General features: G+C 48.1%; 2 protein-coding genes across 2 annotated transcripts in view; both read right to left on the bottom strand.

The window, feature by feature from the left end:
• Positions 1 to 16260: 16260 nt before the first annotated feature.
• On the bottom strand, positions 16261 to 58986 carry FGF18 (fibroblast growth factor 18). The gene is made up of 5 exons (XM_049858900.1): positions 58877 to 58986; positions 58671 to 58707; positions 35750 to 35930; positions 23159 to 23265; positions 16261 to 17314 (listed from the first exon to the last, which is right to left on the bottom strand). The coding sequence occupies exons 1-5, from the start codon at positions 58906 to 58908 to the stop codon at positions 17048 to 17050; spliced, it is 624 nt and encodes a 207-aa protein (XP_049714857.1). The 5' UTR covers positions 58909 to 58986; the 3' UTR covers positions 16261 to 17047.
• Positions 58987 to 68657: 9671 nt separating this feature from the next.
• Positions 68658 to 72089, bottom strand: part of NPM1 (nucleophosmin 1) — a 17348-nt gene continuing 13916 nt past the window's right edge. The window contains 2 exon segments of the mRNA XM_049874309.1: positions 68658 to 70671; positions 70674 to 70686. Of these exon segments, the coding sequence (XP_049730266.1) occupies positions 70634 to 70671; positions 70674 to 70686 (51 nt within the window). The 3' untranslated portion in view covers positions 68658 to 70633.

Genomic DNA, 72089 nt, shown 5'->3' with positions numbered 1-72089 from the left:
TAAATGGAGAGAGTACGAAAGCATTCCCCTTGAGAGCCAGAACCAGGGAAGGATGCCCTTTATCACCACTCTTATTCAACATCATGCTAGCCAGAGGCATAAGGCAAGAAAAAGAAATACAGGGCATCCAAATTGGTAAGGAAAAAGTAAGTATCCCTATTTGCAGATATACACAGAAAACCCTAAGGAATCCTCAAGAAAACTACTGAAACTAGTAGTAGAGTTCAGAGAGTATCAGGATACAAGATAAACATACAAAAATCAGTTGGATTCCTCTACACCAACAAAGAGAACTTCAAAAAGGAAATCACCAAATCAATACCATTTAAAATACCTCCAAGAATATAAGATAAAATACTTGGGAGTAAACCTAACCAGAGACATAAAAGACCTATGCAAAGAAAACTACAAGACACTACTCCAAGAAACCAAAAGAGACCTACATAAGTGGAAAAACATGCCTTGCTCACAGATAGGAAGACTCAACATTGTGAAAATGTCAATTCTACCCAAACCAATCTACAGATACAATGCAATCCTGATCCAAATTTCAAATGACATTTTTTAATGAGATGGAGAAACAAATCACCAACTTCATATAGAAAAGGAAGAGCCCCCAGATAAGTAAAGCATTACTGAAGAAGAAGAACCAAGTTGAAGGCCTCACACTACCTGATTTTAGAACCTATTATACCACCATGGTAGGCAAAGCAGCCTGGTACTGGTACAACAACAGGTACATAGACCAGTGGAACAGAATTGAGAATCCAGATATAAATTCATCCACCTATGAGCAGCTGATATCTGACAAAGGCCCAACGTCCGTTAAAAGGGGAAAAGATAGTCTGTTTAACAACTGGTGCTGGCATAACTGGATATCCATATCTCACATCATGTGCAAAAACTACCTCAAAGTGGATTAAAGACCTAAATATAAAATCTAAAACAATAAAGATCATGGAAGAAAAAACAGGGACCTCTACGAGTCCTAATATATGGCACAAACAGAAGACAAAACATTACCAACAATGCACAAACACCAGAAGAGAAACTAGAAAACTGGGAGCTCCTAAAAATCAAACACTTATGCTCATCAAGAGACTTCATCAAAAGAGTAAAAAAGACAACCTACAGAATGGTAAAAAAAAAAATTTTGGCTATGATGTATCTGATCAGGGTCTAATCTGTAAAATCTACAAGATACTGCAAACCTGAACAACAAAAGGACAAATAACTCAATTAAAAATTGGGCAAAGGATATGAACAGGCACTTCACCAAAGAACACATTCAGGCGGCTAATGGATACATGTGGAAATGCTCATGATCATTAGCCATCAGAGAAAAATGCAAACCAAAACCACAATGAGATGCCATCTCACCCCAACAAGGTTGGCACTAATCCAAAAAACACAAAATAATAAATGTTGGAGAGGTCATGGAGAGGCTGCAACACTTACACACTGCTGGTGGGAATGTAAAATGGTACAACCACTTTGGAAATCGATTTGGCACTTCCTTAAAAAGCTAGAAATAGAAGTACCCTGTGATCCAGCAATCCCACTCCTTGGAATATATCCTAGAGAAATAAGAGCCTTTACACGAACAGATACATGCACACCCATGTTTATCGCAGCACTGTTTACAATAGCAAAAAGATGGAAACAACCTAGGTGCCCATCAACAGATGAATAGATAAACAAATTATGGTACATAGACACAACGGAATACTACCCTTTGCCACTGAATTGATTCAGACTCATAGCGACCCAATAGGACAGAGCAGAACTGCCCCACACAGTTTCCAAGGAGCGCCTGGTGGATTTGAACAGCTGACCTTTTGGTTCACAGCTGTAGTTCTTAACCACTATGCCACCGGGGTTTCCACATTGGGATACTATGAAACAACAAAGAAGAACAATGAAGAATCTGTGAAACATCTCACGACATGGACGAATCTGGAAGGCATTATGCTGAGTGAAATTAGTTGCAAAAGGACAAATACTGTATGAGACCACTATTATAAGAACTCAAGAAAAGGTTTAAACACAGAAGAAAACATTCCTTGATTGTTATGAGGGTGGGGGGGAGGGAGATGGGAATTCACTAACTGATGAGAATTATCTTGGGTGAAGGGAAGGACAGCACACAATACAGGGGAAGTCAGCACAACTGAACTAAACCAAAAGCTAAGAAGTTTCCTGAACACAACCAAACACTTCGAGGAACAGAGTAACTGGGGCTGGAATCTGGGACCATGGTTTCTGGCGACAGCTAGGTCAATTGGCACAACAAAGTGTATTAAGAAAATGTTCTGCATCCCACTTTGGTGGGTGGCGCCTGGGGTCTTAAAAACTTTCAAGTGGCCATCTAAGATACATCAATTTGTCCCAACCCACTTGGAGCAAAGGAGAATGAAGAACACCAAAGACACAAAGAAAATATTAGCCCAAGTGATAAAAGGGCCACAAAAATCAGAGATGCCATGAACTTGAGACCAGAAGAACTAGATGGTGCCTGGCTACCACCAATGACCTTCCTGACAGGGAACACAATAGAGAGTCACTGATGGAGCGGGAGAGAAGTGTAGAACAAAACTCAAATTCACGTAAAAGACCAGACTTACCAGTCTGACTGAGACTGGAGGAACCCCGGAAGCCATGGTCCCCGGACGCTATGTTAACCCAGATCTAAAACCATTCCCGAAAACTACTCTTCGGACAAAGTTTAGACTGGGCTATAAAACATAAAATAATAACTCGTAAACAGTGCCCCTCTTAGTTCAAGCAGATACAAGAGTCCTAATATCCAGAGGCAGAATGAGAAGGCAGGAAGGGACAGGAGCTGGTTGGATGGACATGGGAAATAAACGGGGAGTGTGCTGTCACATTGTAGGGATTGCAACTAGTGTCACATGAAAATATGTATACAATAATTTTGTACCAGAGATTAACTTGAGCTGTAAGCTTTCACCTAAAGTACGATAAAATAAAATAAAATAAAATAAATGCATTGATCATTTAACGCAACAAGCACAGACTAACTCATTGTCCTGAAAACTGGTAAATACAAAGAATCAGGCACTGTCTTTCCTGTATAAATCATGTCTTGAGGTAACTGAATAGTTGATGGAGGAAAGTTCTTATTTGTAGAATTCTAGCTAATAAATGCAGAAGCAGTGATAGAACTAGAAAGTCACCGTTTTGCCACCTTCCTGAAATAATGGATCTAGGCCAGGGTTCCAAAGTTTGGCACAATTGACATTTGGGAATTGATAATTCCTTGTTGTGGAGCTTATTCTGTGCATTGTAGGATGGTTGGCAACATCCCTGGCCTCTACCCACAAGATACCAGTAGCATCACCATCGCCCCACCACCTCCAGTTGTGACACCAAAAAGTATCTCATACACTCACTACCAAATGTCCCTGGCAGACGAAATCGCTCCCAGTTGAAAACCACTGATCTAGGCTGTGATCCTCACTGGCTGCTAAAACCATTAGGTGAAAGCTGATGAGGAAGTGAACCACACTTGACTCAAGCAGCCCCAAGGGTGCTAGAGGAAGGTTTAGTGCCCACCACCATCATCAATCTCCATCAGCCCTGCCCCCAAGCCTCCCCAGAAACCTAAGGAGTCCCTTAATAACACCTCCTTCCCCCATGTTTTCTAACCAAGTTGCTGCCTTTATATTGAAATCATAAATCCTCCCCCAGCCCGTTTTCTGTTGTTTTTTTTTTCTGCAGGCTAGGTTTTCTCTTAGCCAAGTCTTTGTCCATGCTGCTGCTTCTACCTGGAATGCTTCATCCTTCCACCCCTTTTTATTCTTACTGATGCTTCCTTATTCTTTAAGTCTCAGCTGCAATGTCTTTTCCTTCAGGGAGCCTTCCCTGACCCTGCCTTTGTACCATCCTTACCCATTATGGCACTTACCATAGTGTATGATTGTTGATTGTCTGTCTCCTCAACAAAACTAGAGGCAGAGACTGTTCCAGATTCATTTCTTTGTTTCCAAGGAGCCTGGTATAGAGTAGACACTCAAAAATGCTGACAGCAGGAAGGAAGGAAGAAGAGGGGAAGAAGGCAGGCATGACTGATCATCACCATGTTGGTGTATGCATTCGGGTGAGCTCAGAGTGCCACTGTCCCTGCGTGTGCCGTGCAGGGGGTGTCTGAATATGGGTGTATGTGCATGGTGTAGGGGTGCCTGCAAAGATGGGGGTCTAGCAAAGTAGCAGGGCAGATTCAGTGGTAGAATCCTCACCTGCCATGTAGGATACTTGGGTTTGATTCCTGACCAACGTTCCTCCTGTGTAGCCAGTACCCTTCTCTTAGTGGAGGTTTGTGTGTTGTGATGCTGAACAGGTTTCAGCGGTTCTTCCAGACTCAGAAGACTAGGAAGAAAGGTCTGGTGATCTAAAATCAGCCAGTGAAAACCCTATAAATCACAAAGGTTCAATCTGCAAACGATCATGAGGATGGTGCAGGACAAGGCAACATTTCTCTCCATTGTTCATGGGGTTGCCATGAGTCAGGAGACACCTCAATGCCATCTAACAACCAAAGTGACAGCCTTGACCATCTGACCTCCCTCCCCTCCAGTTTCATCTCCCGTCACTGCACCCCGTGCCTCCCAGCCCCTGCCAGACTATATTTCTTTAAAGCTTTCTGTTCTTTCTGCCTCGGCTGCTCTTCTCCCCTTTTCTTTGCAGAGTTAAACTTCGTTCAGCCTTCCAGATATGCCTACTTACCTCCTTCCTTGACTCCTGGCCCTCACCCCTTTCCCAGGCATTCACCTCATCCTCTGTGGACCTGAACCTTTTGGATCTCCATCTACATGCTCTCCTCTCACTGCCTTGCAGCCCAGGTGTCCACAAGTCTGTCTCCAGCATTCAACCAGGAGCTCCCAAGGGCTACAGCGACCAGTGGAGGCCCCTCTGTGCCCCCAGCTATGGGAGGCACCTAAGTGGCCAGTGCCTGGGAGAATGCTTTTGAGATTGAGATTGTATGTGTAGGGGTATAGGGTGTAGGATGTACAAATGCATGGATTAGACTAAAACGGGGTCTTCACATTTTTTGCCCATGAATTCGCAAAAAAAAAAATTGAAAATTGTCTTTCCAATAGTCTAAATTATATGAAATTAAGCTTATCTAAATCTAGTAAGTACACAGTGAGAATGCATAAATTAATAGTGACAGCAAATAAGAGATTTGCACCCAAGTAAAAACTGAATGTGAATTTATAGTAGTAGCCAATAATCTTCCTGCAAAGGTTAAAAGAAAATATTTTCCCAGCAAGTCTAAATAAAAAAATATAACACATCAACGATGATCTGTAGGAAGTGTGGAAGATTTCACCTCCTTTCCCTTGTAATCAAGCAAAATACTCCCTGGAGACACAGACCAATGAGATGAGAAAACATGTTAGGCACTTTCTCAAGACTGAGAATGGTGGAAACACAGTTAGATGCACTTTACCTAGACTGGTGTTCCCCAGCATGCTTTTCCAAATCTTGAATATTGTAATTCTAAGAGGAGTTGGTTGGTGGAGTCCTGGAGGTGCAGTGGTTAAGAGCTTGGCTGCTAACCAAAAGGTCAGCAGTTCAAATCCAGCAACTGCTCCTTGTAAACCCTGTGGAGCAGTTCTACTCTGTCCTATGGGGTCGCTATGAGTTGGAATCCATTTGAGGGCAATGGGTCTGTTTCTCTGGTTTTTTTTTTTTTTTTTAAGATGAGTTGGTAGGTAGGTAGGTGGATGGATGGATGGACGGACAGACGGACGGAGGGATGGATGGATGGATGGACAGATAGATAAGGCATAAAACATTGTCATGAGTTTGTGTCCCCTGAATAAAATAAGTTACTCCCATCAAAATTTCTCTTGCTTTCACAACACCCTCTCAGGAGTGAAATTCCAGGACAAGAGTTGGGGAATAAAAGAGACAAGATAAACAAGTTGTCAGCACTCCCATCACCACTTCAATATACCTGAATTCAGAACAACCTAACATGGACCTAAACAGGAGCCCTATTTTTCCCTTATAGAATAGATCGACACATAAGACAGGGAAAAACATGAGGCCTTAACTCAAGTTCACAGCTCCATGATTAAAGGGAGTGTCCCCACACTAAAACGGTCCCTTCATCCATGATCTGACCTCTCCTACACCCCAGCGCAATGCAGGTGGTGAGATGCTGGGTGGGTGAGAGGTGGACTTTTCTGCTGTAAAGTGGAGGAGGGGCATTGTGAAAAGGGCAGTGTGAAAGGGAACCAGTTGGCCACAGAGGCATTCGCTGGTGGATCAGAGCACTTAGGAACATTGAGGATCCATAATCAATTCTCGTAAGATTATTGCACCCAAGCGCCTCCTGGAAGTCATGGATACACACAATACATGTCCCAAGTCTGAAGGCCCTGGATTGAAACACATCCTCTTATGGCAAAAGTATACAATGAGGGTTAGAAGGAGAATGAGGATGAGAGAAAGGTACAGATCTGTGGTTCTCAAAGTGCCCTTTCCTCCAACCCCCAGCAGCAACAGCAGCAGCAGCAGCATCTCCTTGGAGCTTGTTAAATGCAAATTCCCTTGTCCCACTCTGACTTACTGAAGCCAACCTCTGGGGGTGAGGTCCAGCAATCTGTGTCTGACAAGCATTCCAGGGCACTCTGATGCACTCAGGTGTGAGGACCACTGGAATAGATTTTCTTGCTTGTGGCCCTTTCTTGTGGTTATGTTGTTGTTGTATGTTAGCTGCTGTCAAGTTGGCCAGACTCATGGGAAACCCACGTACAAGATTGGACTCTTGTGATCCATAGGGTTTTTTTTTTTTTTAATTTTTATTGTGCTTTACGTGAAAGTTTACAAACCAAGTCAGTTCTCTCATCTCATAAAAAACTTATATACACCTTTTTTTTTTATGTACTCCTAGTTGCTCTCCCTTTAATGAGACACCACACTCCTTCCCTCCATTGTCTATTTTCATATCCATCTCCTTCCCTCCATTGTCTATTTTCGTATCCCTTTGGCCAGCTGCTGACCCCCTCTGCCCTCTCACCTCTTCTCCAGATGGGAGCTGCCCACATAGTCTCATGTGTCTACTTGATCCAGAAGCTTGCTCTTCACCAGTATCATTTTCTATCCCATAGTCCAGTCCAATCCCTGTCTGAGGAGTTGGCTTTGGGAATGGTTCCTGTCATGGGCTAACAGAAGGTCTGGGGATCATGACCTCTGGGGTTCTTCTACTCTCAGTCAGACCATTAAGTCTGGTCTTTTTACCAGAATTTGGGGTCTGCATCCCACTGCTCTCCTGCTCCCTCAGGGGTTCTCTGTTGTGTTCCCTGTCAGGGCAGTCATCAGTTGTAGCCGGGCACCAACTAGTTTTCCTGGTCTCAGGCTGATGTAGTCTCTGGTTTATGTGGTCCATTCTGTCTCTTGGGCTCATAATTACCTTGTGTCTTTGGTGTTCTTCATTTTCCTTTGCTCCAGGTGGGTTGAGACCAATTGATGCATCTTAGATGGCCACTTGCTAGCATTTAAGACCCTAGACACCACTCTCCAAAGTGGAATGCAAAATGTTTTCTTAATAGATTTCATTAAACCAATTGACTTAGATGTCCCCTGAAACCATGGTCTCCAAAGTCCTGGCCCTGCTACAAAGCATTCAGTTTATTCAGGAAACTGCTTTTGGTTTAGTCCAGTTGTGCTGACCTCTCCTGTATCGTGTGTTGTCTTTCCCTTCACCTAAAATAGTTCTTATCTACTATATAATTAGTGAAAACCCTTCTTCCTCCCTCCCTCCCCCTTCTCGTAACCATCAAAGAATGTTTCCTTCTCTGTTTAAACTATTTTTCAAGTTCTTATAATAGTGGTCTCATACTATATTTGTCCTCTTGCAACTGACTAATTTCACTCAGCATAATGTCTTCCAGATTCCTCAATGTTATACAATGTTTCACAGATTCATCATTGTTCTTTATCGATGTGTAGTATTCCATTATGTGAATATACCATAATTTATTTATCCACTCATCCATCGAAGGGCACCTTGGTTGCTTCCATCTTTTTGCTATTGTAAACAATGCTGCAATGAACATGGGTGTGCATATATCTGTTCGTGTAAAGGCTCTTATTTCTCTAGGATATATTCCAAGGAGTGGGATTCCTGGATCACGGGGTACTTCTATTTCTAGCTTTTTAAGGAAGTGCCAAATCAATTTCCAAAGTGGTTGTACCATTGTACATTCCCACCTGCAGTGTATAAGTGTTCCAGTCTCTCCACAACCTCTCCAATATTTATTATTCTGTGTTTTTTGGATTAATACCAGCCTTGTTGGAGTAAGATGGAATCTCTTTGTAGTTTTGCTTTGCATTTCTCTAACAGCTAATGATCATGAGCATTTCCTCATGTATCTGTTAGCTACCTGAATGTCTTCTTTAGTGAAGTGCCTGTTCATATCTTTTGCCCATTTTTTAATTGGGTTATTTGTCTTTTTGTAGTTGAGTTTTTGCAGTGTCATGTAGATTTCAGAGATCAGACACTAATCAGAAATGTCATAGCTACAAACTGTTTCCCAGTCTGTAGGTAATTTTTACTCTTTTGGTGAAGTCTTTGGATGAGCATAGGTGTTTGATTTTTAGGAGCTCCCACTTACCTAGTTCCTTTTCTGGTGTTTGTGCATTGTTAGTGATGTTTTATATACTGTTTATGCCATGTATTAGGGCTCCTAGTGTTGTCTCTATTTTTTCTTCCATGATCTTTATTGTTTTAGATTTTATATTTAGGTCTTTGATTGATTTTGAGTTAGTCGTTGTGCATGGTGTGAGGTATGGGTCTTGTTTCATTTTTTTGCACATGGATATCCAGTTATGCCAGCACCATTTGTTAAAGAAACTGTCTTTTCCCCATTTAACTGACTTTGGTCCTTTGTCAGGTATCAGCTGCTCGTATGCGGATGGATTTATGTCTGGATTTTCAATTCTGTTCCTTTGGACTATGTATCTGTTGTTGTATCAGTACCAGTCTGTTTTGACTACTGTGGTGGTACGATAGGTTAAAAATTAGGTAGAGTGAGGCCTCCCACTTTGTTCTTTTTCAGTAATGCTTTACTTATCCGGGGCCTCTTTCCCTTCCATGTGAAGTTGGTGATTTGTTTCTCCATTTCATTAAAAATGTCATTGGAATTTGGATCGGAATTGCATTGTATATATAGATGGCTTTTGGTAGAACAGACATTTTTACAATGTTAAGTCTTCCAATCCATGAGCAAGGTATGTTTTTCCACTTACGCAGGTCTCTTTTGGTTTCTTGCAGTAGTGTCTTGTAATTTTTTTTGTACAGGTCTTTTACATCTCTGGTAAGATTTATTCCTAAGTATTTTCTCTTCTTGGGGGCTACCGTAAATGGTATTGATTTGGTGGTTTCCTCTTCAATGGTCTTCTTCTTGGTGTAGAGGAATCCAACTGATTTTTGTATGTTTATCTTGTATCCTAATACTCTCTGAACTCTATTAGTTTCAGTAGTTTTCTTGAGGATTCTTTAGGGTTCTATGTGTATAAGATCATGTCACCTACAAATATACTTTTACTTCTTTCTTACCAATCTGGATCCCCTTTATTTCCACAGGATTTTCTTTGGCTGATTTTTGGAAGTGGATGGCCAGGCTTTTCTTCCTAGTCTGTCTTAGTCTGGAAGTTCTGCTGAAACCTGTTCAGCATCATTGCAACATGCAAGCCTCCACTGATAGGTGGTGGCTGTGCGTGAGTTGTATTGGCCTAGAATCAAACCTGGGTTTCCCACATGGAAAGTAAGAATTCTACCACTGAAGCACCACTGTCCCCTCTCGTGGTAATAACACTTCCATGTTCCTTTGGGAGACCACCATTTTCAGTCCTTATAGTTGAGTGGGACTGGACTATCCCCCCTACCCTCATCCCAGCTCCAGGACTGGCTCCTGACCTCTACCTGGTTAGTTGAACTATTCTGTCTCCCTGATCACAGTGACTGGTTCAAGAATATGCAAGAGGGAGAGAGTTGATCCAATCAGAGTTAGCCCTAGGACTTTTACTGGAGCTGCTGGAAAGCAGAGAGGAGACTGAGCCCCTGGATTCAGCTATGTCTGAAGTCAGATGCCTATACACTTCTTTGTTACGCAAGTCAATAAGTTTCCTTATTGGCTTAAGTCAGTTTTCATGTGTTTCTGTCACTTATAGCCAAAAGAATCCTGAATTATAGAAGGACAGAAGTGGAGGAGAGTGAGAAAAGAAAACAGGAAGCAAGGAGAGGAAAGGTGAGATTCTAGAGCCTGACTGACCTAGTTCCAAATCCTGGCTTCACCACTTAATGACTGGGTGACTTTGAGCAAGCCACTTCACCTCTCTGATACCCTGTCCTTGTTAAAACAGGAATAACACCATCTCCCTGTGGGACTGCCATGTGGTGTAAAATGTGCAGGATTTGGGAAGTCAGACACATAGCCTTGAGCAAGTGACCTCCTTTTTCTGAGCCTCACTTTCCTCGTTGATAAAGCCAGTTGCTGCTGAGACAACTCTGACTCCTGGTGACCCCAGGTGTCAAAGTAGAACTTTGCTCCATTTGGCTGATCTTTTGGAAGTAGATTGCCAGGCCTTTCTTCTGATGTGCTTCTGGGTGGATCAAACCTCCAACCTTTCAGTTAGCAGTCAAGCGTTTTAATCTTTTGCACCATCCAAGCACTCCTTCATTATTGGTAGGAGGCAGTTACAAAAAACCACCTCAGAGGACTGAGCGAAAATTCGGTGACAGAATTGGGTAAAATGCCCAGGACAAAGTTGACATAGATGACAATTAGCCCTGAGTAGGGTGAACAGATGAGACTTAAGTCTGTGACAGCTTTTCTAAATCAGCCAGCGCCTCTGACCTGCCCAGAGGTCAACATGAGACTTGCGGCTGTGGAGTGGTCAGCCCAGGAGGCTGAACATTGAAAGTGCTGCTCCTTCTGCAAGCAGAGGATCTGTACAGAAATTCTGGCAAGTGCTAATAAAGTCCATGAAGCTACCCATGGGAGAGGGCGGGATGCCGGGTTAATTACTGGCCTGCTCCACAGGGGGCTGCACACCGGTCTACCTGCGCCTCCCCTCCATGCCAGAGCTGGAAACCTCAGCTGAGAAGCTAGACAGTCCAGGCCCAGGGTGAGTCCAGCCACCATCTGGTTCTCAACTCCCTGCCTAATGTTTGTAACAGATTCACTACTTAATTGCATGGTTAGGGAGTGGAGTTCACATGTTTAGCACCTAATTCACTACTGTTTCTTTGGAAACCCCATCCTGAGGCTGGGGAGGAAGGGTTCGCCCACTTATGGGGCTTTCAAGCCCCGGGCATCCCAGCCAGGGACTTGTTGGGCTCTAGCTGGGCAGGAGGCCAGGAGGGCATCTCCCTCAACCTCCTGGACACCACCTGGGGCTTCACCACCCCTTACCTGGTTAGCAAGAACATCCCAAAACACAGCCTCTCCTGGTTGTCCTGAAAGAAGTCTTCCTTACCCTCCCCAGTGGGCACGTTGCTTCTCTTCCCCCAAGCGTTGGAGCCGTATCCTTCTCTCTACCCCCTACAAAGGCAGGGTGGGAGAGGAATGGTGGTGAAGTAAAAGGCGGAAACAGCGAGGCCTGGGTTCAGATCTCAGCTTTGTCACTTTCTAATATGGAACCTGGAGCAGATCTCATTCTTCTACGGGCCTCGGTTTCCCCATCTGCGAAATGGGCATCCCAACACCTATATTGCCCAGTTTTTGTATACATTAAATAATAGCTAAGATAACAAGCCACCATCCATCCGTCTGTTGTACAACGGGGGCTTTTGTATTACTGTGATGCTGGAATCTATGCCACCAGTATTTCCAATATCAGCAGGGTCGCCCATGGTAGACAAGTTTCAGCAGAGTTTCCAGACTAAGACAGACTAGGAAGAAAGGCCTGGCAATCTACTGCCAAAAATCAGCCAATGAAAATCACATGGATCACAACAAAACTTTTTTCCACATAGTGCTAGAAGATGAACCCCCTAGGTTGGAAAGCACTCAAAATACACAGTGGCCACAACCATGAACTTGAGCATACCAATGATTGTGAAGATGGCACGGCACCAGGCATTGCTTTGTTCTGTTGCACATGGGGTCGCCATGAGTCAGAGTCAACCCAATGGCCACTAACAGCCACAATTGTTGTTAGTACTCTGCACCAGGAACAGTGCTAAACACACTGTGTGCACATTCCTGTGATCATAAAGGGTCAGTACAGAATAGGTGCTGGATAAACATCAGCTCTGTAATGGTTGGGGAAATGGTCGCCATAGATGAAGAAGACTCTCAATGCAAACGGTGTCCAAGGGTGGGGCAAGTGGAGAGAGCAACCTCTTCCCAAAGCCCACCTGTCTCCTAGATGCTGGGAGCCATCCCAGGATTCCTGCCTGCTGGCACCTGGAAATACTGGGGCACAGGTTGGTCACACGGAAGCATTACAGGGGCAGGAAGGGGGCACAGGGTAAGGGCCCCAGACCAAAAGCCTCCTCCTGGAGACCTCACTCCTCTCTCCCCACCCTCTTTTGGAACAGAAAAGCAATTTGGGAGGGATGCTAAGAGGGGCCTGGCTGGCCCCTGAAGAGGGCTCCCTGACCCCTGAATTCACTGAAAAAGAGGTGACTCGCCTCCTTTAGCCATGTCCCACCATGTCTATGGCCACTATTATTACTATTCATTGACTGTTGTCTAATGGGCTCTGTCATTCACCTGCTGGGCAATCTGGGGCAGTCACTTCCCCTCTATGGGTTTCAGCTGCCTCTTCTGTAGTGATGAGGCCACAGGGATGGAAAGAGGAAACTGAGAGAATGGAACACCTGCGTGGGCCCCTTCTAGCTCTTACTGCTGTGGTTAGCTGCCATTGAGTCAGTCTCAATGTATGACGACCCCACGCACAACAGAAAGAAACGCTGCCCTTTCCTGCGCCATCCCCGTGATTGGACGCAGATCTGACCGTTGTGATTCATAGGGGTTTCATTGCTGATTTCTGGACATAGATTGCCAGGTTCTTTGTCCCTAGGCTTTCTTAGTCTGGAAGCTCTTCTGAAACTTGTTCAGCATCAAAGCAACACACAACCCTCCACTGACAAGATGTGTGGAGGCTGTACATGCGGTGCGTTGGCCGGGAATTGAACCTAGGTCTCCCACATGGAAGGCGAGAACTCTACCACCGAATCCCCTCTGCCCCTGGACAGGAATAATCCCCAATAACGTGCTCTGTGTTCTCTTTTGAGCATTTCATTGGCCCCACAAGGTAAGAATGATTGGGTTGATGAGAGATACAGCTACTAGAAAAGATGTGCCTTACCCAAGGTTACACAGCTGGCACCACAGCCAAGCCGAAAATAAACCCAGAGCCCCTAGGACCCCGATCTCTGTACTCTCCATCACCCCAGGGAGGGTCCCCCGGGTCAGAGATGGGCTGACATCAGCACCTGGGAAGGTGGTTTATGTTTGCCTCCTCCCTCTGGTAGGTTGGGAGATGATGGGCCCCTAGACAGGACCAAGGGTAGTAGGGGGCAGGACTGGCACTCTGAACAGATGCCAAGAGCTCCAAGCATCCAGACTTGGGTCAAGCCACATCTCTGGGGACAGAAGGACTTGGGTTCAAATCCCAGCCCCTCTATTTATTAGCTGTGACCTCAGGCAAGTGGTTCCACCTCTTTGAGCCTGTTCTGTGAAAGTGGGGCTAAAAGTACCTGCCCCAAAGACTGGTTAGAGGGCTCAGTAAGACCTTGCTTGGTACATAGTAGGTGCTCTGAAAGTGGTAGGTGTGATTACTCAGGCTCCCTACCTAGTAGGACTGTGAAAACTTCCTCTTTCAAGGGAGCATTCCTAAGAAGACAAGATCCATGGCTGGGAAATCTTCTCGCCAGCCCACTGCGCTTCTCATTGGTGTATTTCTCATACATTTCTCAGGACATGTCCAGCATGCTCCATTTATAGCAAACAGAAGCTAGGCCACATCTTCCAAAGTCAGAACCCACTAGAGGGCAGGAAAAGGAAATAACCACTGTCCCCATTGCCCCTGGGATGGAGCAAAGGCAAGGTCATGGGTGAAAGAGGTGCTTGTGAGCCAGGATTGAGGTCCAAGGATGTGTGGTGGGGCATAGTTGGAGCCAGCAGCGGGGCACAGTGTAGGGAAGTGAAACGTAGAGCTGAAGTTATGGGGTTAGCAGCCTCAGACAGAAATCTGCTGGTCCTTCTCCACCCAGCAGCCAGAGTCACTCCCTAAAAGTAGGAGCCATATCATATATGGCTCCCCACCTCTGAATAAAAGCTCAAGTCCTTACAATGGACCTCCACGGTCTGGTCCCCTCCAATACTCCCCAGCCCACGCACTCTGTTCCAGTGCCACTGACGCCCCTGGGATTCCTTGACAGGTCTCAAGGCCTTAGCACTCTTCCCTCTGCCTGGAATGTGCTTCCCCTCAGTGTTTGTATGGGTTCTCCCTCACTTCCTTCAGCTCCTGCTCAAAAATCTCCTCTCCAGAGGCCTTCCCTGACCCCTATCTAAAATAGCCCCAGCACCCCCTATCACCTTATTCTGCTTTATTTTTCTTTATAACTCACCACTGCCTGGCATTATTATTTTATATCTATTCGGTTTACCCACCCCCCCAGCCACTGGAATGTAAGCTCTGTGAGGGCAGGGGCTTTGTTCAGTTCACTGCTGTATCTCTGGCCCCTGGAACAGCACCAGTATAGAGTAGACTCAATATTTATTTGATGAATGAATGAAATCTGGCTCTACAGTTTCCAGTTTGTATTGCTTTAGGCAGGTCATTTCACTTCTCTGAAACTTCCAATGGAAAAGATAGTAAACACCCATCTCATAGGGCTATAAGATCAGTTAAATAATAGTGAAAAAAGCTGACACATAATAGGTGCTCAATAAATGACAACCATAATCGCAATTATTATCAAAAGTCTCAGGCTCTTCTGCATTATGTTCTTTTAAGAACTATCTATATGGGATCCAAGTGACAACAGCCTTGTTCAGCCTTGTTCAGCCTTGTTGTTAGTTGCCATCGAGTCGATTCCAATTCATGGCAAACTCGTGTGTGCAGAGTAGACTGCCCCACAGGGTTTTCAAGGCTGTGACCTTTTGGAAGCAGATCACCAGGCCTGACTTCTGAGACGCCTCTGGGTGGGCCAAACTTTTGGCTTAGTATTCCACTGAGTAACTGTTTTTCACCACCCATCACCCCCTAGATGTTATGTATAGGTACACATATATGCAGGATATACAAATGACTTCGAGTGACCCCTAGACTGCAAGCTCCATGAAGCATGTGGTTTTTGTCTGGTTTGTTCTTCGATGAATTCCCAACACTTAAAACAGGTCCCCAGAAAACCTTTTGGTTAGCAGCTGTAGCTCTTAACCACTACGTCACCAGAGTTTCCTACAGGTCTCTGGGTGGTACAAACAGTTAAATGGTTAGACACCTAGAGGCACTGGGGAAGAAAGGCCTGGCCATCGGTTTCCATAAAGATTGCAACCAAGAAAACTCTGTGGAATACTTCTACTCTGTAACATACAGGGTTGTCATGAATTGGAATCAACTGGACGGTAATAGGTTTTTTGTTTTGTTTTGATAACAGTGTCAGCAGAGACCTGGTCTCCAGAGGGTTTTCAACGGCTGATTTTTTGGAAGTAGCCTTTCTTCCAAGGTACCTCTGGGTAGACTTGAACCTCCAACTTTTCAGTTAGTAGCTCAGCACATTCAACTTTTGCACCAGCCAGTACTTAATAAATACGTTGAATGAACAAATCCACTAAGAAATCAAAGGATGAAGAAACAAATCAACAAATTACTATGTTCCCTGCAGTTAGGGTTTTTTTTTTTTTTTTTCATTTGTTCTGATAGATCCCCAGTGTCTAGAACAGAGACTTCGAACATAGGATGTGCCTAGTAAATACATGTGAGTGTATGACTGAAATCAATGCAGCAATGAGTCATTAGAATGTAGTCTGGAAGGCAAAGATTTCCCTCTGTTTGTGTAAGGTTGCAGTCTCGTTGCCTAGAACAGTCCCTCGTGCATAGTTAAATATTTGTAAATGAGTCAGTGAATGAATGAATGAATGACTAAGATCCCAGCTCTCAGTGCAAAGACATCAGACCCAGAAGTACGAAACACAAAGGGGGCCGCTCTGCCTGAGCCCTGCCCCCGGCCACCACTCACCTCATGTTTTTTTAAAATAATTTGTCGGTTGTTTTTAATTGTTGAGGCAGTAATACTTGGTTCATGAAACTGCAATATACAGAAAGGTGAAATAAATAGCTTATATATATATAATATATATATAATATAGCTGGTTTTAAAATATTCCCTTATCATTGGTGTACTAGGTCACGTGAGTCACGGAAGGTCGATAGCAGCATCTTCCAGAACTGCGAGCAATGCAGGGTCACCATGATTGGACGAGGCCGTCTGTCGTCAGGAGGTCGAGGCGCGGAGAATTCCAAGGGGCACGCCTTCCCTGCGCGGTGTCTCGGGACAGCTTGCAGTGGACAATAAATAAATGACTGCAAACCAGAGAGCGATTTTTGTTGGAGTTTGGGGCAGGGCTGGGGGGCTGGGGAAGGGGGGAGTTTGTTGGTTGTACCACTTTCTCTTTGTTTCTCCTTTTTTTTTTTTTCTTTCAGAACCTTTGGGAAAAAGGACTTTGGTTTCTCAGAGTGTCGTTTTCCTCATTCAAGTCCTCCTCTGGGGACGAGTTTAGAGTTGTCTGTTCCTCGAGAGAGACAAGCACCTGTGGGTTGACAACAGTCCCTTTACGCGAGTCCTCTGTCATCGGGGGTTTCAAGTCAACAATAAAATCCTTATCGCACTCCCCCCCTCCCCCAGAGTTTTGGTTCAGTTTTTCTCTTCTTTTAAACACAATGTACAAAAATAGAGCTTCTTCCTTATTTTTTGTGTAAAAATATTCCTCTGATGCAGTTCTCTGTGAGTGTGAGTGTGGGCTTGGGCGGCCTGCAGGGGCCGCAACGGGTCTGCCTAGCCGGGGTGTGTAGGGCGGATCCGTCGGGACCTCTTGGTCACCGTTGTGTACTTGAAGGGCTTCTGCAACTCGGCCTGCCCCTTGGGGTAGCGCTTCATGAAGTGCACGTCTTGCTGGTTCTCCCGAGTCTTGGGGCCCTTCCGCGGCCGCCCCTTCTTAGTGAAGCCCACGTACCAGCCAGAATACTTGGCCGACATCAGGGCTGTGTAGTTGTTCTCCAGGACCTTCTCGATGAATACACACTCCTTGCTGGTGCCGTCAGGCTGCAGGGAAGAGAAGAGGAGGAGGTGAGAAGAGGAGGGCAGGGTGCAGAGAGGCAGAACTTTGTGATGAAAGCATGGAAATGTGGCCGTAGCTCCAGGCAGCAGAGAAGAGAGGGCCTGAGGCAGGGGGTATACACACAGAACCAAGCTATGCCCTCAGCCATTTCACCTCCTACACAAGTGGAATGGACTTTTGATATTGGCCACCCCTGCACCCTTCCATACCCTCCAATTAGGTAAGACTCCCAGTGTCATTCAGGAATCCACCCGCCTTCCCCACTCCCCACCAGGCTCTACCTCAACTGTACTAGAGCAAGAGACCCAGACCTAGCCAATCACAACATTATTTCCCCTAGGTCTCGGTGATTGGCTAAGGGCTGGGCATGTGACCTAAGATGTCCAATCAGAATGATCCTTGAGACTTTTCTATTAAAAAAAAAAAGTTGCTGTCCAGTCCTTTCTGACTCATGGCAACCCCATGTTATGTACAGTACAACTGTGCGCCATAGGGTTTTCATGGCTATGACCTTTGGAAACAGATCACCAAGACTTCCTTCCAAAGCACCTCTGAGTGGGTTCGAACCACCAACATTTCAGTTAGTAGCTGGTACTCCACCCAGGGACTCCCTCAAAAACCATAGGCAGATTTCAGCTTGGGAAGTATGTAAGGCTGAAGCCGAGGCAGCTATTTTCTCACCATGAGGAGAATGTCTGTTTGACAGAGAAGCCAGCAGGGAGGCAGCAAAGCCAAGAGGAAGAGATTGAGAGAAACCAAGTCCTGATCACATCATCTGGGCTCTGGATCAAGCTGCATCTGAAGCTCAAGTCACCTCACAGTTATGTAGGTCAATATTTCATTTCCCTTAAACCAGTTGAGATTGTGTTCTATCACTTGCAACAGAAAAGAGCCTGGACCAACGCACACAAAACCTGATATTAGGCCAACTACTCAACAGTAGCTCAACTCCACCATTATAAAGTTAAATATAAATTACATTTAATGTGGATTGTGAGGGCATTTTAATGTTTGGTGTGAAGTGGGTTAGTGGGCTCCAAAAATAAGAATTTTAACACAGCCAAACTTTTGAACCTGTGCCCTGGGCTCTGGGATTTCAGGCTCCCGAGCAGATGTGTGAACTCCCTGGGAGACAAGGTATGCTGAGCCAGGAGCACTAGATTTCAGAAGCCAAATCAGCTCTGAGACTTTTTGCATAACTTCAGGCAAGTTGGAATAGACTCGACCGCACTGGGTTTGGTTTTTTTTTGTTTCAGGCAAGTTAATTCCACTCTCTAAACCTCAGATTCCTTGTCTACAGAATAAGGACAAGGACCTCTGCATCACAGAGGTGCTGTGACGAATGAGTGCCTATAAATGAGTCTGACACACAGTAGGAACTTGCTAACTTATTTCTGAAGAGCAGATGGTTCTGACTGGCCTGGCCTCCCTCCCTCAGATCTGTTCTGGATGAAGGGTGATGGGGAGGCAGGGTTTTGAATCTCCTGCCCAAGACCGCCGACTTGCTCGATGGGGAAGAGTGGGAAACACACAGAGTTGGAAAGCCTGAATTAGCAGCACTCGAGTTTCCAACCAACATCTCCAAATTTAGGCCAGGCCCACTCCTCGTTACGGACGGCTGCCCGGCCAAGTTGGAGCCCAGCATTCTGGCTGTGTGTGGAGACTGAGGTGCGAGTTCCAGCCTTTTGTTTGAAGTGGAAAACGGGCTGGAGCTTCCAGGAACGTTCACCTTTGAGCGGAGGGCAAGCTTGGGCCCTGCAGACAAAGTGCTGAACTTTGCAGAAAGGGACAGGCAGGGTAAGAAAACACACTTTGGAGGATGAGATCTTTTGAGGAGACTGTACAGCAGGCAGGGGGCAGGCCTGGAAAACATACTTGGGGCCCTGAGGACAGCATGGGAGGGACTGTTGTGGGGGAAGCCAGGGGCATATGTACAATGGGAGTAGAGGGGAGTGGTCCTTGGGTTCTGGGTCCCCCATAGATAATTGTGGAAGCCGCCTATCTGACCTGAGTCCAGGTTCTTTGGCTGTTCTCAACAGAACAATCAGAGCAAACTGAACAAAGGCCACACCATGTTGTTAGCCCACCTAGAGTACCTGCCATTCCCTGGAAATCTGCTTTCATCCTTCAAGGCTTAGCACAGTAACTGCCTCCTCTGGGAAGCCTTCTTTGACTGCCATTTTTCTCCCTGGGTAATTTCTTCTCTTCCTTCAAGATTCCAATCAAGCATTAAACTTTCCTGGGCTCACATACTCCATCTTCTGGACCCACCTAGCATCTATTCCTCCCTCTCACCCCCAAGACAGCAATTCATGTCTGCCTGCCTCCTTATTAGCCCAGGAACTTCATGAGGTTGGGACCGCTTCTTAGTGACCTCAGAGCTGAGCACAGGCCTGAGCCCAAGACAGGCATCTCCAGAAAGTTTGTGGTTGAATGGGTGAGAGCTTCACAGGCTACACGTGGTGGGAGTGACACACGAAAGGGACAGTCATAAGCCATGGTGAGGCCCATCCTGAAGGATGGGGTTGAGAAGGGGGAAAGCAAGGAGAGGCTAGAGCTCACTGCCTGGCCCAACTGGTCTCCTTCCCTTCTCACTTGTTCACTCATTCATTCAACATTTATTCATTGCCTGCTACCAGCCAGACATTTTCAAATCCATTATTTCATTTAATCCTCTTAATTCACTGAAGTAGACTCTACCTGATATGAGAAAACAAAGCTCAAAGAGGTGAAAGGGCTTGTACAAAGTCATTGAACTTGTAAGTGGCAGAGCCAGGATTTAAACCTGACCTTACCACTGCAGCTCGCTTCTCCTCTATTCAATTCAGAGACTGAGTCCACACTAGAAAGAGTGGAAGAGCAGGCATTGCTTGTCACAACACCGCCCCCAGGTCCACACAGCCACCATGGACATTAAGATTTGGGATGTGCAAGGGGCTAGCACAGTGCCTGGCAAACATGCACAATACACGTCTGAGTTACTTAAAGAGGGTTGAGGAGATGGACGGTGAGCTGAATTTCTCAAAACCTCAGAGCTTGGGGTGCTACTTGGGAGGCAGCCATGGGGCCTTTGATGATCACAAGGTCCCCACCATGAACTCAGACACAAGCAGATGAGCAGCTGAGGGCAGGCCACTGCTGGGCTTGATGCCCGGCTCTGCTGCTGACTAGCTCTATGACCCTACTTATCACCTTCTAAGATTGTGTAAAAAAATACCTGAGCCTCGACCCCACCCTTAGAAAGCCTGACTCACTTGGTTCCGACAATGCAGAGCATCTGTGTTTAGAAAGTAAGTGAATAGCCCAGGACCTTAGGGATTTAGGGGAATTTGAGCACCCTGGTGGTGCAGTGGTTAAGCGCTTGGCTGCTAACTGAAAGGTCGGTGGTTGGAATCCACCAGCCAATATGGGAGAAAAGGATGTGGCAGTCTGCTTCCATAAAGGATTTACAGCCTTGGAAATCTACTCTGTCCTACTGGGTAGGTATGTGACGGAATCAACTGGACAGAAGTGGGTTTTTTGTTTGTTTGTTTTTTGGGAGGGGGAAGGGGCCAGGGAGACTTAATCTCCTTGGTGTTTTAGAAAGTTGAGACTAGGGCAGTGGGGAAAGGCTGGGGGTGGAGCCCAGTGCCTAGGAACCCACCCAGAGAGGCGGCCACAATTCCCACGAAGGTATGAACCCAGACCGAGGCAGTGGCAGGGGTTAGGGAAGAAGGGAACTCTGAAGGCCGGGTAATCCCAGGACCTGGGGTCTGACGAGTCAGGGCGGCTGTGGGTAGATCAACCCAGGAGCCTAAGGATTCCAGCTTCAGGAGACTGAGCGAGGCCAAGAGGGGGACCTGCGCCGGGCAAAGCGAGGACAGGTGGATTTGAGGGGCACCCTCAGAGCACCGCCCCCCCCCCCCGCCCCAGGCAGCCCAGAAGAAAAAAAACTGCAAGGGGGTGGGGGGATCACAAGAGGGGGTCAGGAGGGAAGGGAGGCGGGGGGCGGGGGTGCTCCCTCCGCTGTGCCGAGTCGAGCGCCAGCTGAACCGTCACCAATATTAATGACGGGAGAGAGGGCGAGGGGGCAGGAAATCGGAGCCGGCTCCTGTGGAAGCGGTGACTCAGCGGCCAGCCGCCGGGCTGCGGGCGGGAGGGCGGCCCAGCGGCGGGGGGAGCGGCCCGAGGGGACGGGGCTGCTCTTCTGACCCCACGGTGGCCCTCCTGGGGTCACCATGCCCGGAACCGCGCGCAAACGGGGCGGGGCGCGCTCCGGCCGCGTGGGCACCGGGCACGGGCGGGGCGACGCGAGCCCCCGCCTTGAAAAAGAGAAAAACGAGCCTAAAACTCAAAGCAGGTTGAGCCTGGGAGGCGGCCCAGGCGGGCAGGAGAACAAAGCGCCGGACGCGGGGCCGGGCCGCCGCCACAGGAAACGGCCGGCCAGGAGGACCCGGCGCCCGCGCCCCGGCCGCCCGCCCGCCCCTCCTGAGGCCGCCGGCCCGGGAGCCCCCACGCCAGCCGGCCGGCCTCGGGACTGTGCAGAGTGAACCACTAATTAAAACCACTCCTCGGCGTGGAGAAGACGCGCTTTTCGGATTACTATTATTTTGCTCTTTGGGACACTTAAGACAGTGTGGGCAGCGCGGCTGGAATCTTTTCCTTCCAGATAGGGCTCCGAATCCCGCCTAACTCTATCGTGGGACTTGGGACAAGTGCCTGGGATACCGCCAAGCCTCAGCTTTCACATCTGTGAAATGGGGAAGGTACTGGTAGTGACTTCATGGATATTTAGTGAGCATTTTTGCCCAGAGCCTGGCAGAAGGTAGGTGCTCAATTAATAGATGCCATCGTTACCATTATGATTAACTGATTATAATAATGCAACAAAACCCTGGCCCAGGTCCCTGGCATGTTACACTCTCCTCCTTGCTCTGGACATGAAGGGTAGGAAGTGGACTTCAGAAAAATCAAAAACATGGCTTGTTTACAAGACTGTGATCACCTCCCTCCCCAAATGAGGTGTAATAAACGACTAATAATCATTCAAGGCCTTGCCCTCAACCAGGAGAAGGTCTCTTCCCTTGCAATCTGGAATTACCCTCTACCCCCACTCCACCCGCCAGACAGAGTCTCCCCCACCCCTGTATGCAAGATGGATTTGGAAGTGAGGATGGTCCCTACAGAGAGCAGGGTGGATACAGAGCATGACTCCACCATACAACTGCTGCCAGTGTTAACCTCCATGTGAACACCCAAAGGCAGCAAGTGTGTGAACATCACAAACAAGCACATGCAGAAAAAAGGTGGGGCGAGGGGGGGGCACGGGGATGCAGGACCAGTGGAGGCTCAGAGCCCCCAGCATGTAGGTCCATCCCTCCATCCTGCCCTGAATCGTTACATGCAGTTCTCTTGCCCATTCCAAAGTAATAAAATCTTCCTGAAATGCTAGAACCGTGAGGCCTGGCCTGACGAAATGCCGGGTTCCGGAGGCCGATGCTGCATGGCGCTGTAAACCCCTGGCGACTGTTAAAACAATTGCTGCAGCCACCGCCCTTGGCCTTCCAGTTCCCTGTTCCCAGACATCAGGTACACGTAGTCGGGAAGCCCCAGAGCACCCCAAGGGTCCTCCTACTACCAGAGCTCCTCTTCCAGCAGGAGAGATCTGGGCCCTGCAGTTACCCCAAAGTCACAGCCATGGAAACTTTGACCTGCAGGCTGGGATGGTGGGCAAAGAAGGAGGTGAAAGGAATCCATTCGGGGCTGACAGGGCCCTGGACACAAGTCCCAGCTACCTAGAGCTGCTGCGAGAACCCCCAAGTCCCTGGGAATTTGGGGCCATCACTCACCTTCCCCACGAGCTTGCCTTTCCGGTTCATACACAGGTAGAATTCTGTCTCCTTGCCCTTGATCCGGACTTGACTACCGAAGGTATCTGTCTCCACTAGGAGCTGGGCTTCGAGAGGCAGAAGGAGAACAAGACACATTTTTTACCAAGGGCAATGGCTTGGCCTAAAGACTCAGGAACTCATGGTCCCTGACCCTGTCCCTGGTTCCCTATCCCCCAAAATCAGGCATGAGGAGGCCTCTCATAGGTCCCACTGGAGATAGAAGCCGTCCCTCATGTGTTCTCCACCCCTAGCCTCTCCTGGCTTCACTGGGGACCCAGGTTGCTGAAGCATGAGATGAGTTCTGCCCCTGTGGCTAGAAAACAAGTATGCCTGTCTTCTGCCCATCATCACCCACCTCCCTCAGCCCCTCTCCGCCATTCCCCAAAGCAGGACCAGCAGCTAGACAAAAAACCCCATTCCCCCAAGCCAGACAGACAGCCATACAAATAATCCCATTCCCCAAAGCAGAACCAACAGCCATACAAATAACCCCACTTCCCAAAGCCGGACAGCCATACAAATAACCTCATTTCTCAAAGCAGGACTAACAGTCATACAAATAACCCCAGAGAAACTGCTGTCTCAGGACTAAGACAGACAGACAGATGTATGTGAGCATGCTCACACACGCACACGCACACACATACATGTCTTTGGGGACATAAAGTTACTTCTTCCAGAGTTAGGTCAGAGGCCCCTTCCCCCAGGAGAAACTCCTGGAAGCCCTGTGAATGCCCCATGGCACCTTTGCCCTAGCCACTTGAAGTGGGGAAGGCACCTGAAGGGGAGGTGTGAGCCCCCAGGATATATTCAGGATATCCAGTTCCCTCAGTCAAGCCCTCCAAGGCTAAGGGTGACTAACTCCTAGGAGCCCAGAAGTCCCAATCAGGTCTGAATAAATTTCTTTTTTTTTTTTTAGGAGTGGGAGACCCCATGCTAGACCACCCCCTCAGGACGGGGTATCCAGAAATGACTCCCCACAGCCCTGACTAAACAAGGACATCAAGTGGCCAAAGGGTGACCACCCACTGATTCGGCATGCTGTGTACAGACTCCTCTCTGTCCCTCCGCCAGTTCACATTTTCTCCCCATTAACGTGCTGTGTGACTTTGGGGAAGACATGCATCCTCTCTGAGCTCTTTCTCCTCTCTGGTCTTGAAGCCCTGTGCCTGGTCTTCCCCTCCCCAGCCTCCACGGCTGCCTTCTTTGCCTCTGCACCCCACCCCCACTCTCACACTCCCTCCCTACATCCAACCCTCCCTCCCCCACAAAATTTTAATTTCAGTGACAAGGGGCTTACTTCTCCATAACAAAAATCACAGCCCCAAATTCCTGAGTACAGTATCTTTGGAGCCACAAAGAGTGTACCTCAGTGCCCCTAAAATACACTGGGTATGATTTTAATAAAAATTTTAAATATATATACCTTGGTGCCCTGCTGTGAAAATTAAAACCATCTGGAACTTGAGATTTCCAATAATTAATCTAGCCCCTCTTTGACACCACTACTAATTAAAATATGATACCCACCTTTCCATGGGAAAAAAAAATTTACATAAAATTTAAAGATCTAACAAGAATTTAGTAATTCTAGAAACAAGGGGAGGCACATTCTTCTCTCCTCCTTCCCCCCATCTCTAGTAAACCCTGAGTCAGGAATATTAACCAACTCCAAGATGAGGAGGGTGATACAAGCCCTCAATTCTCCCTGCTCCCCTTTAATTCAAACTTTGTATAATTTCCCTGTTAGCTTGGTCCCAGGAACACAGGGCCAAACATCATAGCAGCTCTGGGACTTGCTTCTCCATCTCCTTCCTCCCTTTCCTCTGTCCCACACAGGGTAGGAGCTGGGTGGGTCAGGAGGATCTCCAGCTCCCAGAAGCTTCTTCTACCGATGAAGGTGGCACATGTAAGCGGAAAGGGGAAAGCCCTGGAATGCACAGATCTGGATATGAATCCCTGACTCCACTACCCAACCGTAGGACCTGCTGGGGCCTCAGTTTCTTTGTCTGTAAAATGGGGATATTGTGGCTAGCTGCTGTCAAGTCAATTCCGACTCATGGCAACCCCATGTGTGCAGAGTAGAACTGTACCACGGGGTCGTCAAGGCTGTGACCTTTTAGGGGCACATCACCAGGCCTGTCTTCTGACGCGCCTCTGGGTGGGTTCAAACCACAACCTTTGGCTAGTGGTCAAGTGCTTAACTGTTTGCACCACATCACCCCTAATCTTCAACAGTTACTGTGAGGTTTATTCAAAATGATGCTATAAAGAGCCTAGCTCCCTGTTCTCAGAGGTTGGGAAGAGGAAGCTCAGCAACTGCTGCTTGAGTTCCCTAATAACTGCAAAACAGTTTTCCTGATGATATTAAGAAAAAGCAAACCATAGTGAAAAAAATCAGATGTGTGGCAAACAGAAGAGGTAGAACAGAACGTGCCTCCCCAAGTCTTACCCTCTGATCTCAACTTCCCAGGTACCCTCCAGGGTCACAGGCGGCCGCACACTGCCAGGTGCATCAGAAAGCACCTCGGGTTGGGACTCACAGGCTCTGATTCCATTTCTGGCTTTGCCATCCCCGGCTGTGTGACCCTGAGCAAACCACATCCCCTTCTGAGCCTCAGTTTCCTCACCTGTGCATGAGGGAGAGGGTTTTACTTTCTTCTGGATCTACCTGGCATTGGGGAGCTGAGTTTGGGAGTGAGGCAGGGATGAGCGACTATAACGAAAGCCACGAGGCCACAGGGCTGGGGCCCACGTGAGTCCAAGTAGAGACTCTGCTCTGTCCGCTTCTCCCCCAGCACTGCCTGAGCTTTGTCCTCAGAACAGCCTCTAACACGCATCAGCCTAGCTCCTGTATGAGCCCACTGAAGCCACAGGTCCCCACAAGGTTGGTATCCTTGTCCCCATTTCACAGAGTAGGAAACTGAGGTTCAGCGAGGCAACCTAGCAAGAGGGGATGATGTCAGGTCTGCTTGCCTCTTTATGTTTGGGGCCTGGGCTCCAGGGGGCCCAGGGCTCTGGGCAGATGTGTCCCAAAGCCCAAGCCCCCACCACTCATCAGCCAGATCCACCACAGGAGGCTCAGCCTTTGCCTAAGCAGGCCACACAGGCCTGGGGCCAGGGCCTGACTGCCCCCCTCCCCACCCAGCATGGGGAGGGTCTGCGCCAGGCCACAGCACCAGGGGAGCCAGAATTCTGTTCTCCACCGACCACAGCATGCAACGGAGTGACCTAGACTCCACTCGGCACATGACATCATGAAGAGGGATCTGGGCCAGAATTATGTAAAGTCTTTGGGGAGTAATATCAGCAGCAGTTCTCAGCAAGCGAATAAGAGACAGAGAGTGAGACTCAGCAAGTAAGCGAGAGAGAGAGAGAGAAGGAGAAAGAGAGACACCACCCAAGCTAGGTTTGCCGCCAGAGCCTGCCTGGTCCTCAGCATCACGATCCTTGCTATCAAGTCCCCAAGCCCCCAAAATGAGACTCTCAGGAGCTAGAAGCCTCATCTAGCTCAGTTCCACACACGAAGCCTACACCAGGTCATGCAGGAGTGGTTTATGACATTGTCTAATTGAATTCCTCATCAGACTCCTTCCCCAGGATGGGCCACCATCACCTCCAGCCTGCTCAGCTCAACAGCCTGCCCTGCTGCTACCCTTGCCCCCTCCCCCCCCCCCCCGCCCCACAACAGGCTATCTTCCACCCACTAGCCACAGGGATCCTTTAAAAATATAAATTTAATTATGTCGCTTTCCTGCTAAAAGCCTACTGGGGATCCCCAACCCACTTAGAAGAAAATCCAAACTCTTTTCTGGGGCCCACGAGAGGCAACTGTTCAGGCCTCTACTGACTGTCCCCACTGCTCCCCCCTTTTCACAGCCCTCCAGATACACGTGGCTCCCCCTCGAATATACCAAGCACACTCCTGCCTCAGGGCCTTTGCACTTGCTGTTCCCTCTGCCAGGAGATTGCTTTACCCAGAGCCTCCCACAGTGGCTTCTCATCTCCCAGGTTCTGAATCAAATGTCACCTGCACATAGAGGCCTTCCCTGGCCACACTGTCTGATGTCAGCACCACTCTCCCCAACCCAGCCCTTCCCCAGGCCCTGCTCTATTTTCCTCAGAGCTCTCCTCTGAAATTATTTTATCCATTACCTTTCTTTGTGACTGCCTCCACTCACCAGAAGTTAAGTTCCATGAGGGCAGGGACTTATCTGTCTTGTTTACCACTGTGATTTCCAGCTCCTAGCACATACCCAGGTGCCTAGGTGGCGCAAATGGTTAAGTGCTCAACCACTAGTTGAAAGGCTGGTGGTTCAAATCCACCCAGAGGTGCCCAGAAGATAGGCCTGGCGATCTGCTACCAAAAGGTCACAGCCTTGAAAACCCTACGGAGCAGTTCCACTCTGCCCACGTGGGGTCACCATGAGTCGGAATCGACTCAAGAGCAACCAACAACAATAGCAGCAGCAGCAGCAACACACGCCTGGCTCATAGTAAATGACCTATAAATGAATGTTATTAAATGAATAAACAAGCTGGTGAGGCAGATATGACTAACATCACCTATGAGTTAAAGAAAATGAGATTCAGAGAGATAATGGGACCTCTTCAAGGTGACACAGCTAGTAAGGGCAGAATAGGAGTTTGAACCCTGGTCTCTGATTCCACAGTCGATGTTCTTCCCCTACTCTCCCCCCTCCACGCCAGAGGAATCTCGGGCCTGCACTACTGAAGATATTCACTAGAACCCAGGGCTCTCACTCACCCTGTCCCCAGCCTCAGTGCTACTATGACATATTCTGACTTGCTGTGTGACCAAGGGAAAAACCTTGTCTCTCTCTGGACCAGGACCAGGTGACCTCTAAGGCCTCCGAGAAGTATCAGTAACTCACATTTATTTAGAGCTTATCATGTGCTGGGTGCTGTTCTAGCTATATTATGGGTATAATTTCATTTCATCCTCACAACAATCCTATGAGGTTAGAACTATTATTATTATCCTCATGTTACGGATAAAAAAATTGAGTCCCAAGGTCACACTGCGGTAGAACTACAATGCAGTCCTAGGCAGGCCGGCCCAGAATTCTTAGTCTTAGCCTGTCTATCCCACCACCCACTTCTCCTCCACCCTAGTCCCTTCTCAGGAGAAGTGGTTGAGTGAGTGAACCCCAAATGGAGGTTGCTCAGGTCTTCCCTTTGCCCTCGATTTCTTGGAGCAGGGGCCGATGGGTGAAGAAACGCCCACAGGGCCAAAGGTGGGGGCCGATTCCTCCTCAGCTCCACTCCCAAATGACCTTGAGGCAGGAGGTGGCCCCTAGGACCACCCTGAGGAAGGTGCCTCGGAACCAGTACTGGAAGATGGGGGAAGCCCTTAGGAGCACCCAGACTAGATCAGACCGCAGCACAAGAGTCGGGAAAGGGTTTCAGATCTGGGTGAGGGAAGAGGGGGCTGCGTGAACCAGAAGTGGCTCATGCAGAAGGGGGTAGCTCCACATCACACGGCAGTCTCCCCAGGACCCAGCACACAGCAGGAGCCCAGGGGACCAGGGAGCGCCCAGAGGGAAGGAGCTCGAAGGCACCCACTCCTTCTCCCACAGCGCGAGTGGAACACAGGAAAGGGAAAAGAGAGAGTGGAAGAAAAAGGAGCTGGAAAGGAAGATCTTTTTCTTTTCTACCCACCCCCGCCCCCACCACCCCGTTTCTATTAAATGCCTGGATTAACAATGATAACTAAAACATAACAGGTAACACTTACCTGTGCACTTAGCCGGCACTGGGCAAAGAGTCTAAAACGGAATATCTCATTTAATCCTCACAGCAACCCTATGAAGTAGGAACTATTATCCTCATTTTACAGATGAAGAAACTGAGACACTGAGCAGTGAAGTTACTTGCCCAGAGTCACACAGCTAGCAAGTGGTGGGAGCAGGATTTGACAAAAGTAGAGTAACTCCAGCTGTTCTGAGACAGACAGGCACAGAGAGTCCAGCAGAGGCAGTTGGGCAGGGTGGACAGACACCCCGCAGGCAGGTGGTAGCAGAGGAAAGAGAAGTGATGCTGACTGATTGGTTGAGTCCAGTGTGAACCCCTGGCTGGGCTTCCCAGGGTGTACTCTAGGCACTCACTTGAGGACCTCTGGTTGGAAGGGTGAGAAAGGAGAGCCAGAGGGAGGCACAACACAAAGGGAGTAAAGTCAGAGTCACAGGAGGCAGGACCCAGAGAACAAAGCCAGAGAATGGGTTCATTTCCCCCAAGCCTCGGGTGAAGTCACCCCGGACCTGTGAGAGGAGTGAGGAGCTAGGAGCCAGGGAGAGATGAGAGAGCCAGCCCCCCACGTGGGCCCTACCCGGGTGGCCAGCAGCCGGCCGCTGCAATTCCAGCGCTGACAGTGCTGCTCGCAGCTCTCCAAGCATCGTCCTGAAGCGAGGAGACGTCCTTGCTAGAAAGGAGCTTGGAGGTCACCCTGAATCAGTACTCCCTTCCTCCCCTCTGAAGGTGGGCCAGGTCAGGAAAGGGAGGGAGAAGTGGGGGCTGGAGGAGAAGGAATCCTTTCTGAAGATCTTTCCCCATCACTGTTACACGCACATACACACACACAGAGAAACACACATACACACTCACACACACAAAGACAAACATACAGATACGCACACTCACAGACATACACAGAGACACACTCACACTCATACAGACACACCCGCCCACACACACACTAACACAGCTACACACACATACTCACACAGACACACCCACACTCACACACAAACACACAGACACACACACTCACACAGACACACCCACACACACAAACACACACACTCTCTGTTATACACACACACACGCAGACACACACACACACAGTTCCCCTTCTCCTAAAACCCCTGAGGAGGGTCTGCAGCCACGTGAGCTCACCGGAAAGGAAGAGGAAAAAATCAATATGATTGATCATGAGCTATATTTAATCCTCGCTGTAGCTCTAGTATTTTTTTTTTTTTTGTAGCTCTAGTATAGCCCTTTCAGCTGTGGGGTCGGCAAGGCGTGGGTGGCCCCTCCTCACCAGAGACAGAAGTTCTGGGACATGAGCCCAGAAGGCAGGGGGCTCACACTAAGATATCAATGCCCCTTCCCAGCTGGGAGAGCGGCTAGGGGAAGCTGGGCCTGTTTCTCGCTCTCTGAGTCGGCCCTCATAGATGATGGACAAATAAACAGAGGGATAGAAAGATAGGTAGATGGGTGGGTGGATGGAAAGGAGAGAAGGAGGAACGGAGCAAGAGAGAGAGGAAAGGAGGAAGGAAGGAAGGAGAGAGCTAGGAAGGGACTGAAGGAAGAAAGGGTTGATTTGCCAAGTACCTACTGTGTGCTCAGCTCTGTGCCAGGCACCTCCCCAAGCATGAAGAGAAGCCCCTTTGCCATGATGTCCTCAGGGGAGTGACCCACATCCACACCCCCACATCCACACTGGGGATGCAACGTGAACAGAACAGGCACACCCAACCCTCGAGGAATTTGTGTTTGTTGCAGCAGGAGAGAAAGATAGTGAATAACTAAACGCATAGCATAACGCCCGATGATGAGAAGTGCTCGGGGGAAAAGTATACCCATGAGGGGCAGAGACAGGGACTCTCTGATAAGGGGACAATTAAATGGGAGCCTGGATGAAGTAGGGAAGCAGCCATGGGGGTGTCTGATAAGAGCATTCTCAGGTTGGGGTGATAGCTAATACAGAAGCACTTAGCTGGGAGCCTGAATGATGTGGCCGTGGTGGCCAGGGCACATTGAGCAGCAACAAGAGCCTGAGGTTGGAGCAGTAGTCAGGAGCCAGGCCGCACTGGGCCTTGCAGCTGATTCAAGGACTATGGGGGCTCAGACTCAGAGGAAGGGTCCCTGCTACCTCAGCCCTGGGCCTGAGGCCCCACCAGCCAGCACAAGGACCTTGCTCCTCGCTGGGACTCAGCCATCCAGCAGGGTGGGGAAAATGGCGACAAGAGGGCCTCCTCCCACCCTTGCCCCCAGCTCACCCCCTTTCTGTGTGATCCATAAAGTCAGCCCCTGATTATGCTTGGGGATACCCCCACAATCACTTTATCCATTCATCCAGTGACCTGTAGGGGAGGCCTGCTCTCTGCCAGGCTTTGAGCTGGACATGGGGACACATCAGAAAGCAGGGCAGGTTCATTGCTTTCCAGGGCTCAAATTCTGGGAGGGGAGCCAGACATATCAACAGAGGCTTCCACCCCGGCAGGGCCCTCTCTGGGACAAGGGCAAGCATGGGGGCTCAGAGCATGTCCCCCAGCCTGGGGGTTCAGGAAGGCTGACTGGTGGAGCCAAGCCCAAGCGAAGGTGAGCTGACACCAGTCGACAACATGCCTGAGCTGGAGGAAGCCTGCAGAGTACTAACTCCACACCGAGCATCCCACCTCCCCACCACACCTATTAAAGATGAGGAAACCAAGGCCCAGGGAGAGAATGGGACAGGCTCAAGGTCAAGGAGCAAGTGGCCCAGGCTCTTCCCACTCAAACTCAGCCCCTAAGAAGGAGCAAGGGGCCTAGACTGAGAGCACCCAGAGGGCTGGGCCAGCTATGTCTGACTCACCATCAGTAATTAGGATCCTATGCTCACTAATTAGTCCTTGAATGCGTGACTGCGACACTGGTTCACACCCAACAAGAGGGTCCAACAAAGACCCTTATCTGGCTTGGGACGGCAGCCCGAGCATGGTCAGCCAGGCCCTGCAGCCTGGAATCAAGCTGAAGGACCCTCTTCTACCTGCATGACATACCAGGGTCCCCCAGTGGAAGGAGGCAGCACCCTTTCTTCTCCAGGGTCCCTTCTGGAACCTAAGAAGGGAGACTCAACCTGAGCCCATGGCAGTGCCCCCTGCCCCTCAACCATCTCACAAAAATGGGTACAAGTAGTTACTATTAATATTCTTGCTTTAATAATAATATTACCTTAGGACATAAGATATTATCTCATTTCAATTAACCCATTTTATAGAAGAGGAAACAGTACTGGAAAGGCTATCTCACAGATCCACAGTCTCCCAGCTAGTAAGTGTTGAAGCCGAGATTCAAATCCCACCCCCTCAAGTCTACACGCTCAACCCCTCCGATTACCACCTCCCTGCCTAGCACAGCGCCTGCCCTGGCCTGCTCAGTCCCGGAGGGCGAGACTCCCGCAAAACTTTTTTTGTGTAATTTTTGTCTCAAGGAGAGAAACTCTTTTTCCAAGGGAAATCAGAAGAAACATTCAATCATAAGGCTTTAAAGGCAGAGTTGCCCCTCAGCCCCGCCCCCAATGCTGGGACCCCTGAAACTTCCTGGGTCCAGACTCAGCTGCCCCAGGCTCTCCCTGTGCCCATCCCCATCTGGAAGTCCACCTCCGGTCACCCAGCAGCCACACTTCCTGCCTCCACATCCTGGGCTTAGGTGCATCAACCAGGAGGGCAGGTGGCGGGGGGCCTTCTCATGCCCACTTGTCAGATGAAGACATTTAGCCCACAGCCAAAGACACTCGCCCCAGGCCCTGCAGCTGCGCAGGGGCAGAGCTGCAAGTGGGACTCAGATGTCCTGCCTCCCGGTCCAGTGCTGTTTCTTCCAGGGGGCAGCTGCCTGCAGGACAGGGGTAACTGGACAGAGGATAGGAAGAAGAGGGGCTGATGTAATCCCAGGTGGGCAGGGTGGCCCTGTATCCCCCCAGGTATACCATCACTGAAGCCTTCAGTCCTTCAGCTGTAGTCCTCTCCCTCTAGAGACCAGCCCCAAGCTAAGACAGCACCCTCTTCCTAGAGCAGCCCACCCTTGGGGCTCCCACAGTGCTCCAGGGGCCACAGGGAGACCCTCTTACAGAATACCAAGGCATGGAAGCCCCAGGAGCATTCATGCAGATTTCACCGAAGGACCACCCACTGCTGCCAAGCACCCAGACAAAGGTAGACCTGCACCTGGAGCCCTCCCAGGCTGAGTCTAATGCCTCCTATAGACTTGGGGTATTTATAAGAATCTGAGATTCTGAGTATTTGTGAGGAGACCAGATTTCAGGCGTTTATAGGGATCCTGTTTATACCGGGTGTTTGCTGAAATTCTGAGCTATGGCATGTTATAAAATTACGTTATTCTAACGAAGTATACATTAGATTGATTGCATGATTCTTTCTGCTGGATTGAACCTGAGAAGGAGGGAGCAAGTTCCTGGACCATCCAGGGCACCCTGGCCTGAGGACTGCCACTGCCCCTCCCCCGTAGGCAAGGCAGATCCCCTAATGCAGATGGACAGAGCAGTTCCATCCTCCTGGCCCGGCCCGGCCCGGCCACATAAATCACTCTCCCAATAATATTTGTATTGATTATCTAGATTGGAAGCCTCAATTGGCTCCATTGTCTCACTTCCTCTCCCAGGGCTCACAGATGGGGTCCCTGCACCTCATCTGCGATTCTAATTCGACATTTAAATGGAGCAGGAGCAGCCAGCAAGGCCCCCCCCAACCCCACACTGTCCTGGGTGTTGGGGGGTTGGCAGAGTGTATAACAATATTCCTGGGGAGAGGGTTACTAAATCATGGAGTCTGTGGTACTAGAAGAGAAGCCATGATTGGCCAACCCCAGGGGTGATCCCTGGGTACCACCTGGGAGCTTGCTGGAAATGCCAAAGCTCAGGCCCCACCCCAGACCTGCAGGATCTGGAATCTGCATTTTCACAAGATCCTTTGGTGATTCACATGCAAGTTAACAGTTAAGCAGCACAGCTCTAGCCCAATCCTTATATTTTACTGAAGGGAAACTGAGGCCCAGATCAAGCAAAGGGCTTGCCCAAGGTCACACAGAGCTCAGCCGAGGAAAGGAGAGGGCACAGCCAGCATCCTGGCTTATCATCTTCCACGCTCCTACCTCCTGTCTCAGGGCATGGACAGATGGTTCAGACCAGAGTCTGACCCCCCTGTACTCTCCCAGCCTGGAGGGGCCAGCGAGAGCTTCGGGCTCTCCAGGAGGGCACCTCCTGCCCGCCCGGCCAGCCAGCTGCCCCTTCTCTGGCAGCAACTGGACAGCAGATCCCAGGGAAAACTGCCACCTGGGTCTGCCCAGCACAGCCGGGCGTCAGGGGAGGGGGGCACAGAGCCACAGGAGGCCCAGAGAGGCGGCCAGCAGAGGGCCTGGGAGAGATGGGAAGGGGGCAGGGACTGTGCACAGAGGGAGGAGGACAGGGAGAAGGAAGAAGATGGTACAGAGCGGGGCACAGAGAGATGGCAGAAACAAAGAACGGGGAGAGGAGAGGAGGACTCAGACTGAGAGAAGACAGGGCGGGGAAGGGCGGCAGTAAGAGTGTGCGGGGCAGGGAGAAGCGAGGGAGGCAGCTGGCCTGGAGATGCCGGAGCCCAGCCACCGAGCCACCGCCTGCATGGCCCAGCCCTGCCCGCCTGGCCTGGCCCAGCCCACCCCCAGTGGCGGTGCAGCTGCCACACTTGGGCCCTACCATGAGGTCAGTCCTGCCCCGGGGCTGAGAGAAAATAAATGGTGTCCAAGATAAAAGGTCCAAGAAATTATTTGTCTTGTTGTCACGTCCCGACTGCAATGGGCAGGGGCCAGCGGGCAGCGGGGGCACCACCGCAGAGGGGCCTAGGCTGGCAGGCTCAGCCGCCACCCACAGGACCCACAGTCACAGCTCTCCAAGCCCTGGCCTGAGAACCAGGGATGGGGGGCGGGTGCTTTCCAGTGAGAGTCGAGAGTTGGGACCAGGGGGCCTCACAGCAGCCTCTGCTTTTCCTTCCCAGCAACTTTAAATAAATAACCTGGATGATGAGGGTATGCTCCATGTCTGTGTCTGCCAGATCCCCCCAAGCTCTGAAGGGAGGGATCACGTCTGGTTCACTCACTGCTGAGGGTCTGCTGAGGGTCTTTGCGGGCTAGGGGCTTAGGGAGTGGGGGGAGTCAGAGTGTCTCACTCTCCCAGGCCCCCTTGCAGAGGCAGCGTCTATATGCGTTATGAGCTCGAGTTTGTGCACCTGTAAGCCACAGGTACTCACAATACCTTGGGACACAGCCCCTTGAACCTGCCCTTGGCCCTGGTTCAGGGGCCCATGTCCCAAGGTTTTGTGAGTACCCGTGGCTTACAGGTGCACAAACTCGAGCTCATAACACATACAGACACATGCCCAGACACACACACACACACACACACACACACCACCAGGCCAGATTCCACCAACATCAGCAGCAGCATCCAAAAAGCACTACCCAGAGGGTACCTCCCCAGAGTGTCTGAGCCTGGGAGAGAACCACCTGCTTTAGGCAATCCCCAGGCAACCACCACCCGACACCCGTGATGACTGTCATTTACGTTCTCAGTTAACACTCCCAACAAGGCTCTCAAAGATGCACTACTGCATGCCCATCTTACAGATGAGGCAACTGAGGCCCAGATGGGCTGAGTGACAGGTCCCAGATCACACAGCTAGGACATGGCAAAGCTAGGATTTGAATTTGAGTCCTTCAAGGCCTTAAAGAGTATGTGTTTGGTGAGGGGGGCGGGGGGAGGGAGTTGGCACATACCATACTTGTCCCCGTCCTCGCCGCGGGCACTGATCCTGCGGCCCAGGACCTGGATGTGTTTCCCACTGGTCCGGCTGTAGAGCTGGTACAGCCGCAGCTGCTTACGGCTCACATCGTCCCGAGCCCGTGTCTGGTTCTCCACATGGATTCGGAAGTCCACGTTTTCCTCGGCCACCAGCACCTGGGCAGGGAAAGGGAGACAGTGAGCCACTCTGGAGCTCCTGGGTCCTCTCCAGACCAGAGCCAGCAATGTTCACATCAAAGAGCAAGGCTCGGGCCAGGTCCACCACACACACACCCTCGTCTCACAGATGAGCAACTGAAGCTCAGAGGTGAGAAGTAGGTTGCGCAAGGTAGCCCAGACAAGAAATGGCAAAGCTAAGTATCAGCCCAGGGTTAAAGCAAGGAGGTTGGAGGGAAGGTTTCTGGAGTGACCTTGGGCATATGATTTCTTCTCCCTCAAATTCTTCTCTGTAAAATTGAGGGTGGGAGAGGGACAACATCCCTGCCCTGACTACATCCCAAGGTAGCTGTGAAGATAAAATGAGCAAATGGGGTCGGGGGAAGTGCCTAAAATGATGTGGAGATTGGAGATTGACAGGGCACATATAACTGTTGTTTGGGTTCACATCGGGAAAGGAGGGAGGCCTGGTGAGTCTCATTCTGGGGATGAATGAACCAGAGGCCACCGCAACTTCTCCCCTGGGATCTAATGCTGGGGGGTCTCCTCCCCATCCCCCGAGGGACCTCACACCACCCCCAACACCAAGCATGTACCCACATTCTGACCCTCTTGAAGATGACCTCACTTTGCATCTCCCATTGAGATCCCCTGTATCCCTCAAGGTTTGACTCTTGACTGGCCACTTCCTCCAGGAAGCCTTCTCTGGTTATGCCAACACATCTCTCTCCAGTCTTCCTGTCCCCCACCACTGCCTCTCACCTAGACTACTTCCAACAACCCCCTCACTGGCCTCCTGGCTTCCACTCTTTCCCCTGCAGTCTATCCTCCACTCAAATCCAACCACCTATGTAATCCTCCCTCCCTCTCAACACTCTACTGGCTTCCCATCACCCTGAGGTCAAGGCCGTGCATGGGGAGACCCTGACTGCCATCCCCCCTCATCTCCTACCATTCTCTCCCCTCATTACACTGGCTGCCTTACTATGCCTGGGAACCTTCGGAAACATTTCTGCCTCAGGGCCTTCGCACCTGCTGTTCCCTCTGCCTCGAAGCCCTTTCTGGCCCCTCTGCTTCATTCAGGAATCTGCTCCAATATCACCTCCTCAGATCTTTCTTGAACAACTTTCTGAGACAGCACCCACCTCCATCACTCTCCCCTTCTTTTCCACTCTTTGTTTTTCTTTCTGGACTTCGCAACCTGACAGAACATCTATAATCTGTTTACTGTCTGTCTCCCGCGCTGTTAAACAGGCAGCACCATGAAAGCTGGAGCTGTACCTTTGTGCTGCTATACCCCCAGCCACCAGCACAGCAGAAACACCAACATTTGTTGAATGAATGAATGAACAAATGAATTTTGAATAGACGTACTGGCCATTTAGCATTAATTAGGCTTTCCTATGACCTGCTAGAGTCCTGGTGGCGCAGTGGTTAAGAACTATGGCTGCTAACCGAAAGGCTGGCAGTTTAAATCTACCAGCCACTCCATGGAAACCCTACTGGGCAGTTCTACTCCGTCCCATAGGGTCACTATGAGTCAGAATTGACTTGATGGCAGTGGGGTTTATGTCCTGCTATTTGTTTCCCTGCATCATCCCATCTGAACCATAAGACTGAACAGGGCTCTGGGTTTGTTCTGTGAGCCCACAAAAGCTCTGGCACAATGCTGAGCACGCAGGAGGACCACACGGGACCCCTTGCTGTGAGAGCACGGCACCGTCTAGCCCATGGCAGAGCTCTCAGAACCTTGCCTAGCCACGCCTCTGCCCCATTCCTGAACCACAAGCTCCCAAGGACCAGGGTCGTATTCTCCTCATTGCTAAGCCCCCACGTCCCACCTAGTGTCTCTGCAGCCCCCAACTGACCTGCACATTCTTCCACCCCAGCCTGGGCCCCACAGGCACTTCAGTTTGATGTATTATTTAACTTTTACAGTAAATCTTTGGAGAAACATATCGCCCCATATTACAGATGAGGAAACTGAGGATCTGAAGCTTAAATGACAAGGTCACAGAGTGGGCTATGGCAGAGCTAAACCCAGGTGTCTGTGGCCAACCCCGTACACCACCCCTGCAGGCAGCCCCCGGGCCTCAGGCCCTGTCTTTGCCGCCCTCCTTGCTGGGCCCCCCTGCCCCACCACTGAGAAATGCTACCATGATCAGGAGCGCAGGGCCCAGGTTCAAACCCCAGGGTGTGCCACTCCCTAGCTAAGGGAACTCAGGCAAGCTTCTAACCTCACTGCCCCTCAGATTCCTCACCTATAAGATGAGGTGATGACAACGGTACCTACCTCACAGGTTGCTATGAAGACTAAACATATAAAATAACATACAAAGTGCTCAGAGCAGTGCCTGGCACAGAGTAAGCACTCAATAGGGGTAACTACTGATATAACACGAGAGCCTCTTTAAGCTCTAAGTGAAGCCCAGGGTCCCTGGGTAGCACAAGCAGTTACGTGCCTGACTACTGATCAAAAGGTTGGCAGTTCGAACCCACTCGGAAGTGCCTCGGAAGAAAGACCTGGTAATCTACTTCTGAAAGGTCACAGCCTGAAAACCCTACGGAGCACAGTTCTACTCTGCACACAGTTTTGGGCTACCCTGAGTCTGCGCTGGCTTCACAGCAACTGGCAAGGCAAAGCCTCACAAACACAAGCAGCTCACACTCTCACACCCCAAGAGCCAGGGCTCCTCCTTGGTACCGATGACAATTCGAGACGCTGGTACTGCTCTGACACTCCCAACAACCCTGTAACATGGCACCACTTATCATCTCCATTTGACAGATGCAGAAACTGAGGCTCAGACAAGTCCAGTCCGTTGCTATGAGCCAGGTGAAGCAGGATAGGCCACTGGCATCCTCTCGGTTTCCACGATCCCTCACAGCCAGCCCCCATGCCCAGTCACAGCCTGGGACCCACAGGAAGGAAAGACCCTCAATGTCCCTGAGGCCCACACCTGGGGCCGTGTGTCCTGGAGACCCCCATTCATTCCCTCGACCTCCCTGGAATGACTTCCTGAGGCAGCCAGGCCTCTCCCCTCCCCCAAGGACTTCCCTGCACCCCTGCCTGCCCTCTCCTCTCCTCCTGCTCACAGGAGACCTTATCGACCAGAGGTCAAACCAATCTCCTAACCCCAGGCCCCTGAGGGGAGCTGCCCTGGCCCAGAAGCCAGCTTCCCATTAATGATTTTCTCCCTGCCCACTGGACAGAGGCAGTGGGGTGACCTAGGGTCAGAGGGGCTATCAGGTGGCCCTTCTCCAGGATGTGGGCGGGGACAATCCATCTTGCCCAGCTTCCAACGTTTAAGCCATGCTGTGTGGCTAGACCAACCCTGGGGGAGGTAAAGGGGGTGGCCTCTGACACAGAGTCTGTCCTCCTGGCAAGGCAGGGGTCCTCCTGGGCTTCCAGGCAAGACCTCTGCCTCGGGGACCCTGCCCCCTTCCACCTGGGTGACACTTGCTTTCGGGTGCCTCTTCCTGGAAGCTTTTCCTGCCCCACCCTACCCCCAGGATGGGTTAGCATACTCTACTGCAATGGTGTATTGTCCCTTGAGTTCCTGGACAGCAGAAAGCTTGTCTGGTCCAGCCCTGGACCTCCAGTCCTGCCCTGAGAAGGCACTCAGCAAACGTTTGTTAAATGACTGCCTCAGACTAGGAAACTGGAAGCTGAGATCAGCTCCTCCACTTCACTACCCCAACAAGCACAGCGCCCAACAGAGGGAAGACCCGCGATGTTTATGCTATTGATTGCTAAGCTGCTCTCTGTCCCAGTCACTCTGCTAAGAAGTACTCTAGATATGGCTGAGTCGATTCCAACTCATGGTGGCCCCATGTGTGCAGAGTAGAACGGCACCATAGGGTTTTCAAGGCTGTGACCTTTCAGAAACGGATTGCCAGGCCTGTCTTTCAAGGTACCTCGGGGTGGGTTTGAACCATCAACCTTTTGGCCAGTAGTCCAGCACTTAATTGTTTGAGGTTGGCAATTTGAGTCTACCAGAGGCATCTCAGAAGAAAGGCTAGATATGATATTTGTAATTCCCTCACCCACCTATGGAGGGAGAACCCATTTCACAGATCTGACCTCTGAGGCAACTTCTCCAGGGACACAGAGTCTGCCTCCAGACCTCCCACAAAGTGGGGCCACCTCGAGGAACATTCCTTCCCCCCTCCATTCATGCTGGCTGGTGGCAGGTCGCTTCCCCTTTGCTGCCCTGAGAAGAGACCTCCCTTTGAGGCCTCCCCAGATAGAGCTGCTCTCTCCCAGTTAACTCCCTCCCAGGTGCACGATTAACAAGTGGTGTTGAAAAGTTGCTTCATGAAAAAAATCAAATTGCTGCAACTCTTTCAAGGCGAGAAGGGCTGGCACATAACGAATGCTCCCTTCTGCAAAGGGAAGGCACCTTTTGTCTCTCTGCCTTTCCCTCAACCTCGCACATAAGAATTATCTTGAGGGTGGAAGCAGCTTTTCTCACAGCGGGGTGGCCTGTAATGGGGTTCCCCTGCAGCCTAAGACTCCAACCACCCCCCGCCTGGCCCCTTCCCCAGCCCTGAGAACTTTAGTTCTAGGGAGAATATTTGCTCCTCAAACCAGAAACCGTACAAGGAGCAGCAAGTAGGGTCAGATCTCCCCTGCCCCGGGGTCTACCAAGGTCCTGGGCACCGTCCTCAGTGGGACAAAGCTGACTGCCCACTCTCATCCTCGTCAAGTGCACCCTCAGAAAGCACACCCTAAATGCACAACGTGATACCATCTCCCTATTCAAAACCCTGCCCTGGCCGCCCACCACCCACAGGATCACAGCCGAGTGCCCCTTACCATCTAGCCCTTGCCTATCTTCCAAGCCTCCTCTCTCAGGAACCTTGGTGGGAACCTGCCACGGAGTGAAAAGAGCTTGGGATGAGCCCCCAGCCCAGTGCCAGCTGCCAGGGTTCTCCCCAGGGCCCCTCTCCCAGTAGGTATCCAGCAGCCACCAACCTCATAGACCCTCTCATGGCTCTAAAAGGCCTGTGTGGGGGCTTGCTATTTCTTCCAGAGCCACACCACCACTTCGCATGGACATCTGCCACATTACACATGACCCACATACACACTCGCCATAAACATGCACATCCCACAAGCATTCAACAACGAAGTGACTAGCTGCCTTTATGCCTTACCTGGTTCCGCCCCAGATTACCAACTCCTTTGACTTCTTTAAGCCTCAGCTTTCTCATCTGCAAAACGGGGATCATTTATATTTACCTCAGGAAAAGATTATATTAATAATAATAGCCACTACTGTTTTTTCCTTATCTCGTTTTGTTTTTTTAAACAGCGCTACTTACTGAGCAGAAACCTGGTAGTTAAGAGTAGTTAAGAGCTACAGCTGCTAACCAAAAGGTCAGCAGTTCAAATCCACCAGGCACTCCTTGGAAACCCTATGGGGCAGTTCTACTCTGTCCTATCAGGTCGCTGAGTTGGAATTGACTTAACAGCAACGGGTTTGGGGTTTTTTTGTTGTTTTTGGTTTTACTTATCGAGTGTCCTTTGTGTGCTAAGAATGACTTTAGGTAAATTATCCCACAAAATATCCAGAGCAACCCTATGAGTAGGTATGATCAGTAACCCCATTTTACAGATGAGGAAACTGTGACAGAGAGTTTAAATCACTTGTCCCCAGTCACAGAATTGGCGAGCCAAGAAATCAAGATTCAGATGCAGTTACCCCTCATTCTAGAGCCCAAGCTCTCTGCCACTTCACCATTGCCAGCTTCCATCCTCTCTCTGTCTCCCTCGCCCATTTCCCTTCCTCTGTTTCAGGAGAGCAGTTGGTTCTGGCCACAAGCTTGAGTGGTCAGGGGTAGTGGCATGAAAGGACCGAAGGCCTGAAGCTAGCCCCACCCACCCAAGTGATGAGGATGGGGTCAGACTGCCCCCTCCCACCCAGGTCACTGCTCTTCAGGATGGCTGCTCAAGATTGGTGCCCCTGCCTCTAGGAAGCCTGCCCAGAGTGGGAGGGTATCCCTAACCCCAGGAGGAGTGATCCACAGACTTCCAGCTACATTCCACTACCACCATCTGCCTCTCACCAACAGTGGCATCTCCAAGCCAAGGCCTTTAGCGCTGCTCCAAACTCTGGATCCAAACCTGAGACCTGCACCCACTCTAGGAGTGGTCCCTGGAAAAGGTGGTACTCTCTCCACCCCAAATGCAGCTCCCCAGACCCTCCCTTGAGAGCGGGCCTGGACTCTGGCCCAGACTGGCCACCAGCCACAATGCCCTGCAGATTGTTACTACCCTTGAGAGCACACCCACTAACTGGGTGTTGCTCGATGCCAGGGCCCACCATCCTACTCCTCACATCACCTGAGCAGGTGACAGATGACAAAGAGAGACACAAAGAGGCCAGATGACTTGCCCAAGTTGTACAGAAAGTAGAAGACAGAGCCAAGATTTGAACCTCTCTCTGGAACCCTAGTGGCACAATGGTTACGCACTCAGCTGCTAACTGAAAGGTCAACGGTTTGAACCCACCCAGCAGCTCCATGGAAGAAAAGACCTGGTGATCCGCTTCTGTAAAGATTACAGCCTAGGAAACTTAAGAGCAGTTCTAGTCTGTCCTATAGGGTCGCTGTGAGTCAGGTGGGCTTGACGGCACACAACAACAAGAACAACTGGCTTCAAAGCCCTTGTCCTTTCTTCCCCCAGCCAGCACCCCTGGACAGAAAGAGGGGGTGGAAAGCCAGGCTCAACCTTGAATCTGAGCTCCACTCAGCCCCCTCAGCCTGACTTCTCTCTCTCATCACACTCCTCACACCCTGCTCGGCCAGGACACAGTGACGCTGCCACGTCACCTTCCCCACCCCTAGCCTGTCCATTAAGCTCCCAGGGCTATCAATGTATTGATTGGTAAGGCTGAGCTATCAGCATAGGACGGGTGGGGGCGGGGGCTGCTGCCACCCCAGGCAGCTGAAAGAAGCCTTGCAAAGCTGAAGGATGAGGGTTGGAACCTAGGGTCAGCCTTCCTCCCCCCATACATCAGCCTTCTCCATACAGATCATCAATATGGGAGCCGCTGTTACTGCTACTGCTGGGAGTCACCCTGGAGCCAGCCTGGGGGAGGGGACAGAGCCCTTGAAAGACCCACACTCTCTCTCCTCCCATTACCCTTTCCTCCAATCCCTGTTTCAATTCCATCTCCCTCAGAACCCCTGGTGGTAGGGGTGGGGTCATCCACGCCAATGAGATAATAAACAAACCCTTTATTTCAGAATTCAATGCCCACCTCTGCCCACTGTTTTGGCCTGGCCTTTCCCATCACCCCCATTCCCAAACTTAATACTCCAGTCACCCCAACTGGCTTAGAGCTCCCTGAGCACATGAGACTATTCCCTGATTTCATGTGGAGCTGTTCCATGTACCTCCAATGCCTTTTCCAAACACACACACATACACACACATGCATGAGCTCACAATAACTTCTTTGCCTGGCCTGCTCCTATTTCAAGATTCAGACTGGGCATCTTCCTTAGCCAGAGCCTCTGCCCCCAGAGTTTGGCTTCAGGGCCCTTCATCAGAGTACCCACTGCACCCTTGAGTCCCTGTCCCCCAGCACAGATCCCTCAGATTTCTGCCAGGTCCCCGAGGACTGGGACAGGTCCTGACCTCTCCCATGCCCCGGCACCTGGAACCAAGGAGAGTTTGCGGGGGGTTCAATCCACTACCTGGCCCCTCCACTCACTGACCCAACATCCATCTTGCATACCAGGCTCTGTGCCAGATACCACAGGGCCCATAGGGCAAGTCAGACCCCCTGTGCCTTCCAGGAACCTATGAGCTGGCAGCAAGCAAGACTCTAGATATATCAGAGTCAAATACAGAACTACAGCCCACATTTACTTAACAGATATAATGAGCCAGGCGCTGGTCCAAGTGCTTCCCCAGGTGACCACAATTCACCCTTAGAGCAAGCCCAAGAGGGAGGTTCTGTCTCGATGCCCATATTCAAGAAGAGCCATGGGAAGGCCCAGCCATTGGCTCAATCACACAGCTACCAAGTGGCTGAGGTGTGGTGGGACCCAGGCAAACTGAGTCCAGAGCCTGAGCTCCCATTTGTCCCTCTGTGCACCCAGCAGAGAATGCAGTGGGTCACAGGACGGTCAAAAAGTGCTGTGGGATTCCCAGGCAGAAGGTAAGATGGGGTGGAGAGGATGGATGGTCAATAAAGCTACCCAAAGTGTCCACCATTCCTTCAGAGGGAGCACTTTGACAAAAAAGCTGACACCTCAAATGTCTTCTTCATCCCCCTCAAAACCCAGTCCAAGTGGTATAGCAATAGACACACAGACCAATGGAACAGAACTGAGAGCCCAGGAGTAAACCCACACATTTATGGTCAGTTGATTTTTGACAAGAGTGCTAAGTCCATTCGAGGCGGAAAGAAGAGTCTCTTCATTAAATTAAAAACAAAACAAAACAAACCCACTGCCATCGAGTCAATTCCGACTCATAGCGACCCAATAGGACAGAGTAGAACTGCTCTATAGAGTTTCCAAGGAGCGCCTGGTGAAGCTGAACTGCCAACCTTTGGGTTAGCAGCCGTAGCTCTTAACCACTATGCCACCAGGGTTTCTAAATAGTGCTGGAAAAATAGGATTTTCACATGCAGAAAAATTAAACATGATCCATGCCTCACATCATACACAAAAACAAATTCAGAATGGATTAAGGGCCTAAATGTGCAAACTAAAACCATAAAATTCTTGGAAGAAAAAGCCTAAAAACACTGTTAGGCCTAGCTTTCAACAATGGATTATCTAATGTAATAACAAAAGCAGTAACAGCAAAAGACAATATAAATAAATGGGACCTCATAAAAATTAGAAACTTTTGTTCATCAAAAGACTTTACCAAAAAAGTGAAAAAACAAGCTACCAACTGGGAGACTATCTTTGGAAACCATAAGAATCTAATAATCCAAATACATATAAAACTTTGACAACTTAACAACAAAAAGACAAACCACTCAGTCATAAAATGGGCAAAGGACTTGAATAGACATTTCACCAGAGAGGACATTCAAACAACCACAAAACACATGAAAAGATGCTCAGGGTCATCAGCCATCAGAGAGATGTAAATCAAAACCAAGAGTAGCATTTCATTCCCACCAGGATGGCTAAGATTAAAAAAATAAAAATAATGAACGTTGCCGAGGATGTGGGGAAACTGGAACCCTTATCCATTGCTGGTAGGAACGTGCAAAACAGTACAGCCATTGTGGAAAACAGTGTGGTGGTTCCTCAAAAAATTAAAAATAGAACTACCATATGACCCAACAATTGTACCCCTAGGTATATACTTGAAAGACTTGAAAGCAGAGACTCAAAAAGAGACTTGTACACCCAGGAAAGGATTACCCAATAGGCAAGGTAAGCATGTGCTTAGGCATCACCAAAACAGAGGCACCAGTTGCCCAAGGGAAAGACCTCAAAAAATGCCAAGCAGACGGACACAAGGAAAAGCGAGTGCCACAGTGCAAGAGAACTGGCAGGTCACTAAATGAAACTGATACCATTTTATAAATTTTGTATACAATAACATTTCCCTTTTCATTTTGGACGAATATGGTATAACCTCACATTCAGTTCTCCCTCATCTACCACATAAGAATGCACCAGCGGCACTATAATCATGTGACTTATCTGGTCCTGTGCAAATCGAACCAAAATCAGATCGAGCATACCCTTGTATTTGTACCATGCTCTTTGAGATCACTCTCACCACAGTCAGGTATCAGCAGCAGTCCAAAGAGCTGTGAAGACATAGCATCAAAGGATGGAAAGTAAGCACACAAGTTTTTAGGTATTATTTCAAGACAAAAAACACTCCTGGAGATTTGTGAAGGGCCCACCAACAAACATCGTACAACAAATGAATGAAATTGTTTCCAACTGCCTTGTAAGTACTATTTCTTTTGACTATTCAGACCTGAAGAATTTATTGTTGCATAAGTTTTATTTATTTCAATTATTCAAATTTATTTGGTATGGTAGAGCCAAATTTAAAAAGTGACATAATTGTATACCCAGGTAAAATGAAATGGCAACAGCTAAGTAAAGTGTAAAAACAAAACCTTGCAGAAAATAAAAAGAATTTGTGAATCCCTAAAGACAATTCCAAAAATAACTTCCTTTTTAAAACATAATGAATGAGAAGAGACTTCTGTTGAACACTCAAGTTTAATGGGTACAAATCGTTATACTAGCACCGCTAGTGCTGAAATTACTAATAGCAATACAAATATAACAGAATTTGTTCCAAATTCTGCATCCAGTCCTTGCTGTAGTAAAGAAAATAACGGTGTAGGAAGTAGAACTATCTTAGAATCTGAAATTGTTGCATCTGTAGATCCCATAAATAACAGAACTACAGATCCTGCTTTTCAGAATAATATTTCTTCTAATGATGTATATTACTGGATCAAAAGAAGGCCAAGTGATTGTCAACATCACAACAGACGATTTGAAATTTGTGTTGAAAATTTCTGGATGGAAACAAACAAGGTTCTGTAGCCAGAATATATTTCTAGCGTACTAAGCTAATGGTGAAAATTGTAAGAGGGACAGGCTACTGTATTCTCCATCAGTCAGCTCTGTATATTGTTTTGCTTGCAAACTATTCAGTCCTAAATAATTTAATTCTCAATTTGCTACAGGTGGATTTAGCGATTGGTATAACTCGAATGTGATTGATAAACATAAAAACAGTTCATTTCACAGAGATCGTATGTTGTCATATTTAAACCAAAGACATGGTTTTCGTTTAATTCATGAACTGGAAACACAAATTACTGAAGAACATCGGTGCTGGAAAGCCATTTTGCAACGTGTTGTGCTGTCATTATAACAATTGCTGAATGCGGGCTATCTTTTTGAGGAAGAAATGAAGTGTTTAGGTCCCCACAAAAGGGAAAATTTTGGGGGTTACTTGAACTCGTTGCTCGATTTGATCCATTTCTAGCAGGTCACATCACAAAATATGATAACACAGTAAAGGGCAACCCATCGTATATGTCTAAAACAATGTGTGAAGAATTAATAAACTTAGTAAGTGATAAACTTCAATCAACAATTTTCAGTGAAATAAGTATAGCTCAGTATTTCAGTTTGTGTGTAGATTCCACTCCTGATCTTTCTCAAACAGATCAGCTAAGTGTTGTTTTAAGATATATATCTCCAACATATGGAAAGCCTGTCAAGCAATTTATCAGGTTTACTAGCTTAAAGAGTCAATACCGGTGAAGAAATTGCAAATCAAGTACTTTGCTATTTCTGTGAAGTTTGCAAAACTTATTTTCCTAAGCACAGAGGCCAGTCCTATGACAATGCTGCCAATGTGTCAGGGCATTATAAAGGCATGCGACAGAAAAGTTTAGAATATAATGAATATGCCATTTTCATACCATGTGCTGTGCATTCACAATCTTGTAGGACGTAGTGCAGTAGATTGTTGTCTGGAAGCAGCTGATTTTTTTTCTATTCTTCAGTTACTCTGCACATTTTTTGCCACCTCTACTCACCGATAGAAACCCTGGTGGCACAGTGGTTAAGAGCTACAGCTGTTAACCAAAAGGTCGGTGGTTCGAACCCACCAGGGTGCTCCTTGGAAACCGTGTGGGGCAGTTCTACTCTGTCTCATAGGGTTGCTATGAGTTGGAATCGACTTGGCAGCAGTGGTTTTTTTTTTTTTTTTTTCTTTTAACTCACCGATGGAAAGTTCTTAAAACATATTTAGGCAACAATCAAGTATTAAAATGTCTTTCTAATACATGTTGGGAGGTGCATACTGCAGCAATAAGTGTAATCCTGGAATTGTATACTCAGATTCTAGACGCCTTAGAAAATATTGCCGAAGACCAGACACAAAAAGGAGATACCAAAAGAGAAGCTGAAAACATCGCCAATAAAATGCAAAAGCTAGAATATTTACATTGATTCTGTGGAATAATATGTCGCAGCAGTTTCATCAGACGCATCAAGCCCTCTGAGATTCAGAAGTAACTTTAAAGACATGCACAGATCTCCACCAGTCATTAACAGAGTATTTACATAATTTAAGAGGATATTTTGAAAACACAACAAAACAAATGCTGCCAAATACTAATTATGAAGCAGTTCACCGTTGAAGAAGTATTAGAAAGAAGTAAATGACGGAAGTACTCCAGAAATATCACTGAGTGCCAGAGATCAATTTTGCATAAGCACGTACTACACCATCATCGACACACTTGAATCTTGTATGAAAAGAAGGGCAAAAGTATACGAAGTTCTTTCAAACAGATTTTCCATCTTAATGTGGATACACCTGATGAAGAGTGCATGAAGGCATCCAAGAAATTGGTGCAGGCTTATCCCAATGACTCAAATACAACCTTTGCAGAGAAGCGTGACAATTTCATCCTTGTATGAGAACTAAGTTTATGGACTCAGGAAAGACAAGTTTTGCTCATGTAGGCATGTAAGATTCTATAACAGAAGATAAAATACAATGTATATTTCCCAATGTTGATATTGCTTTATGCATATTCCTAACTGTAATGATCACAAACTGTACAATAGAATGCTCATTTTCCCCCCTAAAGAGACTAAAAACCCGCATCATACAACGATTCAAGAAAGATCCACTATCCTTATTATATATGGAAGTAGATATTGTTTGGCAGCTTAATTGTGATGAAATCATTGAAGCATTTGTAAGAGCAAAGAGAAAGAAATGTTTTTAATTATAATATGTTAGAAATGATATATCTATCTAAAAATAAAATATGGTAATTTGTTGTAATACTTGTTTTCTGATCACTGAATTTTATTTTATGACATCTTTTCATTTGTTCATTTATAATTATACCATTCATTATGAAACAGCATCAATAAAACTGAAGTATGAGTCGTTTACAGCAAAATTGGTGAAAGTCAACTTTTCATTGTGGGAGGTCAACAGAATTTTACATTGATTGTTTCAACAATCTAAGTTCATTCACTCATCTTTGTTGTAGAATATGAGAAATATTCTTTTTGTAGAAAATGCGGTGTATAATAAAAATCTTAGTACCCTGCATTCACTAAAAATTTTACAATCCAGTTCATCTCATTCTACTAAAATGGTATAGGTCACTTTTGTGTTCAATCACTAATCCTATGGTCGCATTTGAAAAGAAGTTACATCGTGGTAGCTAAGACACACACACATACACACATATACACACAAGTATGTATATAATTCACATCTCCTGTTCGAATGCATAAGTAAACAGAGGAAATGGCACCACAGATTATCAGTGTTTAGGGCCCTCACATGCCTTAATCCAGCCCTGTGTACACCAGTGTTCATTGCAGCACTATTCACAATAGCCAAAAGGAGAAAACAACCCAAATGCCCATCAACAGATGAATAGATAAACAAAATGTGATACATACAATGGAATACTACTCGGCCAGATGGAGAAATGTGCTACAGTATGGATGGAGCTCGAACACATTATGCTGAGCAAAACAAGCCATTCACAAAAGGAAAGACATTGCATGAACTCACTTATATAAAAAGACAAGAAAAGGCAAGTGTATACAGACCAAAGTTTCTTAGTGGTTACCAGGGGCAGGAGGAAGGAGAAAAAGGGGGGTTAATGGTGAAGGAAAAATCACATTGATTAAGGGTAGGGTTGCACAGTCGATTGTTACAATTGCTGTCAATAAGTTGTACACCTGTAAAAAGTTGAATTGGGAAAAGTCGTATGATAGATACATTTAAACAACAACAACAACAAAAGAGTAGCTGCTGAGGCTGCTATGTACAACCAAATAAGATTTGATTCCTTGGTTTGGAGGTTTAGGGTCACAGTTTTATGGGGACAACCCAGTTAACGAGCCCAATAATGTGTTTGGTAGTTCTGTTCTACCTCCTGGCTTGTTGCACAGTGCCTGGGGTCTTGAAAGCTTGCAACTGGCCATCCAAGGAACAACAATTGGTCTCTATTCACCCAGAGCAACAGGGGAAGGACAGTCAGGCATAGGAGGAGGATATGTGATGTGTGGATAACTGCCTCCATGAACAACTCTCTTCTTTGCCGTGAGATCAGAAGAACTGGATAGTCCCCGGCTACTATTACTGAATATTTCGATCAAAGATTCCATAGAAGAATCCTGATCAAAAAGGGATAAATGCAGAACAGAATTTCAAATTCTCATAGACTGTAGACTTTCTGGAGCCATGGAAGGTAGATGAACTCCTGAAACTATTTCTCTAAGATAATCTTTATACCTTAAACCAAAAATATCTCCTGATGTCTTCTTAAAACCAAACAATAGTGTAGCTTAATTAGTAAAAAGGTCTGCCTTGAGCATTTTGTCCTTTTAAGAACTACCTACACGGGATCAAATTGACAATAGCAACTCAAAAGATTAGATAGGAACCTTGGGGGGGAACTGAGTTTATGTTAATGGGGGAGCAAGAACTCAGAAAAGGAAGGTGAGAATGGTTACACAACTAGAAAAATCGTAATCGATGTCACTAAATTGTACATATAGAAACTGTTGAATTGGCGTATATTTTGCTGTATCCGTTTTCAACAACAGCAACGATATAAGTAAAATTTAGAAGAAAAAAAAATGAACTGTGAGAAAAAAAAAACCTGTCCAGGGCCATGTACGCAGCAGGTGTCTACTGATTGCTAATAAGGAACAGGACCAGTACTGAGGCCTACTACATACCTCCACCACCTGTCTGTCAGTTTGTTGTGCTGTGGTGGTTTGCATATTGCCATGATGCTAGAAGCTACACCACCAGTATTTCAAATACCAACAGGGTCACCCATGGAGGACAGGTTTCAGCAGAGCTTCCAGACTAAAACAGACTAAGAAGATAGGCCTGGAAAACTACTTCTAAAAATTAGCCAATGAAAACCCTATGGATCTCCACAGAGCACTGTCCCCTATAGTGCTGGCCATTAGCCCCCTAGGGTAAAAGGCACTACATAATAGTTGAAACAATGGACTCAAACATACCAATGATCAAACAGAACAACCAGAGCAGAAATGATGAGAATGCCCACCCATTGCGAAGAACGTAACCCATGTCACTGAACAACTTGTGCAGAAATTGTTGAATGGGAACCTGACCTGCTGTGTAAACCTTCACCAAAAACACAATAAAATGTTATTAAAAAAATAATAATAATAATCACTCAGTTATACATAAGGTCGCCATGAGTAGGAGCCAACGGCCTGAAGAGTGGTATAATTAACCCTATCTCACACATGATGAGGAAACAGAGACGCAGGGAGGTTAAGGACCTTGCCCAAAGCCACACAGCCTATATGCAGTGGGATCAGAATTGAACCCAGACCTAAATCCAAAGCCTGTGCTCCCAGATGATCCAAGGAGCACCTCCTTCCCAGCTTCTCCAGGCTCTGCAGCATGCTACATACCTAACACACACATACACATGTAAGTTACTGAGCAATTACTATCACTCAGTTATTTACTGCATGTCAGCCACTGTGCTAGGTACTTTACTATGCTGTCCCACTTAGTTCTCACAATAACTCTTAGGGGGTAGGTACTTCTCATGTCCCCATTTTACAGATGAGGAAAACCGAGGCACAGAGGGTTAAAGGTTAAAGAATTTGCTCAACATCTGGTAAGCAGCACAGCCAGTCTCAAACCTAGGTCTCTCTTATGTCAATGATCATGTACTTAAGGACCACGGAAGCCACCTAGCTCAGCTCACTGATACCCAGGTGGGTAAACCAAGGCACAGAGGCAAGTGACACAATGAGTCAATGACAAAGCCAGGACCAGAGCCCATGGATCCTGGAACCTTTCTTCTCTGCTTCCCACAGATGGCTTGTTCTTGGCCCCACCCTTGGCAAAGCAATATTTTAACTGGGCCCAGGTGCTTATGGGAGCTACTGGGTGTTGCAAACAGTTAATGTGCTCAGCTGCTAACCAAAAGGTTGGAGCTTCAAGTCCACCCAAATGTGCCTTGAAAGAAAGGCCTGGTGATCTACTTCTGAAAACACAGCCATTGAAAGCCCTATATGGTGCAGAACACACATGGGGTCACTATGAGTGGGAACTGACTTGACAATGACTGGAGTCCTTATGCCACTTGTATGTCTAAGCAAACAAAACCCAAACCTCTACCAGCCCTACCAGCAAGCCTGACTAAAGCTCAAGGGAGCCACTTACCGGCTGATGTTCCAGAACAAATCCCATACTCAGGCCCAGATCCCCACGCTCCGCCGACAGCAGGCCAAAGGCCTCTGAAGGCTGGATGCGTCTCCCCAGCTCTGGTCTCACCGCCAGGCCTCTGGCACTGCCCCTCCCCTCAATGCTCTGCCACAGGTCCATGTGAGGGGGGCAGACCCAACCCAACAAAAATATGCAGCAAACAGACTCATCAGACGAACTGTTGCCCCCATAAGGGAAACAGTCAAAACCTACTCCCCACATGACAAAGTGGGTGGCAGTGCCCCGGGAACAGAAACTTACTAGAAAAGGGGATGAAATTAAAAAACCAAACCCATTGCTATCGAGTTGATTCCAACTCATAGCGACCCTATAGGACAGGGCAGAACTGCCCCATAGCGTTTCCAAAGAACAGCTGGTGGATTCAAACTGTCGGCTTTTTTGTTAGCAGCCGAACGTTTAACTACTGTGCCAAAAGGGGTTGGGGTCAAGGAAAATCTCCCCCAGCAAGCTAGGTCTCACAACACAGACGAGAACTCACCGAGCAGACGGCAAAGAGCCTGGAAGTTCAATGGTCTGCAGTGTTAGTGAAGCTGGGGCTAGAGTGCAGAGCGAGGGAGAAGATGGGGCTGGAGAGAGCCAGCCCACAAAGGTCTTCCACGCCTGAGGCCCCAGGGGCAAAAGGACTCCAAGCCTGAGACAAGGAATAAAGATACGATAATAGTTACAGCAATAGCTGCCCTCTCGTTAGCACTCAAAGGAGCTCTGGTGGCACACGGTATGCACTTGCTGCTAATCGAAAGGCTGGTGGTTGGAATCCACCCAGCAGCTGCTTCTGTAAAGATTACAGCCTAGAAAATCCTATGGGGCAGTTCTACTCTGTCACATGGGGTCTCTATGCGTCAGAATCGACTCAACAGCACCTAGTGACAAAGTTAGTGCTCACTCTGTGCCTGGCACTCGGTTTTGCACTTCCACCTGCCGAGTAAGTGTAGGAACCAAGGGCTGTTTTCCATTTTACACTTGCAGAAGCTGAGGCCCTTGGAGGGTAAACAACTGGCCCAAGGTCACACAGCAAAGACATAAAAGGACAAATTGAAGTCAGGCTGTCAGACTCCAGTGCCTATCCGCTGCCTTTTAACAAACCTGAGTCCTAGAGCTGGGCAGCCCCAGAGTTCAATGCCAGCTCTGCCTCACTCTTGCTGTGCAGCCAAAGACAGGTTATTCCACGCCTCTAAGCCTCAGTTGCTTCATGCGTAGAATGGGGAAAATAATCCCGTGCTCCAGGCTGGTTGTAAGGCTTAGCCCAGATAATGCATGAAAGCACCCATCACATCTAGTGAGCCCTCAGTGCCTGGTGGCTGCTGCAAGTGCCCTGTTGTTGTTAGTCTGATGTGCCTGTACCCTGACCTTCCACACTCCCACTTTTCCTGCTAGAGGACTAGTTAGAACCAAGAGGTCCTGCTGACGACAGGCAATCTCCTTCCTGTTCCCCTCCAGTCTCTCTCTGGGGTCCAATGTACCACCAGAGAGACTCAGGGCAGGGTGAAGGCCGTGCCTGTTCCCCTGACACGTTGCCCCAAGAAGGCTGACACTGGCGGTGGTAACCACTAGAAACTTTAAAAATCCACCTCCTCATCTCAGAGCAAGCGAAACTCCTGGGCTACAGGAATGCTGGCAGGGTGCCCCTTCCCTCTCCATACTGGGAAAGGGGATTGAATCCCCAGAGCCTCACCCTCCCAAAAAAACACACACCTCCAGCTCTGGGACCCTTTCGGATTAGCCCACCGGAGCCATCAGGGCCTGCAGATTCCAGTTGGATGCTCTCAACTCGAGACGCCTCCCTGGGCTCTGACCACCACCACGCGCCCCCCACCGCATCACCAGAGTCCAGACAGGATCTCTCTCACTGCCTACCTTAAGCAGGCCTCTTGGGACTCAGTTTCCTCACTCAATATATTCTTTCTGAAAAAGTCAGCTGGGTGCAGTGGAAAAAATCCAAAATTTTGAATCCAGAGTCCTTGAACAAGTCCCTTCCCCATCTCTGCCTCAGCCCAATTCCTATGAAGTAGGACTATTACCCCTGCCCACCTCAGTCTCCTTTGTAGGATGGAAGAATGGAACAAGCTTCCTGATGTTAAAAATAAAATCAAAAAAGCTTTAAAAGTCTTAAAAGTAGCACCTTCTCTTTTACCTTAGGCAAGTCATTCTCCCAAGCCCTGGTTTCCTCCTCTTCCCTGCCACCCTGTACTTCACAGCACTCGGAGAATACAGATGTGATTCAACTACACTCCTGTTCACCTGGCGCTCACTCTCCCCCTCTAGGCTGGGTGCTCCTTGAGGCCAAGACTGGCTAGGTCTTGTTCCCACAGCAAGTATTTGTGGAATGAATACCTGACTGAATGGATAGATGTGTGACACTGTTGCTTTAAGAAATTAAAAATGCTTTCCAATAGGGCACAGGGCAGCGTTGGTTCAGTGGTAGAATTCTCTCGCCTTCCATACCTGAGACACGGGTTTGCTTCCTGGCCATCACCAGTCCATCAGCAGAGGCTTGCATGCTGCTATGACGCTGAACAGGTTTCAGCGGAGCTTCCAGACAAAGACAGACTAGAAACAAAGGTCTAGCAATCTACTTCTGAAAATCAGCCAGTGAAAACCCCACGGATCACTATGGTCCAATTCCATTGCCAGTGGTGTCCTCATGAGCCAGGGGCCAGCTCAATAGTAGCTAACACCAATGACACCCAATAGGACAGCTTCCCATCTTTCCCATGTCCCAAAAAACATGTCTCAGAGTTTCCCATCCTAGCAGACTGGAAGAAACGGTCTGCACCTCACTGAGGAGGCTGAGAGGGGGCATGGAAGGAAACTCACAAACTTGGACACATTTGTGGTGAGAGAGGAAGCGGCGCTGCGGGAGGGACAAGGGGCCAGCGGAAGCCCCCAGCCCCGGCCCACCTCATTCCTGCCCTGTCTGGGGAAGGCCCGGACCTAGCCGAGCCTGGCGGCAGGAACAATGTCAGGCAGGTGTCGGTCGAGCTGTGTGAAAGGCTCAGCCCGGTGTCATTGTCAGAGCTCAGCCAAGTGCAGAAAAGCAATTTACTGGTCACGCCGCCTGCTCCCCACGGAAATTTTTTAAATTCTTCCAATTTGAGCTATCCACGGTGTCCCGAGGCTTGTGGAGAAGGGATTTTATTAAATTCCCAGCTTCCCGCTTCCTGGGGTGGCCGGCGGCAAAGGGTGGGACTCACCCCATGGGAGGAGGAACAGGGCAGTGTCTGGCATTGAATGTGCTCACGGAAACAAAAACGTGGCTACGGCAGAGGAGGAGGGGGGCATTCTAGTTCTGGTGGCTGATGGGGAGGGGGCGGAACCCAGAGACCCTGTTGCTAAGACTGGACCAGTCCCCAAAACGTACAGATGGGAAAGGCAAGGGCATAGGTGTATCCATTTCCCAGCAGATCTGTGTGTCTTCCCAGCAGATGAGAATTTGCAAAACTTCTTGCATCCCTACCATATATATCTCTTTTGCCTCACAGTCACCTGTTTCACAAATGATGAAACTCAGACTCCCAGGGGGTCCACAGATAGAAAAGATGAAGCTGAGGTTCAAGCCCAGGTTCACCGGATTGCAAAGTCCGGAACTCTTCCCTCATTGACAGAGGTCTCCCTTGGCCCCTCTCATCATCACCCTTTAACCATCCCTGTCCCGAAGTAGCTGCTCCCCTGGCATCTGCCCAATGAGACCTTAGCAGTGAGCAAGCTTTAGACCCCAGCAACTAACACTTGGGTCCCACCTCTCATCTCTACCACAAATGCTCACCCACCTTTGTCCCTGGGGCGCAAATGGGAACATGAGCTTGCCAGCCTTGCCTGATACCCCCTAGGTTAGGTTTCTTTATCGTTTAGGGATCATGAATGCTTCTGAAAATCTGCAGGGAACTGAGGACCCTCTCCCAGACACCAGCACACTTAAGCACCACTTTGCATGCAATGTTTCAGGGACTCCCCTCCCCCACCATAATCCTATTCTTAGATACTCTAGGATGGAGTTATGAGCTTAAAACATCAACAGTTTGGATGGGGAAAGGCTGGAGAGGACACAGGGGCAAACAAAGGGAAAAGTCAAAGTAGGGGGAAGGTAGGGGGCTGGTGAGGAGGCTGCCATACCCGCATCTGCTTGGCGGCTGCTTCCTGGCCTGACCCAGGAGGACCAACCAGCTCTTTTCCAAGAGGTGCTCTATACTGGAGGTGAAGATGGGATGAAGAGTCTGGGCTTCCAAGGAGAACACAAAGACCACACAGCAACCCTTCCTGGACCCCACTTCAAAGAAAACCAGGGGGCAGCAGGCATCAAGGGGCTCAGGCAGCAAGGTCCACCTGCCTCCTCTCCATCTCTATCCCCATCTCATCACCCACCCCCACACCCCTGTCCCCCAACCTCAGGCTCAGCACTCTGGAAAAGAGCTCTCTCCCAGGTGACAAAGTAGACACTCTGAACACCCTGGAGTGACGGTGGGGCCTGATCTCTGCTTGGCACTGGTCTCACTGATACCAGCCCTTCACCGCCCCCACCCCGTCACCACACAGGGTCACATCTGCTTTGGCAAACAGCCAGTCTTAAGTTACTGACTCCAGTTGTATTGATTCAAGTAGCCACTGGGGACCCCAGCCTGCCTGACAGGAGGAAAGAACCCATCAGTCTGTCCATGCATCTAGCCATCCATCCTTCCATCGCCCAGCCACGCTGACTGCCCCCAGCTCGATGTCCATCATGATGGTAGCAATCCTCTTAGAGGATGGGGAAGGGAGAGAAGCAGAGCGCCCACCATCAACACCACCAAACGCTGCAAGAATCTGCAGAGTCTCAACAGTACTCAACACACATAACACTCCTAAACCAAAAAAAAACCAAACCCAGTGCCGTGGAGTCTATTCCAACTCATAGCGACACTCCTGGGGGGCGGAAAACTGGGAGAACCACCATCTTTCCATGCTCAAGGCTCTCTCTGGGCATCCCCAGAACCCAGAAGGCAAAGGCCTAAGCATCCCCCCTCCTAACCTGGTGAGGACACCTGCCTTCAACCAAGTGAAGGAAGGGACAGATAATCCTCTTTTGGCCCGAGTCCAGCTCCTCCAAGAGTCCCTCCCGTGCAGCTCTAGGTGAGCCCGGGTTTGGGCAGCTGGGGCTTCCTATTCCCTTTGCCCACCACCGCTCTCCCGCCCCACCGGTGCTGAGGCAGCCTTGGTCTGGTTCTAATCGGGGCTGAAGTCGGCTCCCTCTTCTCTCTCCCTCCTCCTCCCCTCCTTTTTCCTTCATTTCCACGGCTTTGGAAGTCAGAGCTTTCCAACTGTCTGCGTGCCAAGACCTTCCCGAGTCTGAAAGCTGCTGAAGTAACAGATCAGATTTTAGCAAGTGCTTTCCAGGCTGAGCGCCAAGCTCTCTTCTGATTCACGGAGAGCGATCGAACGAGCGGGGAGCGAGGCGGGGAACCAGCTGAGGGCTGCACCACCTTGGGCGAGGGCGCGCGCAGGGCGGCCGGGCCCCAAGCGACCGCGAGGGCAACTGCCCCTTGGTCCGGACGCCCTGCTGTGCCCCTCTCGCCCCGCGTCGCCCCTAGTCCCGCGCCCAGCCGTCGCTCCCCCGACCCCGCCTCGCGAAATGCTGCAAACGCCTTTGAAACCACAGAGTAATTTACAACTGAAGCTTTCTCTCTGGACTCGAAATCCACTCCGCTGAAAGGAGCTTTTTTGTTTGGAAGAGCGAGCAGCGATATTAACGGACGGCTGGCAGAGAAAAAGGAGCCTTGGTGGCGCAGTGGTTAAGCGCTCGAATTTACAACCGAACCTTTCTCTCTGGACTCGAAATCTACTCCGCTGAAAGGTGCTTTTTTGTTTGGAAGAGCGAGCAGCGATATTAAGGGACCGCTGGCAAAGAAAAAGGAGCCCTGGGGGCGCAGTGGTTAAGCGCTCGGCTGTTAACCTAAAGGTCGGCGGTTCAAACCCACCAGTCCCTCCGTGGGAGAAAGATGTAGCAGTCTGCTTCTGTAAAGACACACTGCCTTGGAAACCCTATGCGGTAGTTCTACTATATCCTACAGGGTCGCTATGAGTCCGAATAGACTCAACGGCAACGGGTTTGGTTTGGTTTGGCAGTGAAAAGCCCTAGGTTCCAACTCCTTGCCGGCTGCTGGCAGGGGTCTTGGACTCGGGCACATTGCTATCACTGAGCCCGCCGGCTCTGGGAGATCTCCTCTCAGGCGAGGCCGAAAGGGGCAGCGAAAGCCCGCGCCGGTCTATGCTCCCAGCACAGCCCCTTGGCCTTGACCGGTCCCCACCCGGCGCAGAGCGCGCGCGGAGCCGCCCTCCAGCGCCCTGGGAACAGGTGCACTGGGCTCTGCGCCCAGGAGGGTGGGGCACAGGGAGGGGGCGCGGCTCGGGGGAGGGGGGTCAGCATCTACCTCGAGGCAGGGGCGAGAGGAGATCAGAGTGAGGACCCCACGTACCTGTACCTGGAAGCACAGCAGCAGGAAGTGTAAACACCTGCGGGAGAGAGATGAAGAGGCGGTCAGTGGGGCCTGACGGGGGAGGGGAAACGCGCGGACAGACACGCAGTCGGAAAGTCAGACGAACAGACGGGCGGGCAGACAGAGTCACAGGCACAGAGACCGACCGCCAGGCAAGGGCGAACAGCCCGCGCGCGGGCGCTTACAGGCAAGTGCAGGCGGCGGGCGCTGAATACATCGCTGGGCGGGAGGGAGGCGGCGGCTCCTAGCCCAGCTTGCACATGTCCGCTCCGCGCGGCCGGGACCGGGCGCCTCCGCCGCCGTCGCCGCCGCCGCCGCCGCTGCTGCTGCTCCCTCCTTGCCGGCTGCTGCTGCAGACTCTGCTGCTCCGGGGCGCTCCGCCGCGCGCCCTGCGGCATCAGCGCCCCGCGCGGCTCCTTCCGAGCGCTGCGCCCTCCGGCCTGGCGCGGGGGCTGCGGAGCGGCCGCTGCTGTGCAGGAGGTACTTGCCGGTGCGGAGACGTTTGCTCAGTGCCGGCCGTCCGGGCGTCCGCGGGTTGCTGGCTGCCCAGCTCACTCTGAGAGCGGCATTCGCCGCGGGGCTGGCAGCTGGGGCGCGCTCTCCGGCCCGCGCGCTGGGCTGCGCGGGGCCAGGGGTCAGTGCTGCGAGGCCGGGGCGCGCGGCTGCAGCACGAACGCGTCACGGCCGCTCCGTCTGGGCGCCCGCCGGCTCATGTCTCCTCCTCCGTGTCTCTCCGGCCGTGCGCATCGCCGCCTCCCACCACAGGCGGCGGCCGGGGCGTTTTCTACGCGCGGGCGGCGAGGGGGCGGGGGGCCGGGGGCGGGTCCGGGCCCGAGCAGGCACAATGAGGATGCGGGGCCCGGGGGCTCCCCCCTCGGGGCGCGGCCGGACGGGCGCTCAGCTCGCTTGGGTGCGCCGCGCCCACATCAAAGACAGCCCTGCCTGCTTGTCTGCCTGCCGCGGCCTCTCCACTGCCTCCTCCTTCTCCTGGCGGCTCCGGGGTGTAGGGGAGGCGCTCAGACTCTCTGCGATGGGACCTGCAGCTCCGAAGGGCAGAGCCTGCGAAGCTGGAGCTGGTGAGCGCTGGAAGCCGTCGAAACGCTGCGCCTGGGCGCAGTGATCCGCGCCACGGCGCAAACGCTGCCGGAATTAAGCAGGCTGCGGGGTCCCAAGAACGCAGTTAGGTGCGGAACGACCTCCCTCGCCCACAGTCGCTGCTCACACTCATTTACACCCACCAGCGCTGGAGTAGGGATCGGGGAGGGGGCGGGTCAGGCCCAGCCCCCGAAGCGGCTCCACTGAACGGGGCGGGGGTCACTTTTACCCGTCTTGTGGGTCCACGCAGGATCTTGACGTTTCCCAGCTACCTTCTTGGCTCTTTGACCACTGAAGTGAGTCCCTCCCTTCTCTATCTAGAGAGCAGGGGGCGTCCGGGGCGTCTCTTCTTCCCTGGGACTCCGGGTTCGGTTCCTTAGACCCCAGCGGGCTCTTTGGTAGGTTAGCTAGCTTTGGAAACGCACGGCTGCCACCTCGCGGTCACGAGTCATCACTGCAACCCCAACCTGACGTGCTACATGCCCTGGAAGAGCCAGCAGGACTCTGGTCAGCGACCACTCTGGGACCTCTTGTGGGCCCCCTCCCACGAACCCGGCTGAGCTTAGCTTCTGTTTGCATACTAAGCAGCTCGGTTCCTTCGACCTGGAACCCTCTCAACTCTCCCTTCTCACCGCCTTAGTCCTTCCAGAGACATAACTCCAGTCCTTCCCACCAACCCCAAAATGTGTTTTTGTCCCAGGCAACTACCTCACTGCCTACAGCCCACGTCAGCGGGACCCGGATTTGACTTAACGCTAAGTGAAACAAGGCCGCAGTGGGAAAGGAATTGGAGAACAAACTCAAAAAGTAAAACTTAGGAATTCGGAGTATTTGGTTTAAAGCGTCCTTTTTCGTTGGCTGAGGTACATAGTTTCATTTCACAAGAGCATAAACAGAGAGAGGTAGGTATTATCCAACAATGTTATTTCCTATCGTGGGATATGAAATATCAGTAATTGTTCTGATATCAGGCCTCTCTGCAAGCTATTTTAAGTAATCAGCTTTCTCTCCCAAAACTGAGGCTATCTTTAACAGATATGGGACAATAATGTGAAAAACCTTTTCAAAACGAGGTGCTGACTGAAAGTTCTTGCATGAAGCTGCAGGGCTGCATTTACTTACTCTGACTGCTAGAATTGGCCTTGCAAAAGGCCTAGGTTTTTTCTGCTAACTTCCCAAGTTCCAGACAAAATGAACTGATCCCAAGACAGGCTATAATGACCAACTAAAAAACAGATTGATATGGCCCCACTACAGCCTCAGTCATTGCCATCACCCTTGGTCTTCCTTTGCATGAAGACCTCTGACAGACCCAGTCAAGAGGTGGTTTTACCTTCCAAAACCAAACCAAACCTGTTGCCAGCGAGTGAATTCCGACTCGTAGCGACCCTATAGGACAGGGTAGAACTGCACCATAGGGTTTCCAAGGCTGTAAATCTTTACAGAAGAGACTGCCACATCATTCTTCTGCAGAGCAGCTGGTGGGTTTGTACCAGTGATCTTTAGATTAGTAGCTGAGCACTTGGTTTTTGGCCATCTGCTATAAAGGGGCTTTTAAGTATCTCAGGGCTAAGAATCACACCTCCAGGTTTGTAAAATTACTCTTGCTGTCTATCACGTTTGAATAGAATTGGTATATAATTACCTCTTGTTGATGTTAGTTGGCCCCTGATTCATGGTGACCCATTCACAACAGAAAGAAATACTGCCTTTAACTTGTCCAAGGCAAGGTCATGGAAGCTCCATAGAGACATCCAAACTCCCTGAGGGACTGAATTATTGCGCTGAGGGCTGTGGGGACCATGGTCTCAGGAAACATCCAGTTCAATTGGCATAACATAGTTTATAGGGAAAATGTTTTACATTCTTTGGTGAGTAGCGTCTGGATTCTTAAAAGCCTGTGAACAGCCATCTGAGGTACCCCACTGGCCTTACCCCATCGGGAACAAGGGAAAATGAAGAAAACCAAAGACACAAGGGAAAGATTAGTCCAAAGGACTAATGGACCACAACCACCACAGACCCCACCAGACTGAGTCCAGCACAACTAGATGGTGCCCGGGCTACCATCACTGACTGCTCTGACAGGAATCACAATAGAGGGTCCCAGACAGAGCTAGAGAAAAATGTAGAACAAAATTCTAACTCACCAAAAAAGACCAGACTTACTGGCCTGACAGAGACTGGAGTAACCCCTAGAGTATAGCCCCCAGACACCCTTTTAGCTCAGTAATGAACTCACTCCTGAGGGTCAATCTTTAGCCAAAGATTAGACAGGGTCATAAGACAAAATGAGACTAAAGGGGCACACCAGCCCAGGGGCAAGGACTAGAAGGCGGGGTGGGGGGGGCAGGAAAGCTGGTGATTGGGAACCCAAGGTCGAGAAGGGAGAGTGTTGACATGTCGTGGGTTTGGTAACCAGTGTCACAAAACAATGTGTACCAATTGTTTAATGAGAAGCTAGTTTGTTCTGTAAACCTTCATCTAAAGTACAATAAAAAAAAAAGTGAGATAGGATATAAATCAAATAAACTGTTGATATCTTGAGGAAAAATAAAATAAGTGCTGCCCAATTCTGTGCCATCCCCGTGATCAGCTGTAGATTGGATTGTTGCAATCTATAGGGTTTTCACCGGCTAATTTTCAGAAGCAGATCACTAGGCCTTTCTTCCTAGACGCTCTTAGTCTGGAAGCCTTTCTGAAACCTGTTCAGCATCACAGCAACAGTAAGTCTCCACTGACAGATGGGTGGTGGCTGCACATGAGGTGCACTGGCAGGGAATTGAACCCCGGTCTCCCACATGGAAGGGGAGAGCTCTGCCACTGAACTAGCAGTGCTTCATATAACTGTTGTTGTTGTAGGTGCCGTCGAGTCAGTTCCGACTCATAGCGACCCTGTGCACAACAGAACGAAACACTGCCCGGTCCTACGCCACCCTCACAATTGTTGTTATGCTTGAGCGCATTGTTGCAGCCACTGTGTCAATCCACCTCGTTGAGGGCCCTCCTCTTTTCTGCTGACCCTGTACTCTGCCAAGCATGATGTCCTTCTCCAGGGACTGATCACTCCTGACAACATGTCCAAAGTAGGTAAGACACAGTCTCGCCATCCTTGCCTCTAAGGAGCATTCTGGTTGTACCTCTTCCAAGACAGACTTGTTCGTTCTTTTGGCAGTCCGTGGTGTATTCAACGTTCTTCGCCAACACAATTCAAAGGCGTCAATTCTTCTTCGGTCTTCCTTATTCATATTGTCCAGCTTTCCCATGCATATGATGCGATCAAGAGAGGGAGGTATTATCCTGCTTACTTCCTATTTAAAATGCTTGCAGCTTCTTTCAATGCTCAGATAAAGTATATTTGTTGATCCCATCTATTACGCAGATAAGACTGACCCAAAAATTGAGTCAAGAGAACCAAAAAAAAAAAAAAACCCCGTTGCCGTCAAGTCATCTCCGGCTCATAGCAACCGTATAGAACGGAGTAGAACTGCCCTGTAGGGTTCCCAAGGAGCAGCTGGTAGATTTGAACTGCTGACCTTTTGGTTAGCAGCCAAGTTCGTAATCACTGTGCCACCAGGGCTCCATCAAGAGAACAAATCTGAGTAAATTTAAGAACATAAAGTTAAGAGTCAGATGGCCTAGATTTACTTATAAATTTCAGCAACGGTCTGAGACTCTGCTTCATCATCTGCAAAACATGGCTAGTAACACCTCTCTCAGTTGTTGAGAGGACTGAATGAGGTCATCCAGAGCTTGGTACATAATGAAGCTCCAAAGGTTTTACCTATTGTGAACCAATACCCACAGTTCTGGTTTTCCTATTATTTTTATTTTCATAATTTCATGCAGCAGGGAGGCAGAATAGTTCCCTATTTACTGTTGAAGAGGCTTCCAGCCAGAATCTTTGTATTTGGACTCCAAATCCAGTCATCTTGCCACAGGATTCCTTTTTCCCACAATTCACACACTCAAACTTAGTTTCCATGTACCTTTTTTTATAGTTACCAAACAGAGATCCTGATGGCATAGTGGTTAAGCCCTACGGCTGCTAACCAAAAAGGTCGGCAGTTCAAATCCACCAGGTGCTCCTTGGAAACTCTATGGGACAGTTCTACTCTGTTCTATAGGGCCGCTATGAGTCGGAATCGACTCGATGGCCATGGGTTTGGTTATTTACCAAACGCATGAATCTTAAGTGATTTTTTCTACCTGAATTTGGCATATTTTTATAGCATTTAATATACACTGCTAATAGTCACTTCTCAGCTCATTCCATCATTATTGAGATCCTATTGTGTTTTTTTTTATTGTGTTCAGTGAAGAAGACAAGGCTCCCGCAGGAAAAGCACTTAGCTTCTACCAGGGAAGATGGGCAGTAAGCAAATAAGCCAAGAGATAAATTCTAGCTCATCAGTGGTTTGAGGGAAACAAATAGGAGTATGGTAGAGAACAGCAAGGGGGATGTAGCGGCCAGAGAAGACACATTACCAGTTAACATTTAAGACCCAAAGGCAGAAGAGCTAGCAATGCAAAGGACTATTCCAAGCAAGAGTTGTTAGGTGACCTGCAGTGGGAAAAGGCTAGGTGACTGGCAGGGTTAGCCAGGGGAGAATGGCAACAGATGAGGGTAAAAAAAAAAACAGGCAAATGCTTGCTATGGTAGGCCATTACAGGAGTTTGGATTTTATTCCAAGACAATAGGTTGCCACCAGGGACTTTTTTTTAACTTTGAGGTACTATTTACATACAACTTTAAAATTATTTTTTTAAATGTACAGTTCAGTTTCAACAAGTTCATACCCATGTAAACACTAGCAGAATTTTCTATCACCCCAAAATGTTCTCTTGCACCTCCTCAGCCAAACCTCTTCTCCATCATTGGCACAAAGCGACTGCGGATCTGGTAGCACTAGAGTCTTCTCTAGTTCCACGTAAACGGAACCATATGGTAGTATGCCGTTTTGTGCCCGGCTTCTTTTGCTCACCATGTTTTTGAGAGTCATCTGTTGTTGGGTTTGTCGGTAGTTCTTTTTTAGTGCTAAACAGTATTCCACAGTATGGACACACCACAATTTGGCAGTTTCTCAAAGGCTTTAAAACTAAGGGTCCAGATCCAGTTTGATTTTATAGCTTACTGCAGCTGCTAAGTAAACCATGAATTTGAATGGTACAACTGTGGCTATAAGGAGGCCAGTGAGAAGACTGTTACCAGTCCGGACAAGAGTGTGGTAGCTTGGGCTCAGTGGCCATATGCTACTTTGGAATCAGACACATTTGTAGTCAATTCCCAGCTCTAGGCTTACTTAGGCTAGTTTACTTCATTTTTTTTAATTGTAGTAAATGTATATTTAAATATATATATGTATAAAAAACATTTGCTATTTCAACATTTTTTCCATGTACAATTCAGTGACATTGATTACATTCATGTTGTGTACCCATCACCACTATCCATTTCCCAATTTTCCCATCAACCTTCACAGTTCAGCGCCCCCTAAGTGTTGACTCTTTCCCTCTTCCTCCCACCCCTGGTAACCACTAGTAAACCTTAGTCACCATACATTCATCTAGATATTTCACAGAAGTGAGATCGTCCAATAGTTGTCCTTTTGTGACTTTGCAGTATTGTTTTCCAGGTTCATCCATGTTGTGGCATGTGTAAGAACTTCATTTCTCTTTATGCTGGAGTAAAGCTCCATGCATGTGTGTGCATTGTTTATTCATGCTGTTGACGGACATCTGGGTTGCTCCCACCTTTCGGCTATTGTGACGAGTGCATGTCTGTGTGCTCTTGCTTTCAATTCTTTTGGGCCTAGAAGTAAAATTGATGGATCATATGGCAATTCTGTTTAGCTTTCTGAGGAACCTCCAAACTGTTTTCATACTTTACTTTTCTTACCAGAATTTCATCTGTAAAACTACTGTTCTTAAAGGGAGTCAAGAATGTATGCTAATTGCTAATCCAAAGCACACAGAACTTGGAGAGGAGGGTGTACGGTATGTACCGAAATGCACTTAGGTGGTTCTCCTTTTCAAATGCAAAAGTAAACTAAGACAGTGTAGCAATCTGACACTTGTTTTCCACATTTCCCCCAAACCTTATTGAAAGACTCACCCCAAGTATGACTTGGGGAGTCTGTGGAAGGTTAAGTATTGTGGAGGCAGAAAGATTCAAGAACCCCAGCCTAGGACATACGATAAACGCAGCTGTAAGCACTCTGGCAGTACTGTCTTCAGTCAGTCCAAGTAGCCCAGTTGGGGTTCTAAGGTTTTCCCAAAACCTTCACAGCTCTACCGCCAAGTCCATGAGTCAAGGGGAAACTGACTGATAGACATGGCTGGAAGGTTTCCTTAAACTTTTTGAAGGAACTGTACCCCCACAGCCTAGACCACTTACCTTTGACAAATATTTTTGTTAGCTGCTGCCAATTTTGACTCAGTGACCTCATGCGACACAGTAGGGTTTTTTAGGCTGTAATCTTTATAGATCACCGGGTCTTTCTCCCATGGAGCCGCTGGGTGGGTTCTAACCACCAACCTTTCAGTTAGTAGCTCAGTGTATTATGTGTAACCCCCAATGTCTTAACCTTTTTTTCTTGAACAATCTGAAAAAGAAATCTGAAAAAGACAATGTTCACCATCTCCCCTCCTTGCTCATTAAGCTACTATTTTAAGTCAAAATCATGAAATAGCTTCTGCAAGCTTTGATACACACAAATATCCTGGCTATATATACCCATGTTTTCATGATCCAGTTTTCTAGTCTGATCTGCTCTCCCTAAATGGCCTTAGTTTACTAGTGTAACCTACTTTGTTCTCTGGCTACAACTGAAGGTACAGCCCATGAACTCTGGAGTTCTCACCCAGGACCTACCTTGACACGATTAAAGACTTCAAATGAAGAGCTCCCAGCCAATGCATCACTCAGTGCTCTCCAACTATTTTTCCCTTGTCTTTTCAAAGAGAGGGTCTGACCTAGTCATCCATGGATAAAGCCCACTGAACAACCCAGTATTTGACAACTAACATTAAGAAGCACTGCTCCCACCAGACTGTGGTCTCTAAAGGCCATTCTTTTTAAAAGCAACCAGGGCTCCTCTGAGAAATTGCTAATCCCAAGTCTAAGAAAATGAACAAGATGAACCCAGAGAGCAAGAAGTATCAGATAGACCACTGTGGTCTGTAGTAAACAGGAGCAAGCTTAAAGGGGATGTCATACTGGCCAAAATTAAGGTAACATTAGCATCAAAAAAAAAGATGGAGTTGAAGTATCCGTACGTAAGAATGTGAGTTCATGATGCTTGAATTCATTAGTTACTTTTGGAGGTTCCTAGAGCATCAACCTATCATTCTGAAAACTGGTAAAAATATCAAACATTAAAGATACATATTTCCTTCCAAGTTACACAAATGGGGGCAATTAAAGCGGGGATTTTCATTTAATAAATTATAAACCCAAAAAGCCTGCCAGGAAACTAATGGCCATTAAGACACATTCTACTCAGATCGGCTTAAGGGAAACATTTATAGTTATCCTATCAACAGGTACTAAGAAAGATAAACTACCTAACTCAAGTATTATTCTTGGTAAATGAATGTAACTCAGTATTAAACAGAATAAACCAGCTTCTCTTAAAGACTCCTCCAGTTTAAATCAAGAAAAATTACTACCAGGATAAACAGAAATTGCATATTTTTCTTACTGGTCTTAGAAAACTTGAAAAACTTTAAAAGGAAATAGAGATTTTGTGCTTTTCTTTCCATAACAGCTGTCGTATTTTGATTTTGGCAACTAAACTGACATTGATCTCCAAGGATGGTCAATCGCACACTGTTCAACAAGGAAGTTAGTGTTCTTCAATGGATTTCTGCAGTCACAAGCCTAGGAGGGAGGTAAGTATTCAAATGACCACCACTTAATCCTCTCTCTCTACCCTTCCACAAAACAAGCCCTGTTTGGAACGATCTTCAAAGAGGAATTGAATTACCTTTAAGGACAAACAATAAGGCCAATGGCTTTCCCTCAGAACGTGTGGAAAGTCCTTTTGGGCCATCTGCCACAAGCATACCCATTAGCTTAAACCAATTTAAGTAACCAATACTACTTACAATCTACCATACTCTCTATATCACATACTCTTATTACATACATTACCTATGGAAGAAGTGAATCTAGGTTAAATAGAGTTCTTGGTAGTATCTGTGTGGCAGTATTTGCTGAATACAGGAAACTTTTAAATGTGTAAATGTGGGAATACTCTATCAATTTTTAAGTAAATCTTTTAAAACCTGAAGTATATGGTGTCCTATTGCCGAGATACCTTTTTAACCTGGAACTAAAGCCACCTCCAGAAGTCACCATTCAGCCAAATAGGTTCATCTATAAAATACAACACTCCTTTAAACAATCAACTATATGAGAACAAACTGTCAACACTGACACAAAATCAAAGATGAGAAGGCAAGGAAGGGCAGGGTAACTGGATGGATTGAAACGTGGCAGGCAGGGTAGAAATGGACAGTGCTGACACATGAAGGGAATTGTAACCAATGTCGCAATTTGTGTATGAATTGTTGAATACGAATCTAATTTGCTGTGTAAACTTTCACCTAAAACACAATAGTATTAAAAAAAAAAGAAAAACACACATGATGTCCTTTCAAATGGAGTTACTTTCCAGTGAAAGGAAACAGATCAAATATTAAACAGTATCTCCTCCTTAGCCCACCACTAAAATAAAAGGTATAGTTAGTCCAACTTACAATGGGGGGGGGCTCCATTACAACGACTCCGTCATAAATCGGTTCTGACATAAGTCAAATACCTTTTTTCTTTTTATTGCCTTTTATTATCAGCATCTTTATAAATCCGATCTTTGTCTTTGGGGGTTGGAAACATTAGATACCAACTTACAGATATGACATCTACAAATTGTGTGTAGTACATACTACTACTAAGATGTACAAAAAAATGGACAGTCTTAAGTGCACAGTTTAATGTAACTCAAATACGTAGTCAGGGACCATGAGGACGGATATCCTGGAAAGAGGAAACGGATTAATCAATTAAGGAAACAGAGGCACCCATATCTGGAAACCGGGATGAGACACCCAAGCCTTTTCTCCACCCTCCAAAATGAGGCTACCCCTCTGGAGAGCCTCAGGTATCAAAAGGCTAACATCTGCATATTCCCATCAAAATGCCTGCACCTATAAACCCCATCAACAAGTACCACACTCCCAAGTTACGGAAAGATTAAAATAAGGTAACAGCAACCCAGTACCCAGTGCCGTCGAGTCGATTCCTACTCACATCGACAACAGTAGGGGGAAAGAAAAATGAGTAAACAATGCATGAGATGAGAAATGACAAGACCACTTCAAAGTGACTAGTTTCTTCAGACTTTAATCCCTAAGAAACCAAGGAAGAGCAAGAGCACCTGGAGATTAAAAATATAACATAAATGAAAAAAGAAAAAAATCATCTCTCTCCCTTGACGTTTAAAACAAAAAGGAATGAGGAAAAACATCCAAAAATCAAGGACCCAAGAATGGATGGGAGTAAATGAGACTAAATCTCCCAGGAAAACAGCCCAGAACTGGACACCCACAATCCACCCAGGGCACAGAACAAGATTATTTCCAAGGCACATTTTAAAACTTTTGAACACCAAGGACAAAGCAATCTTAATCAGCACTCAGAAAAACAGGTCACATACAAAATACATGAAAAAGGCAAAGGTCTAGGCAGGAAAAGCATACATTTGAAACAGAGTAATATATTTAGCCTAGAAACTAGCATTGACTTATATCAAAATTGAGACATTTTCAGATACGCAAGGACTCAGAATACACTTCCCCACACACACTTTTTAAAAGAACTACTTACTATAGGATACACTAACACCCCAAACGAGGGGAACGGGAATCTCAACAGGGCGTTGGAAGTCTCATTGTACAATCAGTTCAAGGTAGAACAGAAAAAGGGGTTCCAAGAATTTGCCCCTCAATGTTCTCACAAGCTGCATGCAATAAAATTCTCTCATAGATCTAAAATATTATTTAGGAAAATAGTAAAAAGTTAGTAAAATTTATTTTACTACCACCACCAATCTGTACTATATTCTTGGGTGACTGAGGAAATAGTCACAGAATTAATTTTCTGTTCCGATTCTGATGAGGAACCCAGGCTGAGAGAATGCTCTCTAAACTAACACGCCACATTTTTTTTTACGAGTGAGGATGCCAGGCAGAAAAGTCTGATGGAGTATTTGGAAACTTATTTGCATCGCTGTAATTATTATCAGGAGGTGGGAATGTATGAGCACTAAATCCTCAATCTTAAACAAGACCAATATATTTATAAAATTAATGAAAAACTGCTACACAGATTAACTCTGGAGAGAAGTGTCTGGAGGATAGGGCAGGGACTGTTTCTACTGGGTTTTGGGGATATTATTTGATCGTTTTAACTGTACATTTATTTTTTTGGCAAAATATAAAGGGGGTAGATAAGAAGTAAATAGAAAGAGAAACAGTGCTACTTTATTAAAATACTGAGTTTATTTCACATGTATACTTTTTGTCTCCCCACCATTTCCATTTGTCTGACCACTGCTACTACTATGTCCTATCAAAACATTCCATACATACTTAAAACCAAGCAAAGGGTGGAGTTCCATCTTTAAAAACTAAACAGGCATCTTGGACAACACATTCTTGGCAAAAGAACCTGGACAACATGTATCAGACACGGTAGGGAAAGTTCTCACTCTGCATTATAAAAAGGACAGCCAGATATCAACTGTTACAGAAATGAAATAAGACGGAAAACTTTAACAAACAGTTTAAACTATTTTCTTTAAAGAGACTTCCTCCACTGCCAGAGATCCTGAATAGCCTGGAAAAAAAGAAAAAGAAATGTGGTTAAAGAACCACAACATTGCATAGATGTCAATAAATTAAACCATGTCTCTCTGCATAGTACAATATAGCTATTTTTCATTCTACCACCAAAAAGGTTCGCACTCTAGATAATAACTGACAGCAAATAAATATATAGACATTATAATTTCCAAGACTGTAAATTCAGATAATCAGTTCCTTGTAAGTAGTCAATTATACTAATATACATTTAATAGCTTAAAGATTTTAGTTAAGATTATCAAGGATGGAGACGAATTTGGCCAACATTTGGTGAACTTCATCTGCCCTGGGATCGACTTTAGGATTGCCAGATTTAGCAAATAAAAAACCAAACCCGTTGCCATCTTAAGTCAATTCCGACGCATGGGGACACTATAGGACAAAGTGGAACTGCCCCCCTAGGGTTTCCAAGGACAGCCTGGTGGATTCAAACTGCCGACCTTTTGTTAGCAGCCGTAGCTCTTAACCACTGCGCCACCAAGGTTTCCAACTTGGCTACAGATGACACGACGACACACAGGGAAATCTGGACATTCTGTTATTTATAATGTGTAGTACATATGTACATCTGCGTAAGTATTTCTAATTACCTATACGTATGTACGTGAAAATAAAATGACTTCGTGTGACACCTACCAGGCAGGATTTTTCATCTGAAAAATTTTTTAAGTATGTAAATTAGACCCCGTCAAGTTCCTTATTTTGTAGAATCTGCTTATAAAATTGCTTAATTACAACCTATCTTCCATTTGTACTGCATCACAGCTTCTGCAATAGTCCCATCCAACTTATTTCATTCTTTTGTCCACTGAACATTAATGAGAAGTCACTCAACACTGGCATTATGAGCTGGTGCAACAAACATGTACTGGCAGATTATTAATGGCAGACTTGCTCTCAAATCTGTTTTGTTGAAGCACATAACATGCTTCATACTAACCTGTTTTTCCATTCTTCAGAACTATACTGCACCTCTTCATCAGTGACAGTTCATCCATTTCAAATGGCAGTCATAGCTGTTCTGACTCACAGCAACCCTATGTGCAACAGAACGAAAACCCTGCCTGGTCCTGCTCCATCCTCACAATCATTGTTTTGCTTGAACCCACTGTTGCAGCCACCGTGTCAATTCATCTCCTTGAGGGTCTTCCTCTATTTTGCTGACTATTCTACCTAGCATGATGTCCTCCTCCAGGGACTGATCCCTCTCAATAACATGTCCAAAGTATCTGAGAGACAGTCTCGCCATCCACGCTTCTAAAGAAGCATTCTGGTTATACTTTTGGCAGTCCATGGTATATTCAATATACTTCAACACAATTCAAAGGTATCAATTCTTCTTTGGTCCTCCTTACTCATCATCCAGCTTTCGCACGC

This window comes from Elephas maximus, chromosome 2 (assembly GCF_024166365.1).
Source record: "Elephas maximus indicus isolate mEleMax1 chromosome 2, mEleMax1 primary haplotype, whole genome shotgun sequence".
NCBI lineage: Eukaryota > Metazoa > Chordata > Mammalia > Proboscidea > Elephantidae > Elephas > Elephas maximus.
The sequence above is the reverse complement of the archived record's forward strand: the minus strand, read 5'-3'. Positions and strand labels throughout refer to the sequence as shown.

Excerpts from the sequence above, each read along its gene's own strand:
- FGF18 (XM_049858900.1), bottom strand. The coding sequence starts at position 58,908 with ATGTATTCAGCGCCCGCCGCCTGCACTTGCCT. Across the intron at positions 23,266-35,749 it reads CGAGGACGGGGACAAGTATG|CCCAGCTCCTAGTGGAGACA; the intron begins GTATGTGCCAAC and ends TGCCTCTCGAAG. Across the intron at positions 17,315-23,158 it reads AAGGCAAGCTCGTGGGGAAG|CCTGACGGCACCAGCAAGGA; the intron begins GTGAGTGATGGC and ends TCTTCCCTGCAG.